Consider the following 72,089-nt stretch of genomic DNA (forward strand, 5'->3'; position numbering starts at 1 on the left):
TCCGAAGAAGTGGGTTGTAGCCCATGAAAGCTTATGCTCTAATACATTTGTTAGTCTCTAAGGTGCCACAAGTACTCCTGTTCTTTCTTCTAATGGATGAGTTAGTGATACTTTTGCTTTATCTTCAGTAGTAGAGGGCTGTGGTTTTGGAAGATGCATGTCTGCAGTCAGTTGATCACTATGATATCTGTATTCATGTGTTCCCTACTTCACTGAGACCATCTGTTCATCTCTGATACATTCACAGAGAGGTCCAAATTTTCAAAACTGACCTTATATGTTGATTGTGCAAACTCCATTAGGTCTGCAAATACCTTGATTTGCTCTAACACAGGGGTATTTGTACATGTATATTAGGACTTGAATGCGAATTCTAAATTCTGTTTATGTAATTCAGGTGTACAGCTTAGCAAACCTAACTGAAAACATGGCCCACATACACTGCTTACAGCACACCATGTCTCTCTTGCTCACTTCAATATCTCTTCTCCCTTGTAGTCATTTTTTCCCTAAGACCAGGACTTCTTTCTCAGACCTATACCATCTCACCCTTTTTGGCTTCGGTTCCCATGCATTGCTCTCTCCTATATTCCAGTATCCATAATGGAGGCCTCCCGTGCTGTATTGCTTCTCAGCCTTTTCTTTACAATGTTTTTCCAATCCATCACCTCTAAATATCTTTACTGTACTAATGTGTTTTTCTTTTACTTCCTCTCATTCTTTTCACATAGCTTAGCCTATCCATAAAATCCAAATGGCTGCTCTGGAGAAATTCTGACATTAAAATTTCCTCATAATTAATCTTAGGGGGACAATATTGAATATAATTCAGAATTCAAAGAGTTTGGCTTGTGAAGAAATTCTACATTCCTCATGACATGCCCTTTCTTGTGTAACTATTTTAAAGTTATAAAGGAGATATTGATGGTATTTTTAATTTATTTCACAAGGCTTATTTCTAAATTACAGATACATTCTTTTACCCTTCAGAGGAATAGTTAAAATTAAAACTTCTCTCATTGGAATAATTAAAATCAGATAGAAGCTGAAATTTTGTTTTTTAAACTGCAACCAATATATTTCTTTTTAATAACCTTTAAGACAGGGTCACAATTCTTAAGAACTAAAAATAAAAATGGCTTAATACTAACCCACATGTCTTTCAAAAACCTTGACTGAAAATATGAGTCTAAAACAACAACAGTTCCATTTCCTGACGTATGTTTAGCCTGACACAAAATGAATTTCTCAGACAATCGTGCAGCCAAATGTGACATTTTAATAAATAGTTTGTACTCAGATAGGAAGAGATAAAAGTCTCATGGTCTACTGCCATGTGCTCCAAAATGGGTATAAAAGATTAAATCTTGTTTCCAATTCTACTTCTAGCTATCCTGTAGAAGATTGAGTGAGTACTGGTTCACAAGAAAACACTCTTGTTAAAACTAAAAATGTCATTCAAAGTTTGGATTAAACTTTTACAAGTCACAAAGAATATTCAGCATAATTTTTAACCCAATCAAATTATGAACACGTTGGCTATTCATAGAGAGAGCAAGAGAAAGTCTTGGAGTGTTTGGCTCTGATTCACCAAAATATTTGGTTGTATAAAATCAAACTTTTTGTTTTAAAACAGCACCTTGAATCTCCCAGTTAATTTCACAAAAGCAATTGCAATGTGTCAAAGCAGAAGGGGGACATACATTGAGTTATTCTGTTCATAAACAAATGAATGTAATACTGATATAAACATAAGATTCACATTATTTTCTGCATCTCAGCATGTACACTACTCCACCATTAAGTTATGTGAATCAGACTTCTGATCCACTAACTATGGAAACTTAGATTCGCTTTGGGTATTGCCTATTTATTCTGAATAACACAAGCATATTTATGTAAATGGAGTGTTCTTCTTAAAATTGGCCTGAAAACAGCAGTAGTTTTGGTTGGATGAAAAAAAGAAACTAAAGAGATCTTCATTATTTGTTTCTTTGTCACACGTCAAAACAGTTTTTAATGTAGATGAGAACTTTTACTTGAAGTGTTTTTGTTAGAAAGTTTAACTGAGCACCTCCTCATCACCTCTCTCTCTCTCTCTCTCTCTCTCTCATACACACACACACACACACACACACACACAGCAGCTGCACTTTTATTTTAAGAAAAAAGGTAATTCCTTCAGTGGCATATAATACTCTCTCCTTTTCCTTCCCAGTTTTAGCCTCTTGAATCTTGAATACATATTGACCCTATTACAGTGAAAGCAAACTCATAGGGCCTCAAACACATGCTGCAGACTCTTGGACAAAAGAGGGAAGTCATAGCATATAACTTTCTCCTCAGACAAAGAACTCCAGGAAGAGAGAAAGAGAAGGGAGACTCCAAAAAGAGGTTCTTCTCTTTTGGAAACAAGATTGCCTGTGTGAATATCCATTACCTTCTCTGGCCATACACGTGGGAGGAACTCTCTGTAAACCTCTACAAAGCCATCCCATTGTCCTTCAAATCCCTCCTTTGCTGTTTTGTCTACAAAAAATCTTGATGATACCCTAGCATGCTGATTCTTTTCTATACGGGTTCTTAAACCACACATCACCATGGTATCCTAGCACATTCCAGCAGTGAGTAAAGCAATGTGACTAATATCTGTCACATGTTGTTTGTTTTCTCATCCTCTCCTTAGGGGGAGAAGTCTTGTTCTGGTAGGGTTTTTTTTTTTTTTTTTTTTTTTTTTTTTTTTAAAGTATATGCACTTCTCTGTGACATGTTAGAAAAAGCAGGTCAAAGAAATGTGTCCTGTACTTGGAGTGGAAGGTAGAGAGGTTTGTGATGATCCTTAGCTCTTGGGAGAGTTCATTCCATAGTCTTAGGCCTGGTCTACACTAACCCCCCAAGTCGAACTAAGGTACGCAACTTCAGCTACGTGAATAACGTAGCTGAAGTCGACATACCTTAGTTCGAACTTACCGCGGTTCAGACGCGGTCCACACGCGGCAGGCAGGCTCCCCGTCGACTCCGCGGTACTCCTCTCGCCGAGCTGGAGTACCGCAGTCGACGGCGAGCACTTCCTGGTTCGACTTATCACGTCCAGACCAGACACGATAAGTCGAACCCAGAACTTCGATCCCCAGCCGCCAAACTAGCGGCTGGGTGTAGACCAGCCCTTAGACTGACACCCAAGAGAGCCTTGTCTCCCACATGGACAAGTGTTAACCTTTTTGTAGAGAGTTCCATTGTGCTGGAGCAGCAAAGTTGTTGATCACCATCTTTATCTGGAGCTTTAGGTGATCTTTTGGGTATCCTAGGCCCAGACCATTGAGTGACTTGAAGATATGAACCAAGACTTTGAACTTGATTTGATATTTTGTGGGAAACCATTGTAGAAAGTGGAGGGCAGGTAGAGTGTGTTTGTGAGGAGACATGCCACCCCATTGTTTCTTTGTTCCTTTGAACTTTGTGCATCTGTTTGTATCTACATGTTCTCTTTTCCCTTAGACTTAGACTGTAATCAGTTTGGGGCCAGGACTGTCTTTTTGTTCTGTAGCTGTACAACACCTAGCACAATAGGATCCTGGTCCATCACTGAAATACTATTGAAATACAAATAAATAAATAGCTGGATGGTCCCCAGAACAAAGAATGAACCTTGACTGTTACGGGGCAATCACCTGCTGGTCTGTATTATGCTGACTGGCATGTTGGGAGCAGGAATGCAGAGCCAAGTCTGTGTGTACTCCCTGCACACTCAACACTCTAGGTTTCAGTACCTAAGTGGAATGTAGTGGATGCGCCAGCTTTGTGCTGGCCCTCGGCCAAAGGGTGAATTACACACACTCTCGTTAAAAGTGTTTTTCCTAATTTTAACAACATTCACAGGACAAACATCATGTCTTTGATAGCACCTCTATGCCAAATAAAGCCACATTTTGAGCGACTATTTTGCATGGATCTAATAATTTGGTGTTTACTTGCTCCATCATTTCGCTCAAGTAATCCCATCCTCTCTTTTCCACGTCGCAACTGAACATTCTCATGCTAACTCCTCTTTCACAGATGCAATGTTAGTCCTCAAATAGCCTGTAGGGAGCAAAAGGAGTTAAAGTTCTGTACCACATTGACAGTCTGTATCCACCCACTCACAATGAGAGTATTGCTTCTGTGACACATGCGGCCCATTCTGCACAGTGGCTAATTCCAACTCCACAGACTTCTATTAAGTGTTTTATTTTGCCTGTCCTCGCATCATGGCATCATCTTGTCTACCGCTGACTTTTTCATTACCTTTCATTACCTCTCATTTCAGCTTGCCCTACATTGCAATGTCATTTTCAGAGACTTTCACTGATATCACTTTGAGGAATTACATGATTTGAGTAGCAGCAATGATGCATCCACTTACTAAACACAATTTTAAAAATTAAGAAAACTGAAAAGAAGCCACAATCAGGATTTCAGCACAGAAGACAGCACAAAATAAGGAATTTAAATCCCCCTCTAATTCAACATTGTAATTTAAGCACTGTAAATTAAAACAGAAGAGAATGAAGAGGATGGAAAGAGACAATTTGCTAAATTAACCTTTTCAGTGCTGGGGAATTGTGCATGGTTAAAGTAGTTTTCAAGATAATGGAATCTTTTGCATGTTATAAATGGTGCAGAATCTTTCAGAATCATTTTCAGTTCTTAGTGGATTTTTGGACCTTTCTCCTACTTTGAGTCATGATAGCCCATATTATTTTTAGGGCAGTGGGCTGAAGAGTTCAAGGATATTTCTATTTTTTGCATCCACTAGACTGCAGAGTCCAATCCTTCCACAGTAACCTTCTACCCTTCCAGAACGATTCATAACTATGCCAAGTTAATAATTTTTCTCCAAGTGTTTAGCACACATACATGCAGTTTGGATGACAACAACAGATGTTAAACTCTGCTGATCCCACCGCCAATTAAGATAAAAGTAGGCTATAGTTAACAGACATTTATTTGCAGTCTTTCCATTTGTTGCTGAAATAGTTTCAACTTTTCTGCACATTGCAAGACAAATGTTATAGTTGGTTATTTAAAAGGGCTCGATAATTGTATGCTATTCCCAAGATCTAGGCAGGAAAAAAGGAGACATTTCAGGTTTCTGGGCTTAAGCTGATTTCCTACAGGAGGTCAGAGGAGCTGCTTCCTGCTCATGATGTGCTTTAGGGGATTTATTCCTGTATCTTCTACTGAAGCTTCAGCTTATGGCCCAGCTGTTGGATTAGGTATACCACATTCACTGTTTCTCTACCTTCTTTTCCCATGCATTGCAGATTTCTAATCAAAACTCCTGAGTGAATTTGATGTTGTCCCAGTTTTTTCCTTCCTAAAGTATGCTACTTTCTCAGTTAAAGTGCTGAGACTCATGACTAGTGCAAATTAAATTGTATTTGGCACTTCTCTATGAAACCTTTTGGTGGGATTCACCAGAGGGAATCAAGCTGAGCATAGCAATGCCTACGTTTTAGATGCCCTGTCGCTCAGTGGAATTCACAACTCCAAGTTAGGCACTCAGGCTCCCTGTAAAATGCCTGGGGAGACTTGGCACCTAAAAAGGGGATTCACAGAAGGCAGCACACTGCTAAGCTCACCAGTAGGAAATGCCATGAAGAGGGGTGTGACCTAGGCCCCATGCCTCAAAGGGAGATACCTCCCCACAGTCTGGAATTAGGTGGCTACTTCCATGCACTTGAGTTTCATAGTGCTGAACCCTCTCCTGAACATAGGTGTCTAAACCTGGTCAGCCCTTTTTCAAGAAAAAAAAGAGAGGGTGTCCTCCCCACCCCGTCTTTTAATATCCAATGGTTTGAGCACTCACCCAGGATGAGATCCCCATTCTGTCTATGAATATCAGGGACTTTAACCCAGCTCTCACACTGAGGGCCATAGCCAACGGGCTATTTGGTTTTCTGGTGTGGAGTGCTCGCTTCTCTTGAAGTTAGTCCACAGTCTGTAAATTACTTAAATAGTGATTGTATGAGAGAAACTTCAGAGCCCAGTGGTTAAGGCCTTTGCTTTGTATGTGGGAGATCCATGTTTATGTCCCTGCTGCAAGAAATATTTAAGTATTTTACACAAAATGGAACAGCTTCAACAGGGGAGATTGAGAAAGCCCCACTCAATACTTCAGTGGTTAGCGACTCATCTTAGAGATGTCAGACCAGGGCTCAAGACCCTGCTCCACATCAAACAGAATCCCACATGTTGGGTGTGTGCTGTAATACTGGGCTATTGGGTATAAGGTGAGGAATCACCACCTCTGGTGGCTATATGATGTGTCTGGCCCAATTCAGTTGATGTACTCTAAGGTGGCCACTAAGCATGTTTATCAATCGGGTCCTGCCATCAAGATAGGTGCAGGATACCATTTTGTGACTCCACTGGGGCTAAGGCATGAGTTAGGTGCTGAGCTGCTCAGTGGTGTCAGCACTGAGACAGTTGCGAGAGGGCCCACCAGGGAAATTTAGGCATTTAGGGGATTTTACTTACAGAATATTAGTTCCTAGGGCATATAAGTGGTTACAGGCTTAGGCAGCAACTGAGCAAAGGTTTTGAGATCTAATTTTGGACTTACATGCCTAAAGTGGCACCTGAACCCCACCCTGTGTTGCTATAGGTAGCAGTTACAAACATACAATTCTCTGACTGCCTGTTGAACCTAAGACCAATTCAGCTGATGCCAGTGTTGCCTGATCCCAAGTAGCATTGTGCTGAAGCCCAAAAATACATAGATCACATCACATCCTCAAAACACCAAAAGTTTGCACTCTATTTATAGAATATTTGTGCCCTCTGATAATTTGAGGAAGCTCGAATATAGCTGCACATATATTGGCTCCTGGTGGCTACTTGTTGTCATCATGTCAATGAGAGACATTGTCTTCCTTAAAGTGGAATAACCCCAAAGGAGCTTAATCTCACTAGTTTTTCAGCACAGTACTGCCAACCTGAACCATTCAAAAATCATGGGTCAGGTCCCCCCAAAAGGAAAAAAAAAAATCACAAGATTGGCTTAAAAATCATGAGATAGAAAAATCTTTTTTTTTTTTTTACATTTGCCTTCTGATGTTGAAACTTTAGGGTGCAGTGGGGTCAGGTATTAAACCTTTCTTCCCCAGCAATCATGAGGCTTAGATGCTTACTTTTTTAAAAACAAAAGCTTAGAATTTCATGTAAGTCCATGACTCCAGGAGCAGGCCCTTTGAGGGAAACACACACACACACACACACACACACACATACACAATAAGATACTGATATGTAGAAATTATTTAAGTGTTGCATGGTACCATCCATCTCAGAAATAAAACAAAAGCTCAGTGAATTCCATAAAAAATATACAGATGTCCAACAAAGCACTGCACAGTTACTGTATGTGAAACCGAATTAGGTAATCAACAAAAACTAGAGAAATAACATCATAATTGAATGTTTATTTTCCTGCAGATATGCCTCCAATTCCACAAGGGGGCTTCTGATTTAAAAACTTCTGGTATGGATAGAGACAAGATGGTCCATTATACTGTTAAAACACACACACATCTGTAAATAATGCTAAACCAAGCTGTGTTGTATTTTTTTTCACAGCTGGAATACTAGTTTTTATTACAGCTCAACTGGCATTGCAAATTAAAATTCATCTCTGTTTGTTAAACTGCTACTTAAAATGGCTTCCACCAACTGTTACAGTTGGATATTATGTTGTCATTTATACATTTAGTGGGAACAGTTCAATAGCATGAATATTTACAAACAAGTGCAGAGAAAGTATTTTTAATTGGGTTTCAATAGCTAACTTCTGACTTATGTTCCCAAGTTTTGGTCAATGTTTGCTTAATTCTTCATTAGTGATGAACCAGCTGTCTACTGAATTAATGCAACTAGATTTATTTATAGGTGCATCTCACAGTGCCTGATCATAGGAGAAGTTTTGCACTTTTAATGGACATCAATTAAAGCACTCTGCCGTGCTGGTTAGTCAATACCCAACAAGTTGTTTGGTGAAGTTTCTTTTAGCAACGATCAATGAAAAACCATTCAAATACACAAATGCACCCTTGAATGAGTTAGGAATCAGGAATGAGATTTTCCAGAGCACTTAAGCAATGTAGGAGCCTAATTTCTAAATTCAGATGAGATATTCATAACTTTCTAATGGACTGAGGACCTTACAGGGCAGATTTTAAAGGTATTTAGGTGCCTTAAGATGCAGATAAATACCTAGTGGGATTTTCAAAAGTCCTTGGGTGCCTACTCCCATTGATTTCAATGGGAGATAGACACCACCTAGGTGCTTTTGATAATCCAACAGGCATCTAAATACCTTTAAAAATCTGGCCCTAACTGTCTTAGGTGTCTGAAAATCCCAGCCTGAATTATCAGACTACATCCCACATTAAATTTGTTTGCAGTTTGGGAGATCCTGGTCTAAAATATTCTTGGGTTTTTTTAAGGGTTTTTCTACCCAATTTTTACATGGAATTGGGACTACATTATATTCTTAGCACTTTCATGGTGGTTGAGTTACAATACAGACTGTCAGAAATTTTATTGGGAGCGGCTGAATGTTCAACACTTTTGAAAATCAGCCCAATTATTTAGGCACTTAAAAATGGATTTAGTGTAGGATTTTCAAAAGCATCTGTAGGAAGTCGGTATCCAGTTGACTTTCAATTTCAATGAGAACCAGGCATCTAAATCAGTTGGTCACTTTTGAAAATATCTACTCTGGGTGACAAACATCCCTTCACGCCTTTGAAAATTTTGGACTTAGATTTTCCCCTCCCCACCTACCCACCTTTAAAAAATAGTTATATTTAAAGCTTTTGTTTTTTTCATTGGAAACCATAATAAGAGGCAAACCAGGTACTGAGTGCAGTCAACAATTATTGAAACCAGAGTTCACAGCCTTCCTCAACTTCTTGCTATCAGATCTCCCTTGCAGGTATAATATATAGCAGGGGTCGGCAACGTTTGGCACGCGGCTCGCCAGGGTAAGCACCCTAGCGGGCCGGGCCAGTTTATTTACCTGCTGACACGGCAGGGTCAGCCGATCGCGGCCCCCCACTCGCCGTCCCGGGCCAATGGGGGACGGCGGGAAGCGGCGCGGGCGAGGGATATGCTGGCCGCGGCTTCCTGCCACCCCCATTGGCCCGGGACGGCGAACCACGGCCAGTGGGGGCCGCGATCGCCCGAACCTGCCGCATCAGCAGGTAAATAAACTGGCCCGGCCCGCTAGGGTGCTTACCCTGGCAAGCCGCGTGCCAAACGTTGCCAACCCCTGATATATAGTGTACATTTAACCTATTTTTCTAGTTAGTATTTCATACACTAACTTCAAATTATACACATCTAAGTACCTTGTAAATGTTCCAGATTAGTAAAATGGATGTAAAAGACTCAGGATCAGGGTATTATATTAGCTTTTTTTTATTTATATATTTACTTCTCTCCCTCTCTCGCAAGCCTTCTGCCAAAAAATCTAATCTACAAACCTCTGAGTCATTTTCCCCTTACCTCACAGTGAAGTACATTTTACCTATTTTTTTTTCTTTAACTACTTTGTAAATACCATGCATTTAGGCAACAGCAACAAGGCAGTTGGAAGTAACAGTTCAAACTTTTGTCAAAATATTTTCATTAAAGTAGTTACTACGCTTATATATTTATTTGTTTGTTTTATTGGAAAAAAATTGTTGATACAAAGCCATATATTTCCTCACAGCATCATGAGATCTTCTCATTTTCAGAAAGTAATGGTAATGATTTTTTTCCACTGTCAATATATTGTAGATCAGTAGGCAAGTACTTTTCCATCCATCATATTTCCCAAAATCAAATAAGCATCAGTTTCACTGCATACCAGCTGGGAAATAGTGCATTTCCCCCTTTCCAGTGAATTTTTTCCCACCTGAAATAAAGGATGCTGCAGAATTGGCTGAAACTTTTTAAACTTCACAATATTGGCTTTTATGATAATCATGTCATTTTAAAAATAAAATAAGACAATAAACATTTCTGTAGTTGGGGTAGAGGAAAATTACTGCTCCGATGGAACATAATCAGCTTAGCTTTAGCCCTATGCGATTTTTTTATATGATTATCCTCTGGGTATATTAGATAAATATCTACAAGTATGTCCTTTGAAACGTCTCTTCTAATCTTACTGTGAATTCCTAACAGGATTTCCTAGCTCTTTTCATTCTTTTTGGACGTAAAGAGCAGAGGTGGGGGAGGGGCACACAAAAATAATGCTTCAGTAAATTGGTCTCCAATCTAGTTTGCTTTTTTCAGAACATGCACATTGTTCTGACTTGTTACAATGCCATTATCAACATTTCCCCTTGTTAAAAGTGGTACTCAGCTTAAAAAATATAGGTAACTATTGACCAGAACTTCCCTCGAGCTCAAACTAGAATTCAAAGGGTTCACTTACCCTTGATCCTCCCCCACAAAATAGATCACACATACCGTATAGGTATAATTACACATAACAACTAAGATTTCCAAAGGTGAATTTTGGGTGCCCAAAATCACATGCTTTAAAGGGGTCTGGGCAGCCACCCTCTAAAAATCAGGCCTCTTTAAGGAATCTCAGATTGGGCACCCATCATTTCAGGCACCTCAAATTACTAGTGAGCTTGGAACATGTTGACTCGGTACTTGGTTTCCAGAGACCTATGTATTTTGCAGTTCTGCAGATATAAAGTGTGTTGTGGTATCCATATCCACCTATTGTCCATTCCTGGCAGTAAATCTGTTCTCCAGAATTATAAGATATCTTTTTTTATAAAAGGAAATAAGTTTCTAATCAGCTGGATTGTGAAGAGACCCTTGAAAACATGAGCAGAGTTTAAAAGAATGCAATGTTTTCTTTCCAAGGTAGCAGATGATTTGAAACAATGGCTCAGAGATGTATGAACTGCCCCATTTGTTTCAATGGTCTTTTAACTCTGAAACATAAAGATGACAATTTCAAAATCAACTATGCTGATTCACTTCACAAAAGATTATTTTAGCTGAAAGATCCAGCGTCTGTGTTTAGCCCACCATCCCAAACTCCCCGTAGTGCTTCTCCAAATGTCCTGTATCCAGCTACCCAAAACGCCATATGATTATAACTTACTCATTTTCTTTAATTAAAAAAAAAGAGGCACACTTTATATTAAGTTTTCATTATAAACAGTTTGGAAGGGGTTAAATAAACAACTAAACAATTATAAGTATGTTATAGATATAAGCAGTATGCGTTATAGATGGTTATATATTTGGATTATTTTAAAGATATGCTCTTGTTCAAAAGGAATTAAAGTTCTGTAGCCTGTGTTATACATGATGACAAAAACAATCCCTTCTGGTGTTGGAATCTATACATGCATGAGAAGAAGGTGTTATATATTCTTATAAACAACCTACTAACCTGCTGCACTCTATAACAATTGATTAATCTTTGACATTTGATTTGACGTTCCTGCATGTGCCCTTGAACTTGACAGTACAGGAGTCAGCCATTTTGTACGTTCAGCCACTGCTGGTTGAACCCTAACATTACAGAGCTAGGAATAATTTTAGGCTTTGGTAAGACAAGGCTAGACAGCTACCTATTTGCTAATTAGAATGGGAGGATGGGATAAAAAGTTATGGAAAAGAGCAAGTGAATAGCAACCTTGGTTTTAGGTGCTCCTAACATATTGCTTTTATGACTAGAAATATTAGAAATGTTTTGAAATAATGAGTAGTTCGTTAAAATTAGGAGAATTCATGACCCAGTAGAGGTTATTATGCTGACCCAGTAGAAGTCACTGTAGGATATGTGTTTTGTTAGCGCTAGCTATAATAATAGGTAAAAGTAAATACCTTGGAGCAGTCTGAGGGAGCTTTTCTTTCAGAAAGGAGCTGACATCTAAACTCCCCATCAGCTGGATGGAAAGAGGGCCCTTGGAAGTCCGGCTGGTGATTACTCAAAACCATCTCAGACTGTGGGTAACTATATCTGGGATCTTCTAACCTATTGCTTATATCTGTGTGTGCTTAAATCTAATTGTAGTTTTAAATAAAAGCATGCTTGCTTGTATTAATCATTTATCAAATATTTAACAGTGTTCCCATCAATTTATTCCTGACACCACCTGAAGAGAAACAGTGAAGTTACCACTCTTTTGGATTCTAAAACCCCCAGGTAACACATCATTTGTTAACCCCTTGTGTTAAACTATTTGAACTGGAACATTATCAAGTATGACCTGGTGCATAGGGGAGTATGGAGGCAAGCAGCTCCGGAACGACAATTCCCTTCAGGCAATGCACCACTTTGGAACAATACAGTTTAATATTTAACTAACTCAAAACAAAGTGTGTCGTGTGAGCTAAATAAACTAAAATGAAACATTTCCAGTTTTGAGAATGCTGAAATGTTTCTTTTGGACCAAAAATGTCAAAAAAACAAAAACACTATGACATTTCTATTTTTTGGGGGGGGGGGGGGCAGAATAATCCATTCCACAGCAAAAGAAAAAATCCCAGAGGATGAGCACTACTAAATCTTCATTTACAGATAGGGAGCTGCTTTTTTTCTTCTACACTGCTATTTTTACTGTTTTCTGTTCATCACACAAAACTAGTCTTGCAACTGGAAAGACAGGGAAAGATATATAAAGAGATAACCCATATTGTTGAATAACTATTTCATTTTTCATGAAGGCTGGCAGCGTGTAAATCTGTGCTGCAGACAGGTTCAGAAAGCTCCAGAAGATCCCAGAGGAGTAGTTTATATTACTTTGCAAGAGAAATTGAAAGTATACTACCTGAATAAACAGAATAGAAGGATATATAGATGCAGACTGGTTTCTTTTAATTTTTGGAGCACTTTTAAGAGGTGGCAAATGCATTGTAAGGGTAAGTTAAATGTGTTTTGAGGGACTAGATAATTTGTGAGGAAAACAAACATATCTTGGAGATATTTGTTGATGCCTGTTTATATACTCTTGAGTTTTCCTCCTGGCAGCCTTTGCACAAGGCAGTGCTATGTTCAAGTACACCTTTGTAATTCCAGTGACAAAAAATGCCCAACAGGTTATGGAGAAGAGTAGAGATAGAACATTTAATTGCACTTCAGACAGAGGAGGAAAGGGAGATTAAGGACTGAGACATTAAGTCTAATAAAAAAGAGAAAGAGGAGAAGGGGGAGAATAGTGATTTTAAAACAGGTGTCGGCAACCTTTGGCACGCGGCTCGGCAGGGTAAGCACCCTGGAAGGCCGGGCTGGTTTGTTTACCTGCCGCGTCCGCAGGTTCGGCCGATCGCGGCTCCCACTGGCCGCAGTTCACCGCTGCAGGCCAATGGGAGCTACTGGAAGCGGCGGCCAGTACGTCCTTCAGCCTGCGCCGCTTCCTGCAGCCCCCATTGGCCTGCGAAGGCAAACCGCGGCCAGTGGGAGCTGCGATTGGCCGAACCTGCAGACGTGGCAGGTAAACAAACCAGCCCGGCCTGCCAAGGTGCTTACCCAGACAAGCTGCGTGCCAAAGGTTGCCGAACTGTTTTAAAATAATGTGATCTGGGAAGAAGGACCTTTTATTGAGAAGGAGCCTGCAGCAAGCACTGGCATGTTGCCAAGAAACAAAGAGATTGGAAGCCACATTCCAGCATTTAGAAAACGCAGTCTCACTTTTCCAGCGGGGCTACTTATCTGGCCCCTCACCGATAGGACGCAACTCCAACTTGGACAGCAGCATGGTAATATTTCTTAAATCAAAGCATCAAGTACTTGCAAACCACATATACCATTTGGCACCCATGCATCAGCCAGAGTTAGAAGACTGGATGTCATTTCAGAAGTGTCTTTTCAAAAGAAAACACCTGAACCTAATGCAAAGGATGAGGAAAGAAATTAGAACCAGGGTTATTCAAGAAGATGAGGCCAGTCACAAGAAGGTATCATTTTAAAGTTACACAAAATTTACACATAGTCTCTCCTCATACTTACTAACTCCTCTGAGTGTGAAAACTGCAAACCAAGAGGTACTATCAAATATGATGGCAATAAAAACAAACATCCTACCCAGCAGAACAATCTTGGAATAAGAAAACTTCAGGATTTAGCTATGGGTGGATGCATAAATCTAATGCAGGGGTCGGCAACGTTCGGCACGCGACTCGCCAGGGTAAGCTCCCTAGCGGGCCGGGCCAGTTTATTTACCTGCTGACGCGGCAGGTTCGGCCGATTGTGGCCTCCACTGGCCGCGGTTCACCGTCCCGGGCCAATGGGGGCGGCGGGAAGCGGCGCGGGCCGAGGGATGTGCTGGCCGCGGCTTCCCACCACCCCCATTGGCCCGGGACGGCGAACCGCGGCCAGTGGGGGCCACGATCGGCCGAACCTGCCACGTCAGCAGGAAAATAAACTGGCCTGGCCCGCTAGGGTGCTTACCCTGGCGAGCCGCGTGCCAAACGTTGCCGACCCCTGATCTACAGCATTAACTCCTTTCAACCTCTGCTGGTGACCCTTCAAAATGATTAGACATACTTATGCCTAGAAAGATTCTTGATGTCTGTTGCCCTCAAAAAGCTCTTCTTCAAATGGATATTTCACAGATCCTGTGGTTAACATAAGTGCATCATCTAAGACCACTAAAGACAGAGCCATGTGATCTGCATATATCAAATGCTAGATCAAATGTCATTCATAGCAAATGATGGAACAATCACATACGCAAGAATATGATGTTCAATAAATACGAGTCCTAGATATTCTAGGCATCAACTCCAACTAGAAGTCTGGGGAATAAATTAAATGTCTTTTGAATGCAATTTGTTGACAGAGTTATTTTATAATAGTAATAAGACACTCCAGGGACCTGCTTACTCTCACTAAGCCTAGGAAAGTTCAAATCAGTTCATCTTTGAACTTGTACTTCACACAAATTACCCTATATGTGGTAACATTAGACAGCATTGTCACACCTTGTCATGTCCTCTTGTTTAGCTGGAGAAGTCATCAACTAAGTTTGACCTTGCAAAGCTCTTCAAATGCAAGTTTAAATCAGGAAGCTTGCAACACTATACATCACAGTTTCTGAAATATATGACTCGGCAGCTGACCTTCAGGAAATGCAGCATCAGTTGGAAGTATGCCTTGCCTGCAGGTCCATGACTCAGAATTTAATTACATTAGAGAAGGGTAGGATCAGAAAAGCTGATGCTGTTGTTATTCCACCCACTGCAAGCTGATTGCCAGGTTAGTTATCAACTTCCATGCAGCTGAACTGGTCACTCTGGACGTTGGTGGTGTCAGTGCTAATATGAGGCTTATGATGGGTACTTTTTCTGTGGTGGGCCCTCCTGGGAAAAGAGAAGATGAAACAAAAGAAGACATGCAGCCAATTATTAGGACATCAATTTTAAATTGCCTGCAGACTCCAGAATCAGTGAAATATCTGAAGGCAAAACTGCTTGATTTATGCCTCAAGACCAGAATTGTCCCTGGGCTTCCTTGCAATACAGTTATGTCTAATTGCAGGAGGAAACTGCAAACCGTATGCAGAATGTGTCACTGATTGTGTCCACCACTCATTTGAGTGGTGGGTAAAACTCTCAAGAAACCCAGGCTTATTGGAAACTCTTTGGTTTTTATATTAGGCTGGGAAGCCTAAGGTTTATTATGAATTGAACAAAGGAACAAAAGTTTTCCCTGCTGGATAATACCTGTGTCATAAGCAAGTCCAACATCCTGCCTCCAACAGTGACTAATACTTGATACTGAGTTCAGAAAATGGTGGAAAATGACTCCAAAATGGACCTAGACACCCGTGTAGCCATCTACATAGGCAAAAGAAAATCCTTTCTGGCCTGTGTGTTGGTCCAGTTATGCCTTGAAAGAAGAGATTTAATATTCCCATTATTTCAGCCATGCTCTAACAGGATGTAATGTCAGCATTTCATTTCTGATGTTTGATATAGATAGAAATAAAACACAGACACACACACACACACAGCAGGAAGTGTAGTTTGCTGCAGTATCCTCACAGAGACATATTGAATAGAACAGTGCAGCAGAACATAGAAATTGCCTTACTAGGTCAAGCCAAAAGGTCCATCTAGGCCAGTGTCCCATCACCAGCACTGACCAGATGAATATGCACCTTCATTAATGATCTGGAGGATGGCGTGGACTGCACTCTCAGCAAGTTTGCAGATGACACTAAACTGGGAGGAGTGGTAGATATGCTGGAGGGTAGGGACAGGATACAGAGGGACCTAGACAAATTAGAGGATTGGGCCAAAAGAAACCTGATGAGGTTCAACAAGGACAAGTGCAGAGTCCTACACTTAGGACGGAAGAATCCCGTGCACTGTTACAGACTAGGGACCGAATGGCTAGGAAGCAGTTCTGCAGAAAAGGACCTAGGGGTTACAGTGGACGAGAAGCTGGATATGAGTCAACAGTGTGCCCTTGTTGCCAAGAGGGCTAACGGCATTTTGGGCTGTATAAGTAGGGGCATTGCCAGCAGATCGAGGGGCATGATCGTTCCCCTCTAGTCAACATTGGTGAGACCTCATCTGGAGTACTGTGTCCAGTTTTGGGCCCCACACTACAAAAAGGATGTGGAAAAATTGGAAAGAGTCCAGCAGAGGGCAACAAAACTGATTAGGTGGCTGGAGCACATGACTTATGAGGAGAGGCTGAGGGAACTGGGATTGTTTAATCTGCAGAAGAGAAGAATGAGGGGGGATTTGATAGCTGCTTTCAACTACCTGAAAGGGGGTTCCAAAGAGGATGGATCTAGACTGTTCTCAGTGGTACCTGATGACAGAACAAGGAGTAATGGTCTCAAGTTGCAGTTGGGGAGGTTTAGGTTGGATATTAGGAAAAACTTTTTCACTAGGAGGGTGGTGAAGCACTGGAATGGGTTACCTAGGGAGGTGGTGCAATCTCCTTCCTTAGAGGTTTTTAAGGTCAGGCTTGACAAAGCCCTGACTGGGATGATTTAGTTGGGAATTGCTCCTGCTTTGAGCAGGGGGTTGGACTAGATGACCTCCCGAGGTCCCTTCCAACCCTGATATTCTATGATTTTAAGGTGTAAGAACCCTATAATAGACAAATGCAGGATAATCTGCCTTCTCCCCCATATAAAATCTCACCCTAAAGCATTTAAGCATGTGCTTTACTATAAGCATTGAGGCCCAATGCTGCAGCCCTTACAATGACTAGCACTTACTCTCGGGAACAGTCTCATTCATGCCATAACCATTCTCATATGCACCTAGATCAACTTTGTGATTCCTTTTCTACATGACACATATTACATCATTTTTTAAATTATAATCTCATTGTGATAAGAATATAGATACCAGTTTGATGTAATACATACCATATAACAGGGGTCGGCAACGTTTGGCACGCGGCTCGCCAGGGTATGCACCCTGGCAGGCCGGGCCAGTTTATTTACCTGCTGACGCAGCAGGTTCGGCCGATCGCGGCCCCCACTCGCCGTGATTCGCTGTCCCGGGCCAATGGGGGCGGCGAGAAGCAGCGCGGGCAAGGGATGTGCTGGCCGCGGCTTCCCACTGTCCCCATTGGCCCGGGACGGCGAACCGCGGCGAGTGGGGGCCGCGATCGGCCGAACCTGCCGCGTCAGCAGGTAAATAAACTGGCCCGGCCCGCTAGGGTGTTTACCCTGGCGAGCCGCGTGCCGAACGTTGCCGACCCCTGCTCTAGGCTTTTAGAAGATAATAGCATTTCTCCTATCACTGCACTGAAAGTGCCCAAGAAAATTGTAAATATGCTTGGAAACGAGATTCACTGTTACATGTTCATAGCCTATAAAGATGCCCAATTGTATTTAGATTATTATTTACCTAATGGAGACATTTTGAAAAACCTGAAAATTTTCAATTTACATTTTGAAAAACCTTTACAATTTTCATTGTAGCATAATTAAATGTAGTTTTAAAAGCACTCAATGTTTTTTCATTCATTAATACTTTACATTATGAAGGTGAAAGTTGAGTCTTTATAGTTAAGGTTGAGTTGAGGTTCTGCATTTAAATCATTAGAAAACATTCAGAGACACTGCAAGGGAGGCCTGTAAAATGTATTATTGTTTAAAATTTTATTCCCCCTATGGATTTCTCTTACATTTTAAGAATCTACACATCAGCTATGTTGCATCCTGCTGTGATTATTGTATCTGAGATTAACAACATGATGAAAAGACTGGGATTTTCAAAAGAAGTCATTGATTTTTTTGTGGGAGTTGGGCAACTACTTATTTCCCTTAAACCTTACTGAAAAATTCCAGGTTAAATCTTTTCCGTAACAAGACTATTTCAGTAAAATTGGAGTGAAAAGAGTAAGAATTAACAGCATGCCCTGCTATAAAAAAAATCAGCAAATTCAGTAATATTGGCAAAAAATGTCATCAAGATGTGAAGTGTTTTATGTGTCGTTTATGGGCCATATTGTACCATTGGATGTATGCACAAATAGCTCTGGTAGAAACTGCATGAGCTCATTAGAAGGAAGATTTTTCCCATGGAGTACAATGTAAGATATATTAAATTATCAATTTAAATTTGTAAGTTCCTGTATTGCTTCTGGGCCCAATCTTTCTGTCTTTGAAATAAATGGCAAAACTCCTACTTCAATGGGCCCTCTGTGGATTAACAATAGATTTCAGGCATCAGGGCTCTTGACCTTCATTTATAAGAAAATATCTAAAATATCTAAAAAATAGGTAGGTATGATATGCTATGTAATTGGAAATTTCTTTTGAGACCTTCCCAACAATGGATGCTTTATGGGCCTTATCCAAAACCCACTGAAATAAACAGAAAGCTTCTCACTGATTTTGAAGGGCTTTGGACTGGGCCATATATTAATTTTCAGCACACTTTCAATGCCTCACATACATTGGCCACATTAAAGGTGCCTCTGACTCATACATGGGAAAATAGGCAGCTATGTGAGGGAGAACTTTAGTATTCTGGGTAATTCAAATCAGTGAAGATACCACTGTAACTGGAGCTATTGAGGGGGCATTGGGATGTGGGGACATTGAGCAGCAGGGCCTAGACCAAAGATCACAGCCCACTTTTTTAGCACATATCTTGAGGTCCATACTGCATTTCATCAGCTAGGTTTCATCATATTTTCATCATACTAATGAAGACATGAGTCTTTGTTATTATGCTTTGGTCCACCAAGTTTACCTTGGGCAACCTTATTTGAGGGATGAATATTTGTTTACAAGACATTTCCAAAAGGCTTCATAGTAAAATTATACCACCATTATACTAATCATTTTCAAGCAAAGACTACAGAGGGACTCAGGTATACATATGATAAATTAATAGGAAAATTTAAAAATGCCATTTCTCCTATAGAGAACTCCTTGCATAACTTTGGGCAGAAAGTATCCAGCTCAGAGATCTAGCTAGGAATTTGAGAAAAGCTGAACCTAATTCTTATTTAAATGTTTCTGGTAACACATGTTTTCTTTAACAAAATTTGAGGGGAAAAGTTGAAATAGTGTAACTTCACTATCTAAGAGGAAACTTAAAAAAAAAAAAAAACACGTTGAGAAAGGTAAACTGGGAGTTCAATACATTCATGGCTTAATTTTCACCTGCAACTCCTACTGGTTTCAAGGGTAGTTATGGATGTTCAGTAACTCCTTAAAAAACAACAACAATCCTCTAACAATCATTTCCTGTTTCAGTGGTGTGTGGAGAACATCTTTAATTATAATACCCATATAGACAATGTATAATTATTATTATTACTATTATTATGAATCCAAGTCAATAGCAGCTTTGTTTTTGCCTTTGTCTGTGATTCATTTGTGAAAGCCAACAGATTCTATCCCCATCTTGAGATTTCTCATTGGGAAGAGGTCTCCCATAAAAATAATGGGCTGTGAAAAGGTTTTTAAAATTGTATCAGCAGTGTTTAAGCTAGTATTAATGCTTGTCACCACTATATGAAGAGACATCCATCAGGCATGCATGAATAGTCACAACACCAGGAAAGCAGCCAATGGTGTTAATCAAAACAATTTCAAAATAATGTCTCTGCAGCATAAAGTCACATTCATTTTACTTAATCTGGTTAGGCTAGTATAAAAGGTAGTATTATTGATTATTTTTATACCATTGTCCCATCCTGTGTATGTTTGTAGTATGTAAAAGAGAGAGAGAAGGTGGAGTTTAATACTTTTAATATTTTTTACTTCTGGAGATACCAGTTCAAATGTGGCCTAGACCATAGATTAAATAAAGAGGGTGGTCTCAGGCTAACACGTGTATACATTTCACAACCACAAAACAAGTTGACACCATACAAGCTTTACACTCAGCTCAGAACAGCTCCACTCTGGAATAGCAGGGGTCCTGCACAGCAGAGCTCACTCTCATAACACGTCCATGGTGGCTGCCCCCAGCACATTCATCCCTTGACAGTGCTTCCACTTATTATGAACACTAAAATCAATGCCCAAAACAAATTAAAGAGAGGGGAAAAGAGTTGTCTCCCATCATTTGTGTGTTCTTTATTTTTCAAAGGCTTCTAACAATTAATTTGTTGGACGTTTTATTGCTATCTGGTGAACAATTTATCTTGTAGGGACACCTTGGGTGAAAGATGTTATGGTGCAAACAAACAATGGCATCTGTTCTTACATTATAAATCTGGTTCCAGAACCTGATTCTAATCCTCACGGGTCCTGGATCTCTCGAAAGTAACATATCTGTTTGTCTGTTTGGGAATAGAGGCCTTCCATTTGCACTGTCTGGAAAGTTTCTTCACATTTTTACTCAGGAAAAGTATTGCCATCTGTTTTTTCGATTATTGTTATGGAAGCATTAGTCTGCGGTTCCATAGTTAAGATTGAGTTTCTCTTATATACTTCACACCACACACACACAAAATCATATGATGAAAGAATGATAACATTGTTGCATCAAGCACTCAAAAATTCAGAAAAAATACAGTGTCAAAAAAATCTTTCCTCAGGAGATCACAACAGGAAATGAATGATAAGCAGCTAACAATATCACACCTGCTTTAAATCCCCTGCTTTTTTGTAGAGAAGATGACTGAATTCACAAGGCAAGGAAGACTGTTAGGAATACTGCATGAAATAGATCGACATAGTAGTTCAGAGCACTAGTAAGTGAGCCTGCATTGTATAAGTAATTGTGTTTTGAAAGGATCTACTGTATGTATTGTACTCTTAGTTTATGACTGTCATTTCCTTAGTGCCGTTTCAACATGAATGAAGAGCAAGATTGTCAGACAAGTTTTGACCCTCCTAGATAAAATACACTGATGACTGTGATAATGGTAGAACTTTTGTACTGTAAAAAATATCTTGACCATCAAGGATTTAAAAAAAAAAAACCTACTTTAGTCAATTGTGGCTTTGTAAAGAAAATGCTAGTGACTTGTTGCAGCTCAAACATAAAGATGATTGTCCACAAGACATTATGGCCAATCTAGCTACCCTTCTGGGAACTTGAGCACCCCATTTGAGGCCTGTCAAATAAAATGGTCATTTGCAATGTGAAATAAAGAAAACCAGTGGAAGAATTATGGCACAGACCTCTACGAGTTAAGGTAAATTGGGAATAAAATCTCTTGAACAGTAGATCTAATCCTGTTCCCACTGCAGTCAATGAGCATTTTGCCATTGATTTTTTGATTCAGTGGAAGTAATAAGGCCCAATCTCAGCTTCAAGTACTATCTTCCAGTGCATATTAAAGTGTGAATTTTTCAAAGATGCTACAATACCATAACTTTGATCATTTGGGGCTTGGCTAATCCACATGCCCCATAATTCACACACAAATACTGCAGCGTCTCATCTGTTCTCAGCAGACATGCAATAGCAAGGAGCTAGAGTGAAGTTTCCTTTTACTGAGACTTAGTCTTTTCTTTAAGAATATAAAGGGTCCAATCTTGGTCCCATTGAAGTTAATAGCAAAGCTCCCATTGATTTAAATAGGAGCAGCAAACCCATAAAAATACAGTATGGTCACATGTCTGCCATTTACCATTCACATTGAAAATTAAAACTAGGTTTCACTTGACAAAAAACAAATACCTTCCCTGAAGCGTGATTGTTGTTTATTAATGGTCAATCCATGTGAGAATGTTTAAGGGGTTGGGGGAAGGTGCCTTCCTCCTCCTTACATCCCTATATCAAGGGCTAAGAACATAAGAACAGCCCTACTGGATCAGACCAAAGGTCCATCTAGCCCAGTGTCCTGTCTTCCAACAGTGGCCAATGCTGGTGCCCTAGAGTGAATGAACAGAACAGGTAATCATCAAGTGATCCATCCCCTGTCGCCCATTCCCAGCTACTGGCAAACAGAGGCTAGGGACACCATTTCTGCCTATCCTGGCTAATAGCCATTGATGGACCTAGCCTGCATTAATTTATATAGGTTTTTTTAAACCCTGTTATAGTCTTGCCCTTCACAACATCATCTGGCAAAGAGTTCCACAGGTTGACTGTGTGTTGTGTGAAGAAATACTTCCTTTTGTTTATTTTAAACCTGCTGTCTATTAATTTCATTTGGTGACCCCCAGTTCTTGTGTTATGAGAAGGAGAACATAACACTCCCTTATTTACTTTCTCCACACCCGTCATGATATTATAGACCTCTATCATATCCTCCCTTAGTTGTCTCTTTTCCAAGTTGAGAAGTCCCCATCTTATTAATCTCTCCTCATACAGTAGTTCCATACCACTAGTCATTTTTGTTGCCCTTTTCTGAAACTTTTCAAATTCCAATTCATCTTTTTTGAGATGGGGCGACCACATCGCCATGCAATATTCAAAGTGTAGGCATAGAATGGATTTATATAGGGGCAATATGATATTTTCTGTCTTATTATCTATCTCTTAATGATTCCCAACATTCTGTTAGAGTTTTTGACCGCCTCTGCACATTGAGTGGATGTTTTCAGAGTACTATCTACAATGACTCCAAGATCTCTTTCTTGAGTGGTTACCGTTAATTTAGACCCCATCATTTTTTATGTATAGCTGGGATTATGTTTTCCAATGTGCATTACTTTGCATTTATCACCATTGAATTTCATCTGCCATTTTGTTCCCCGGTCACCCAGTTTTGTGAAATCCCTTTGTAACTCTTTGCAGTCTGCTTTGGACTATCTTGAGTGGTTTTGTATCATCTGCAAATTTTGCCACATCACTGTTTACCTTTTTTCCAGATCATTTAGGAATATATTGAATAGGATTGGTCCCAGTACAGACCCCTGGGGGACACCACTATTTACCTCTCTCCATTCTGAAACTGACCATTTATTCCTACCCTTTGTTTCCTATCTTTTAACGAGTTACCAATCCATAAGAAGACCTTCCTTCTTACCCATGACAGCTTACTTTACTTAAGAGCCTTTGGTGAGAGACCTTGTCAAGGCTTTCTGAAAAGCTAAATACACTATATCCACTGGATCCCCTTTGTCCATATGCTTTTTGACTCCCTAAAAGAATTCTAGTAGATTGATGAGGCATGATTTCCCTTTACAAAAACCATGTTGACTCTTCCTCAACAAATTATGTTCATCTATGTGTCTGACAATTCTTTTCTTTACTACAGTTTTTAATTGTAATTGCCAGGATCACCTCTGCGGCCCTTTTTAAAATTAGCGTCACATTAGCTATCCTGCAATTGCTTGGTACAAAAGCTGATTTAAATGATAGGTTACAAACTACAGTTAGTAGTTTTGCAATTTTACATTTGAGTTCCTTCAGAACTCTGAGGTGAATCCCATCTAGTCCTGGTGACTTATTACTGTTTAGTTTATCAATTTGTTCCAAAACCTACTGTAATGACATCCCAATCTGGGACAGTTCCTTAGACTTGTCACCTAAAAAGAATGGCTCAGGTTTGGGAATCTCCTTCGCCTTCTCAGCTGTGAAGACCGATGCAAAGAATTCATTTAGTTCTCCACAATGGCCTTATCATCCTTGAGTGCTCCTTTAGCATCTCAATTGTCCAGTGGCCCTACTGGTTGTTTAGCAGGCTTCCTGCTTCTGATATACTTTAAAAAAAAAATTGCTATTACTTTTTGACTCTTTGGCTAGCTGTTCTTAAAATTCTTTTTGGTCTTCCTAATTATATTTTTACACTTCGCTTGCCAGAGTTTATTTTCCTTTCTATTTTCCTCAATAGGATTTAACTTCCACTTTTTAAAGGATGCCTTTTTGCTGTCACTGTGTCTTTTACTTTGTGGTTTAGCCATGGTGGCACTTTTTTGGTTCTCCTACTATGTTTTTTTTTTTAATTTGGGGCATACGTTTAAGTTGAGCCTCTATTATGGTGTCTTTAAAAAGTTTCCGTGCAGCTTCCAGGGATTTCATTTTTGGCACTGTAATTTTAATTTCTGTTTAACTAACTTCCTCATTTTTGTGTAGTCCCTCTTTCGCAAATTAAATGCTACCATGTTGAGCAGCTGTGGTGTTTTCCCCACCACAGGCATGTTAAATTTAATTATATTATGGTCATTACTACCAAGCAGGTCAGCTATATTCACCTCTTGGACCAGATCCTGTGCTCCACTTAGGACTAAAGAAAGAATTGTGTCTCCTCTTGTGGGTTCCAGGACTAGCTGCTCCAAGAAGCAGTCATTTAAGGTGTCAAGAAAATTTATCTCTGCATCCTGTCCTGAGGTGACATGTACTCAGTCAATTTGGGGATAGTTGAAATCCCCCATTATTATTGCAGTTTAATTGTTATAGCCTCTCTAATCTCCCTTTCTTTCACAGTCACTATCACCATCCTGGTCATGTGGTCGGTAATATATCCCTACTGCTATATTCATTGGGGGGACACTCTTCTAAGGCGTGGTATATCAGATGAACTCTGGGACGCATTGTGCCTTTTTGCTTCAGGAGATGGGGCAGATTTGTTCCACCCTTTTACTGAGGGCTGAGCCTCAGTGTACAGTCTGTCCCTGGCTGTGTTTGTTTGCTTATTGGCTAGTTCATGGGGTTCTGTCGTGACGTGTAGTGAATGTGCAAGCCACTGGTGGGAATTAGTGAAATGGATTGTGTGTACATTGTCTTGATACTTATTGTATCTGCCTCAGTTTTAAAAATATACTTTACGTTTTGACACTTTTCCCCCCTGATACATGATTGAAATCTTCAGTGAGGAGTTCCTGGTTGAATGGGGGAAAATGTAGATGTTCCAAGACAAATGATTCCATCACAACTCCATTTTCACACTGTCTCTTGGCCACTCACCACACTAATGTAATGGGATCCCATGTGCTTTAAGCCTACAGAATCCAGGCACAGAACCAAGTCCAGACACCTCCCTTGGCTTGGGTCCTGTAGGCACATGGTCAGCTTGAAGCCTCTCTGTCTTGCATCTCCACCTGAGACCTGGTGGTCCAACTGTCTGGCCCCTGGGATCAGTACTGACCCTCCGACTCCACACAGCTTAAACATGCCTTCTCCCAGAACTCCATTCATGTTGGTGTCCTGGGCCCACAGGTTAATTATCCAAGGGCAAGTGATAGGAGTAGTACATGTCATGCACAGACTTACTTTGCAGAGGAATCTAACACACCATTACCTTTTACTTAAACATTAAAAAAGAAAATAGCAGAGAGTAGAGATCATGTTGGGAAAACACACACACACACACCCTGAACACAATGCCCATCATTCTAGCTCACCCTTCCCTTTGGAGTCCTAGAGAGACCACCTGAGTTCAGACAGGATACCCCAAAACCTCATCAGATTCCTGCAGTAGCTTCCCTCTGACTGAGCTTGTGAAAACAGGTAAAGACCCCAAATAAATCACCTCCTGCCCTTTTGTAACCTCCCAGGCCAGTGTCAGGTGACTTTTGGATTAGCGTCCTCAGGTGATACCAGACCCATACCAGGTGACTTCATTGCTTAGCAATCTCTCCCCTGACAAACAAGTTCTCCTTGGTGGGAGCCAGTCTATTGTCAAGGACATTTGTATTTGAATAGATGACCATCCCAATTTAACAAAACTCTATTATCAGCACTGAATCAGAACCCCTTGGAATTTAAATGTAACGTGGAGTTGAAAGAACACCAGAGATGACAAAATGGAGTTTGCAGCTTGGTAAAGTTATAGACCCAAAGTTAATAATATCACACAGAATAAAAAAGTTGTACACACAGATCTCCCAAATCATCATAATGCCACAGAAGCTAATGAATCCCTATAGCTTTCCTATCTTCACTAGGTTAAGATATTGTGGAAGATTTAGGAATGAAAAATATAGCTCCCCTCCTCTCCAAATGGCAGTGCCTCTTCATATTACCTAATGGGACATTACATTAAGCATGAAGTGATGAAGCAGTGTTAGACACAATCAGACCTTGTTAAACAGTGCTGAGCTTGTCTGAAAGATTTTAGTGGGAGTCAGCTTTAAAACTGATATGCACTACTGATAATGATCTAATATTTATACAGTGACTTTCATACAGAAAGATGCTTAAGTACTTTATAAGAGTTCACAAATTCTATAGATGGAACATTTCACCAGTGAAAATGCAGCCTGATCTGGGGTGAATTGTGACACATCATCATGGCTGATCTGTCTCACCATACATCATCATCTTGATAGCAACTGTGTCACAGAGTCAGTTCTCAAAGGAAATGACAGAAGTCTCTATATAAAGGGGAAAATTCTCTCTCCATGGAATTCCATAGGGCATAAATTTGAAACACACACACAACCAGCCAACCCACCCAATTTGGCTTCCATTAAAATGATTTATTACCTCAGATAGGAATATTTCAAAAATTAGGAAATTGTTATATATCAATTTAAGGGCCAAAATGTAAAGAAAAAGCCTATTTGACTGCAAAATGAACTTCTTATTACTGTGAATTTCCTTGACAAATAGGTATTACACAATTAACTGGAGATTTAGACATCCAAATGTCAATTTGTCCACACAAGTACCACATGTGAGCACACAGCTCTAGTAATTTCACACATAAACAAAGACGAGCAGCTGTGCATATATTTTTGCATGCAAAAGTGGACTCCTCTTTTTAATATTATTTGGTCCCCAATTATCTCCATATTAGGCCTTAAGCATACATTCAGAGATACATATATGCATGAAACACACAGCCATTTTGAATTAATCCTTTTCTGTTGAATGCAATTCAAGAGATAATGCCAGTTCTGACTTTTTTCCCCTCTTTTCAGTTTTATTTCCTTCTTCATGAAAATCTTTTAACTGAATTTTATTAGGTAAACCAATAGATGTCTCTCAAACTGAATTTTGCCTGATTAAAAATAATCTAACCTGTAAGTATCAAACTTTAAATATGAGCATAATAATAAAGTGCTAAGTGACAAGCAGAATTTATATACATGACAGCCATTAAGCTATTCATACATATCTAGTCAAACCACTACTAGTCTACTAGTTTATTAGTGTGATACTCTGAAATCATCAGAGAGGAAAAAAAGAGAGCAAGAGAGACAAGAGCTGAAGTCTTTTATGAATCTTGACGCTGTCATTAATTTTAAATAGCTTTTCTACTTTTCTCAAAAGCCTTACAGGAGCACAAACAAGTTTGCAAGTGATTTTTAACCGTATCTTCCATGGCACATAAAAGGGAAAGACAGCGGGTTAGGGCAAAATTCAACTCTCATATTCATAGAGTGGAGCTTGACTCTGATTTTCTGTATTCTCCACAGTCACCAATATCTCAGTGAGATAAATTCTGGCTTTGGATACCAACATGCCACTGGACCAACGGCAGTTGTGCAGTAATATCCATAGACAGAGTTTGGCCTACTGACATCAAAGCATATTGGGACAGCAAAAATAATCAGAGCTGACATTCATCATAGAAATCTAAGAGCAAAATTTGATCCTGACCATAGATCATTAGCAGTGACTAAAATAGCATGTGAAAGCCAGAGCAAAATTATCCGTCCTGGTCTCTACTTTAGATTTCTATTACAGGTGCTGCAGTGTGTGACAGAGATCAATAATGCATACTGGAGATGAGAATTTTGAGTTTGCATCATATTAAAAAGCACAATTCAAATGGGGAATGGAAAGTCAAACTCTGAAAACAGATTTGTGTTTGTACCATTTTTTATAAAAGTGGTGGCACAAAACTCCTGTTACTATATCTTCCTTTCTGATTACAGATGTCCAATTAGCCAGCTAGCAGTAGGATCTGATCCTTCACACACTTAAAATCAGCAGAGTTTTGAGTGTGTCCAAGTGGGAAAAAGATCTAAATCAAAATTTTATGTGATCACTATAGAACTATCTGGCTCCTCACCTGGGGTAAACCACTGTGGCTCCATATTGAGGTAAATAAAATTATAATGACTTACACAAGCTGACTGTCTTGTACATAATATTTAATTAGAGCTAACCAAATTTTCAGTTGCAACCTTTCTCCAACCAAAATAAAATAAAATAAAATCAATCAACTCTGAAAACTTCTGAAATGTTTTTCCCCCCAAGATATCTGATTTTAATTTAAACAAAAAATTGTGACATTTCAAAATGTTGATTTTTTTTTTGCATTTATCCTTCCTTTTTACTTTTCTCTTCTTTCTCCTCCCCCTGCCAAATGCAATACAATTAATTATATCCATGGTGGGTTTGGGTTTTTACACTTTTCCATTTCCTTTCCTCTCCCCCCCCACCCCACCCCAACCATGTAATTTTTCAAAATTGCCTCAACTTTTAAAAAGTTAAAGTGGTAAAAGAAAAAAAAATGGGGATGGGGATCTCAATCTGCATATCATTTAAATTATTGCATTCGGTGGTAAAAAAGGGGGGGAGGGAGAGAAGAGAGAAAGCAGAAAAAATCTTCAACATTTTGAAGTATTTAAAAAAACATGAAATGTTAAGGGAAGAAAGAAAAAGCATTCAACTGTGAACCTTATAAAATGCAAACAACTTCAAAATTTGTATATTTTCCCACAATTGTTTCCCCATTTTACAATCAGTTCTGTATTTAAGTACATAGCTGAATATTTTACTCAATGGTTCTATGTCTGGCTACATTCAAAATACGAAAAAAAATAGTTATATTCTGGTAGGAATCGATTCATTTTTATCAAAAATGGTGACTTTTCCCAGCCTATATTAATATATTTCAAGCTGATTATAAATCTTTGGAAGTTTGAAGACATGTATATTTTGAATGAATGAGTTATTTTGTTTTTCCTATTCTGATACAAGCCTAGAGAATAGGAGGTAATCTCCACTTTTATAATGCCACATGAATTTCAAGCACCTGACCCAAGTGTGTTTAAACAATGTCATATTATTATGTGTGAAAAATCTCTCCCCCACTCTCCCCTGTTTCTTTTTGCTGGGGTCTTTTATAGCTCAAAAATAGCCAGGATTATCTCTCTGCCAACATCCTTAGTTCATCTCAGTGTTCTGAGAGATAAGATTAGAGGCCTTGATCCGCCTGCTGTTAGAACAAGACCTCAATCTCTCACTGTCTCTATTTAATCAGGTTCCTATTTTAGCTGCCACAAAGCTGTCAACAAAAGAAAATAAGCTATCCTCCATTAAGGGGTTAAATTGGCTTTCACATTGTGCGAATGCTCTTCAGAGCAAAATTCCACCTGCACCCTCCATCAGGCAAATTACTTCTGACTTTTAATTTATTTCTCTAGGAAATGGAAAGGTATGGCATAACCAAAGTCAATAGGGAATACAGAACGAGGTGTAATCAGCCTGCTCACCAATTCAGAGCTCTCTTCCCTGTCAGCTTTAATAGATTCTCAGACCATACAATTTATAGAATGCATGACATGTCCTTTCTGGTCTGCGTTTTATTTTGGACTCGTCTAGTTAATGGTCCCAACAAGTGACAACTGATGTTTGTTTGATGTAATGGTGCCTGTGAGACATATATGTTACCCAGCTAGTTTTTGGACACGGTCTTTGACCACTATGGACAGTAATGGAATTGGACTTCAGTTTTACTGTCCTGCCATGTATGAATTTTTACAGAAATCTGATCTGCATGAAGTAAAGTGGTCAGTTCCCTAGATCTTAGTGCTATGCTATATGTTTGTCAGTTTCAGCATTACCGAATGATAAATTAAAGGTATTATCTTTATGGCTTAAACTATATCTATTTTTAACCTGGATGAAAATGCAGTCTGACAACGTATTACAACCAACACACCTTTTTTCACTTATACTGAAGACACTTACAGGATATTTACAGAAATAGACACTTTTCAGATTTTTCTTAATTCTTTTTTCCTGTTGTTTCAGTTTTTTCCAGTTCTACCAGGGCCTGATCCAAAGCCCACTGAAGTCAATGGAAAGTCATTCATGGCATCACCAGGTTTTGGATCAGGCCCACATGGATTACAAATATATGTGTGTAGGTGTAGCTATCTATCTATCTAAAAAAAGAGATGCTTTGTCTATTTTTTATATGTCCACATTCTTGCCCTCAGTTACCCTTTCATGGTACATCTACAGGGGAGAGCATGCCTCCTAGCCTGTTTAGACCGATGTGCTAGTTCAAGCAGAGCTAGTGAGCTAAAAATATCAGTGTGGATATTCTGACATGGGCAGAGAGGCTCAAGCTAGCTACCCAAGTATGTACCCAGGGCACGTCCGGGGACAGCTAGCCAGCGCTACCACCCATGCAACATCCACACTGATATTTTTAGCATGATAGCTTGAGCAGAGCTAGTACGTGTCCGTCGACCTGCGCTGTGATGCATGCGCCCAACTGCGACATAGGACTTACCTGCACGGCCCCATTGACTTCCTTATGTTGCTTGAATGTAACTGAGGGCAGAATTTGGATCCTGAATTTAGGCACCACCATATCCCTTAGTAGAGAATGTTATTACCAAAGAGAATATTCATTGCCAGGTGGTCCCTGATTGAAAAGATATGAGGTGATCCAATTAAACATTCATAACATTAGCATTCTCCAAAGGAAACGAGGTATGATGTCATCAGCATTTCAAACAGCTCCAATGAGTCTGCATCAGATCTGTTTTTCAAACATGAAGGGTAATGAGTGAGTGAGTGTCATTTTCACTGAGCAAAAGGGATATATATCCTCGGTGTCTCCATCTTATTTTACATTTCTGGGGTGTGAAATGAGAACCGCTCTCCTCCAGAGTATTACTGTAGGACATCTGCTACCTTGCTGCTAACATCTGTCCACCTATGATCATTTAGACTTAGGCATAATTTTGTCCTTAATAGCTTTCCCCAAATTTCTTTCTTTTTTTTTTTTTTACCTCTGATAGCCTGTATTTTATAATCCAAAGAGTAAAATTGCCTATTTTTCAGCTAATTATAGCTGACAACTCCTCATTACTGAAATAGGAATGGATTTGGAGCCAGAAGTACATATTTTTTCTGCTTATTACCTCTTTCCTGGGCTGAATTATATGATAAGAATGAATCAGAGTGATATGAAAGGTCTCAGAAGTCCATCAAAAAATCAAAGTGTGTGTGTGAAATACTAATACTTTAAAAGGAAAGGCTTTTGTAGCTGGATTAAAGTATAGATTACCCCGTGCTATCAAATTACCATGCACGTTATTCAATTTATCTTCTTATAATGCTGCAATTCATGTTTTTGAACAGAATGTTTATCTAAAATCAAATGCAAGTGCCTAGAGTAAATAAGGACCAATAAACTCTACATGTACCAAGAACCACCACCATCACCAACCACCAACTGCAAAAAAACAAAAATAAATCCATTGTGCATACAGTACATACAAACACACATTGCTCAGAACGAGTTCTTCTTTAAGCCCCCTTTGCAAATCCCATTTTAAGGGATCCAGGCTCCTAAAATGCCAGCCTTAAATATTGTTTTCCATAGAACTTATGGAAACTCACAGAAATAAAACACTTAGTCTTTTATGCAACAAAATACGTTAGAGGCACATTTTGGAACAATTGTGAAGAGCCTGAAGTAAGCAACTATTGTACCCTGAAAACTGCAAGATGCCAAGTGCCCACACATCATTTTGAAGGATCGGGTGCATTTCATTGATAATAAGGTTCAATTTACAGTATGTGTCTCTTTAGAAGAACAGTTTGAAAGTTCATTTACAAGTTGGCATAACTAAAATACGAAAAAATGAAAAATAGTCCACGTCAATGGAAGACACCACAGACCTAATCCAAAGCCCACTGAAATCAGTTGAAAGGTTCCATGGGCTTTGGTTGAGGCCCAGTATAAGGATATAAAGACATGTATCTAGAAGATTTTATCTCAGAGGTATCATTCTCCTAGTAATTTCTGGATAAAAAAGTAAAACAATGCACCAGTGTAAACAAGATTTACTTTGTATTACAAACAAACACTTGCACTATTAATGCAAACACACAACTGTCCTGTAACTCTAGAATGACTGATCTCAGCAAATACTTGCCAGCTTTGTCTACAAAGTGTCAGAAATATACATCTTCATTTTAATCCTGTCAGTGTGAATAAATGAGCTGGGGTGACAACAATTATCAAAATATGGACCAAATCCAGGTGCAAGAGTCCTTGGACTTTAAAACATATTGCTCATCCCATAGCCTAGCTTCATGAGCTTTTAATGCACACGACAAAGGTCAACTTTTCTCTTGTGCTTTTGCAGTAGAAGTGGTTGACACATACACGACGGTTAAATGTGGGTTATCATCATCCTCATCTTAGAGATGTATTATTTGAGGTATTCATTTTATCATGTATTTTGTAGAAGAATTGATTCAATGGGCCAGATCTTTGGCTGGCATAAATTAGTTCCTTTTACTTCAATAGAGCTATGTCAATTTATATCACCGGAGGATCTTGCCCATTATATGTTTTTATGGCAAACAGCTCATTACTAAACTACTATATGTATCTGACTGTACAAATTGGATGAGATGTGCTGGTGAGAAGATGAGGAGAACACTAGAAAATGGCACTACATGACAACATTCTCAAGAGATGGACTGTGAGGGAAGTAGAGGTAGAATGTATTTTGTTGCTCCTGAACAAGCGCTGTAAATGTCAGTTAAAAACAGGAGTGGGGATGGGGCGGGATTAATTCAATGTCCCAAAAAGGAGCATTAAATGAAAATAAATTAAAACTGATGGGAGAAGGAAAAGGAAGATAAATGGTTATATACTTTTAATTAACACTATTGCTTTATCCAAAAATCAAATTAAACCCTCACAAGGGCTCTCTCAAATAGTATCTTCAATATTCATCTCTCATTAAAGTTTAATATTGAATAAACAAACTTTTGTAGAAATTGCTTCAGAGGCCTGCAGTAGACCCAGAAGTAGGACGCTGAAGACTTGGGCAATGTACTATCACCCCTATGTTTTCCTACATCAGGACCCGAAAAAATGGTCTATTCCACCTGAGAAGTTTCTTGCCAATCACACAACTAAAGGACATAATTCACTTCCCCCAGAGAACAAGCAGCCCCTTAAACTCAGGATTGACTTGATGTGGAGACATATGACCTTATTGGTGAAGGAACATGGAATTGATTCTGCTCCAATGAAACCCATGGGAGTGTTGCCATGGACTTCATTGGAAGCAGTATTAAGCCCTATATGCAGCACTTCCTGCACTACCCTATAGCAGCCACATAGCTATGAATCCCCTGTAGAAAATAAAGAGACATTTTGGCCATGGTTATGCTAAGCAAGAAAGCTGAGATTTTAGCTGAGATTTAGAGGCTTTTTTATTCTAATTGTTGCTGTTGCAAAATTATTTTTTAATGATGATACAAGAGGTCATGGTCATGTGCTGTGCTAGCCTGCATTTCCAGGAGTAGAGGAAAATGAAGCGGTGAAAAGCCACACCAGGTATGCTGAGAATACCTCAGGTGCACCAAAGGTGGGAATTTTCACTAAATATTATGATTTCCTCAACATTTTTTTCCTCTGATAAAATGTCTTTTATTTTTCATTTGCTTTTGGATTTTGTTTCACTTAAGTGTTCTGAGTTTAAGGGTGGGGGGGAAGAGGGTTTGTTCTTTTTCTCCTTGCCCATTTTAACAGGTCATTTTACTCATATGGTGGGAATTTCAATTTTGAAATAAAATAATTTCCCCTTTAAACATTTCTGATTTGAAATCAAACAAACGTTTCCATAAAAAATCCGCAGAAACATTTTAAGAAAAATTTCTGTTTGAAATCTCAGTGAAAGGAGGGCTTTGAAACTTTTGATAGTTTCACAACTTAAACACAAAGTTTCTACCAGCATTAATCAGACCTTTTGATTAGTCTGTAACCAAAAAAAAGGATGGAATCCACTATCTACGTTAATTACTATTAACAGCACTTATTATTTGCATTATGGTAAGGCCTACATATTCTAATCAGGATTGGGGCTGCATTTGCCAGAATTGGTAGAACTTCCCATTCTCCCTTCAGACTGTGCTAGGGTTCCATGGTCCAAAGAGAGACATAATTTTACTCTACAGAAGGATGATCCAAAAAGCTGAATCCCCTCTCCCGGAAAACTGGGGGCCTTAGCATATACTAACTAATGGTAGTACATTCAACTGTTGCTTTATCAGGATTGATGTTATATCACTGAAATTTCCATTGGAAAAGGACACCACTCTGTGCTACTCTTTCACTACATGACACCAGTAACATCAGCCCAAGTGGTAGTATGTAGACATCTGATGCAAAAAAGAAGTCTTTGATCTCAGCAGTGATTGATCAGCCCATCAGACTTCTCAAACACCTTGTCTTGATGCATCAAGGCCAGGAACCATGAGGGCAAAAGCCAAATACAGGTTACTATGTTGAGCCAGCGGCAAACACATACAAATTATGACAATGAACGCATTTGTTTATGGGAAACTGGTTTTAAATGTCTGCTGTGTTGCTAATTATAGATACAGCAGTCACTATGCATCAGCTTCACCTCTGATGGGAAGAGACTGCTGCATAAGAGGGACTGCAGAGAATTAGGTCTTCATTTACACACACATCCACCCATGCACCCACAGAGTCCAGGGAAATGGTCATAAGGACAATACATTCATTTACTGAAAGTGCCAAAGGACATCAGGGCAAAAAATAAAGTGCCAGCTCAAATACCTACTAGTCATATCATTGTACAACATAGAAAGGACTCTGAAGATCAGATCCTCAGCTGGTGTAAATCAGTAAAGTTCTCTGAAATGGAGCTATGCCAATTTATACCAGCGGAGGATCTGGCCCTAGACATTTAAAGGGATTTTTTTTCAAAAAAAATCCTGCCATGCAATATGGAATAATTTCCTAGCCAACATTAATATATTAATAGGATTTTTAGATATTAGTAACTATATAATATATTTGATATCCATGTTATTTCTTCCAACTTGATATATTCGTTTTAAATTCATGGCATGAATGTTTGGAATCAGCCCTAATCATTTAGCTGTGTTTCTTCACAGGTGCCAGTAGGTGTCTCTCCTGTGTACTTTCCAATGTGCACAAAGCTTTCAGTTTCCCTCCTCTGACTATACATATCTTTCTGCAACTGTAAGCTCTTGAAGGAACACATACGATACCATGATTAATTCAGTATCTTCCTTTTTTCCCCTGGGTGTTTTTTGTGGTTGTTTAGTGCACTAACTTGTAGCAGTTTGACAGCATTCAAGTTTAATCTCAGCACCACCAGTAAGGCTAACATTTCAATTCTATGTACTTGTACAATTTGTTCACAATTCCAAAGGGCAGCACAAAGGAAAGTAATTTTCCCTGGTAATAAGATAAGTATACATTGAATCCAGGAAGGAAAAGCAAAAATAAAGGCAGATTATCTTGCAAAGTCTGTGGCTAGTCCCTAATGCTAATTTAAGCTTCCATCAATAGGCATCTGCCACAACATTACACTTCAGTATTGAGTGTAAGTGAACATAGCAAGTGATATGCTGAATCACCCAGTGGATATGCACAGACAGTATCAGGAAGGGTGCTGCTAAGGATTCAAACTCTCTCCCTATCCACACTGTTCTGTGCTTGATCTTTACACAGCAAATGCAATATAAAGGAGCCAAAGAGGCACAGTGGAGATCAAATAACCATGTTCACTAACTATACCCAACATGCAAGTCCTGGGCTACATATACCCACTGCTGCTCTGGCAGGTTCTGGTGGCTTCTGAAACAAGCGTGGGTCACTGGATGGCTCACAAGCTATTTAAAGGGATACTACCTAGTTTCTAAGCCCAATACATATGCACCTTGAAACATTTATTTTTCATAAATACTGTCAGTCATATTTAAATCCAAGGACAAGATGCAAGTATCCCACAAGTTTTCTATGTAAACACATAGGAAAGTAGTAGGGCAATGATGTTTTTATATGAAAGAAAACAACACAGAAGTCCCACAGCAGCACACAAGATGAACATTGCATAGGGCCGGATATTTCAAAGAAATTAGGGCCAGTTCGTGAAGTGCTTAGCAGCTACAGTCAGGGCCAGATGTTCAAAAGAAGCCCATCACCGCTTTGGGCATCTATGTTAGGGCTAGATATTTAAGAGTGCTCAGCATCCAGCAGCTATCTTTGTGACATGGCCAGTTCGAAAGGCTCAGTCAACATCTAGTGTACTGAGCTTTTGAAAATCTGAGCACTTAAGTGCCTAAATGGGAGCTGAGCACTTTTGAAAATCTGGTCCATTGTCTTTTACATCCCAGCTACAAACAAATCTTTTCATTGGCTCAGTCCTTGGAGGATTCAAGAGGTTTACAATGAATTTTTAAAGTTGTTAAACTTCAATGAAAAGTTTTTTTAAATGGATATATAAAGTAGGTTATCTCAGGCAACACAGTTGTTGTTGTTGCTACAGGAGACATGTGCCAACTATAAATATCATTGATTATCAAAGGATGATGAAAGCTCGGTGTAACTGAAGGCTTAACAGCAAAGTAAATGAGTTACTGATCATACTACTGCAACTTAATTTTAACTTGAGGCATTAAAAAAAAATTAAGTAAGGTTCATAATACATTTCATCAGTAAAACCTAAAATATAAACAACCCACTTGAATAAAAATACCCAGTGGTTATTGGCCACTAGATTCTAGCAGGGCTCAGCCACTCCAGTAATTTGTGTAGACATTTTTGTGGTGATAAAAAGATCTGCTGTTGAACATTTTACTCCTATTGGCTATTTTTTGCAATTCACAGAATCATAGAATTGTAGGGCTGAAAGGAAGCTTGAGAGGTCTTCTAGACCAGTCCCCTGCACTCTGGTCCAATTGAACTGATACTGCTCCAGCCCTCCTGAACCCCTACAGCTGGTCAAAAAATGTGTGGGAGGGGAGGGATCAGTAAAAGAAATCCCTGATTACTCCCGCCACATACATACTTCATCCAAATCTCAAACTTCTGGAGAGGTTTGTGATGGCTCTACTCTCCAGAGGGTATGAGCAGACAGGGAATTCCACAGTATGTGGGGGTGATTTTCTAGGATCTCCACCAGAGGCTAAGCATGGATTTGGAGCACACACAAAATTCCCCATCATGCACTTCTGCCCTGCAGAGATCTGGAAAAGGAGGCCCAGCATCTACCCCAACTTAGAGAATTACCCTCTCTAATATTCATACCATACTATGAAAGGATGGTTAGCTAAGGGGATGTGTCTCTGTGGAAGAGACAAGAGAGACAGGAAGGAAGAGGTGGCTCCAGGATATCCCAAGAGTACAGATAGGCAGGGAGGAAATGAGGCAGTAGTGGGATGTAGAAGGGGCTGTGTGGTGTCCCTGGAGCCAGGTTGTGTTACAGAGAGTAATGCAAGTCAGGTGGGAGAGGGAAGGAAGCTGTGATAGGAGGCTCTGCAAAGTAGGAGGAAGGGAGGGGCATGGAGGGCTTTCTGTGCTCAGGGCTGCCCAGAGGGGGGGAGCAAGTGGGGCAATTTGTCGCAGGCCCCGGGCCCCGCCGGGGCCCCCATGAGAGTTTTCAGGGGCCCCCACGAAAGTTTTCGGCGGGTCTTCGGCGGCAGGTCCCGGACCCGCTGCCGCAGACCCGGAGCTTCTTCCACTCTGGGTCTTCGATGGCAATTCGGCGGCGAGGGCTTCTTCCGCTCCGGGACCCACCGCCGAAGTACCCAGAAGACCCGGAGCGGAAGGACCCTCGCCGCCAAAGACCCCAGGCCCCCTGAATTCTCTGGGTGGCCCTGTCTGTGCTAGGGGAGAGGAAGGGAAAGTATGAGAGAATGATGGAGTGGGAGTAAGAGGGATTGTACCTGGCAACCACCTCTTAGAAAAGGCAAGTCAAAAATGTAGCATAAAAAACATTTTACACCAGCTGAGGATCTGGCCAGTTCAAGACTAGATGCCTTTTTGGAAGATACTTTAGTCAAACACATGTAATTAGGCTCAATGCAACAGAAACTGGATGAAATTCTTTGGCCTGGGTTATACAGGAAGTCAGACTATGTAATCAAATGGCCTCTTCTGGCCTTAAGTCTATTAATCTAGATCCAAAGATGACTTCTCAGGCCAATAGCTTGAGACCAGAATTTGAACCTGAATCCACAGCAGAGAGGCCTGAGCCCATTTAAAATAAAATAGCTGGCTTCACAAGGAAAACCTTTGTGTGTCACTGGGTCATTCAGCTTCAGCTGAATTGTCTTGGAACTGAGGAGGTCTCTTCCAGGATAACTCTAGAGGCAATAAGTAGCACCAATTCTCTTCTGCCCCTCTCCTCCCTGACACCACTTCTTCCCTTGTCATTCAACTCACTTCCTCAATGCTATTTGCAGGTTTTTAAGAGCCACTATCAGCGTTTCCAAGCTCTTCTTACCAGTTGCTGCTGATCTGCCTCTTTTCCACTTGCAAAAATCATTCACACCCCTCTCAGTAAGGCACCTCTCACCACACACTCCAGAGATGCTGCTTCTGAGAGTCAGCTCAGCAGGGGAAAGTCGGGCTGATGGCAGCCGAAGGAAGGATGGACTGTCAGGGGCAATTTTAAGCTGAGCGATGCCTGGCAATACAAAAGCACATACATATAGAAGTCCAGTTTGTACTCCATTTCCGATAGCAAGCTGGCAACCAGCCTCAATGGAAAACAAAGAACTGTGCTGCTTAAAGACCAGCTGGATACCAAAACAAACAGGGGGCATCTGCTCCTCCTTGCCTCTCTTTTCCCCTTCCCAGGGAGAATTTACATTTCAGCTGCTGCCCTTAATCTCCACGCTCAGCTAGGAGTCTAAACAATAACTGAAAGCTAAAGCATGTAGGCAAATGAGAAGCGCTCCAATAACTTAACTCCCCCCAAAAGGGAAGAGAGTATCATCTTCCAAAGCCATGGATTCACCAGCTTCCCTGCAGTACCTGCGGCGATGCAGATTAACCATATTTGTAAATCATATCTCTTGCATTTGTAACATTTCTGATTTATGTCTCTGTAATCTTCAGAGCCCAAATTGCAGGGAAGGAAACAACATATATATTGGAGGAAGTCATAACAGATGTGTTCACTTCTAAAAAAGAATGTACAATGTGCTGCAAAATAAAAGCAACATTTGGCAACATAAAATATCTCAGCATCTGTGTTAGATTTGTAACTGCAGTAAAATATTGATACGGCTGATAAAGCTGAAATTCTGTGTTCCTCTGTCTCTGCATGAATATGCCTTGAAAGAGGGCTTCCTTTCCACTGCAAGGGATTGTCCTTGTTTACTTAAGATATTTCTAAAGCACTTCATATCACTTTGCCTGATGAAGTAGAAACAAAGAAGAGAACTATACAGTACATCACAGGCTACATTCTGGTTGCCTCATTCCATTCAGCACATATTAGTCATTCTTCCCCTCCCCCCCATCTCCAATGAATTCTAGTTTTTAATCTTTAAAAATAGGGATGTGCACCTAGATTATTCTTAATTATCAGAACACAGTATTTCCTTTCATATTCAAAATTGGTGCCATCTGTGAAATTCAGATCCATCTCTAGGTTTGAATTTCAAATCTCTCTAGAGTCCTGAGGTCAAATCAGATATGCATGTGCAGTTGAAGTTATAGGTGTGTGGATGTATATCAGAAGACTGAATTTAGCCACAAAGCTGTTTGGTTTTGGTTCACACTCATCTCAGAACTGAAGTTCAGCCAAATCTTTTGGGCACAAAAATATGGGCTGGAAACTCTTTGGGCTCTCCCACAGCATTTCACCACTTCTGCTCCTAGTCAGAAGCAGAGCTGGAACATAAAAATGAAAAATAATTGGATTACTATACTAAACATTTACCATTGTATACAAATCTGTCACCCCTTCAGCCCCCCACCCAACCCCCATGGACTTAATCTCCATTTCAAAGCCAGCTTGATTATTTCTGAGTCTATTGGCAAACCAGTTTGGGATACTTTCCCCTACCCTACACATTTCCCCCTTATCCAAACAACCAATTCCTGTCCATCATTAAACCAACACTGTGTTTTGGGATGGGGTGGGGTAGGATTTTAGAGCAGGCCTCTGAGATAATTACATAGGATACTCTTCAAAGGTAGCTGCTCCTGCTTCATGACTTGGCCCAACAGTCAGGTCACTGCAGTTCTGCCCTTCTGCGGGGATGAGGGGTGCATGTATCTGGGAGTCTCAGGACCCACTGTGCCAGACAATCTTCCCTGTTACTGCCCCTTAATGGTGCCAGTGGCTGGTAGAGGAACCCAGGCCCGCCCGCTATGCTGGGCTCCAGCTCAGGGACCCTACAACAAGCAGTTACGGTCTGCATAGTCCTAAACCTTACTGCTGTATCCCTTAGCACTTCCTACCTTCCCTTCTCTCACACAGAGAGACTGCAGCCTCTCTCTCTGCAACCCCTTTCTACTTTCTGCTACTGGGTTTTATACAGGCCCCTCATATGCCTGTCCAGCTGAACTTCATCTTTACTTAGTCCTCCTTGCTCCCTGGCTCCAGCTCCAGTACAGCCTGGGTGGTTAATTGGTCCATGGACACTCCATCATACTTCCCAAATCAGAGAAGACCTGGTCCATGGGCTTTGATGGGCCAAATGGCCAATTCTGAAGTGTTTGTTGCATACCAGCATACAGTATTTTACAACGTCTGTGTGAAAGGATTTTTTGCTACTCTAGCCATGTATCTGCCCACACACAGTCTCATTAGAAAAAAAAAAGAGAGAGGAAACAATTATCTACCTGTAGCTCATCTTCAGCAGTAATACTTTCCTTAAAGCTACCTGGGGCAAATATGTAGAACTTGTAATGCAACACTACAGTCACCCTTGGAAACAAGTCAAAAGTTAGGATGGAATTGGTAGCTAGCACAGTGACTAGAAACATTACTTGCAGTGGTAACCTAAATGTAACATAATTCCTGTAATATACACAGTTAGTACCAAGTCCAATTTAAAGTTTCCTGCCTTGCTGTCAGACAAAGCCATGCTGTTATTGTAATGAGCCCACTGGTTTGTTGTTCTTGTTCTGTTTTTTTTATTTTATTGCTCAAGATGAGTCGGTTAGTTCTTTAAGATCTTTAAAAGATGTGTTAACAGCCCCATGGAAATCTGAACCTTGGGAAAACAGGGAAAAAACAGGGATGAATAAGTGGTGTCACCCCACTAAGTCCATACCTTCTGCTATGGTACAGTACGTACTGGCTCTATTCCAGATGCTAGCTACAAAACCATAGATGAGAACTTTAAAATATTAACAGGCAGTAGAAATAGCCTGAATCTATAAGACAAAGACCAAGTTCTACAAAACAAGAGGTGCCTTTAACACCTAGAGGAAAGGGACAGTCAATGTATCACTTATCATTTGCTCACTGCCAAAGAGTTGCCCCTGTAAACTGGTACTAGAACAGTTTAGTTTAGGAAATGATTTATTCTTCCTACAGAATCCATGCCCTGTGTGATGCGAGTGCTGGATGCCATGCTGGTACTGCTGGCAAATAGTTGGCGAGATACTGATGGATTAAAACAAATACTTCCTGGCCATAAATGTTCAACTGATTTGTCAGCAAATTATTGACAACGATTCATTTCATGTACTCAGAAAGGTGGTTTAATGGCAAAACTTTTACATTATTGAGAGAATGATGGTAGCTGTTTTTATAGCATCTCCATCTGAATGTTTTCCTAGTACAGCTATATATACTTTTATGCTTATATACAGAACAAATTTAACTATCGGACCCACAGGGAGAATGTAATTGCTTATACCCTGGATATCACTATGCATTTTAACAACCATACATCATTTCTCACTAATGCTAAAGAGCTGATTCAAAGCCCAGTGAAGTCAAGGGCTTTGAATCAAGAGCTTTTCCACTGACTTCAGTGGGCTTTGGATCAGGCCCTAATCCTCCCTGGATAAAACTTCAGAAATATAAAGAAGCCAGCAAGCAGGGAACAGGAGTCCTATACAAATGCTCTTTAAGAACAGCAAGGTAATCTGCTGATACATGAACGGAAAGTTCATGTATATTAATAATGATAAAATAAAAAAGTTAAAAAAGGAACATAGGAAAAGTAAAATGAGTTCATTCTTCATTAAATACAACCCCTGACCATAAGGCTTTGTTCTTCCTTCTGCTACTTCCTGACTCATGCACAGCACAAACAACTCCAGCCAAGATAAGATTATATTAATACGAATAACAGTGATAATCATAGTATTAAAGTGAAAGGCAAAGGTGGGAGTTAAAAGTTGGACAGAGGAACAATTTGCTTTGAAAAAGTATGGCTAAGGAACTGAGAATCTGATGACAATCTATGGCCTGAGTTCAGGAGGTCAGCCTCGAATATAAGGATGGATCTTTCTGGCCTACAAATTTATTTCATGAAGATGCAAGAAGTAGAAGCCTCTACTGCAAAGAGTCAGGGAGTCAGAGACTTACCCTTTGGTTGAAAAGAAGGCAAATACTGGTTCTCTAAGAAAAAGGCACAGTGGTTTTCCTAATAGGCACACAAGAAATAGATGCTTGACAAGTAGAATACATTCAAGTCTAGATGCGCCCATGACAACAAACACACATCATGCTTTGGGGCCTTTACTGCTGTGGATGTCCAGTTCTATTTTTTTAATCTTATCTCCCATCATTCAGACCTTAAGCTGGACCGAAGTGCCTGAATCTGATAATATTGTTTATATTAGGAGTGTCTGAGCAAAAGACAATTTAGAATAGTTAAACTAAAATATTTCATTAGGCTACACACATGACTTCATTAGTCTCCTTGTGTTTGTGTGTGCGTGCATATACATGAAGCAGAGCATACAATTGTTGGCTATGATAGTCTAGTGGATAGGGCACTAGACTTGTAGCCATTATATTCTGAGTCTATTCCCAGGTCTGCTTCTGGCCTGCTTGGTGCCCTTTGGGAAGTCAGTTTATCCATATGGGCTTCCGTTTCCCCACTTATAAAATGGGGATAATGGTAGATAAAATACTTTGCAAAGCATTTTGAGATCTATAGATGAAAAGTGCTATGTAAGAGCTAGGTATTAGAAGTAGCATTATCATCAGAGGACACATTTGTTATTAGTTTTATTTAGCAGTGTTACACAGTAGTTAATTGGCTAAAAATGGTGTATGTATCACTCAGGCTACCAAAAGGAACCAAACTATAAAAATCAACCTGGTATATTTACTTTCTAAATGTACAATAGTCAGGTGTGAAGGTCTTAAGATGGCTCCTTCAATGTTTTGCATTTGTCTCCTTTTAATGGTGCAACATCATCATGGGCAATCTCTGATGATGTAGATTGTGTATGGATGTATGTTTTTGTGGATAAAATATTCAATAATGCTATTGCAGTGTATTGTAGATACATGGTAAATAATTACTCCATGCTTCTAGCAGTAATGCTCTAAACAGAAGAAAACAAGGACACGTGCTAAACCATGTGTGTCTTTATGTGTACAAAAAACTATTAATTCCAATTTTACAGTTAACATAAGGAAAAAAAGATATATAGGCTGTAGATGTTCGTATTTAACATTGTGCAGTGTATGCACAATATTAGACACTGAGTTAATCTAGCACAGTAGTATCCACTCGTGGGCCGCGAGTCAGTGTTTACATTGACCATCCACAGGCACGGCCGCCCGCAGCTCCCATTGGCCGGAAACGGCGAACCACGGCCACTGGGACCTGCGGGTGACCGTGCCTGCCGACGGTCAATGTAAACACTGTCTTGCGGCTCACCAGCGGATTACCCTTATGGGCCGCGTGCAGACTGCAGGCCGTCCACCACTGTTCTAGCAAATATACTTGATGAAACATTTTCCTGTTTTGCAGTATTGTATCACTCTAACAGTACGCCACAGCTCCTAAGGCGGGCAATTGCCTTCTTTTTTTTTTTTTTTTTTAAACAGTGCTGAAAATACCAGCTGTATTCAAATAGGGCTCCAATGTCCCTAAATAATGGTTGGGAAGCCATCAGAGAAGACAAACACTGAAGTCTTACTTTAGGTCTGTGTTAAATTTGAGGATGTCTGAGATTGCCTAAGGAATGATCATGCAACAGAAAACAAACTCCAAGCCTCTGAGTTCATCCAGCCCTAATCATTTTGAAGCTACACAGTGATATTATGTAGTCAATGGAACACACTGGTAAAACAGTAACTTGGCCTGCAGCCAACACAGTGCACTTAAACAGAATTCTAGTACCTATAGATTAAAAATGCTCTGCAAACTTACACAGAAAGCATTCAGCCTGAAGAGCTCCCTAAATGTTTGTATTCAAAGAACAGTTGTTGCCGTGAAGCACCTCACAGGTCAGAAAGACAAAGCAGAGGAAATAACAAAGTGCACTGATAGCAAATTGCCTCAGTATGCAGTGAAAATGGAGCACGAAGTTGAAATTGTTGCCAGATTGTCACAAAGTACATGACCAGGGAGAAAAAGAACAAAACACAAAGAAAAACCAACCCACTCTAGAGTGGATGTTAAGACCTAACAATAAAAATGTGAATGACATGACCCTCAACAGTGTCCCCTAAGTAGGGTGACCAGATGTCCTGATTTTATAGGGACAGTCCCGATTTTGGGGTCTTTTTCTTATATAGGCTCCTATTACCCCCCACCCTCGTCCCGATTTTTCACACTTGCTGACTGGTCACCCTACCCCTAAGGCCTATAATTAAGAACATTGGAACAATGGTACAAGTCAAGATATGAGCTACATCCCTACTTGCATTGTGTTGATGTATGGGGTTTGGTTCACTTGTGTTGTCATATGACAGCACATTACCTGTTTATTAATTAGCCTTAGATGTTCATCCTATATTCAGACCTGACACATTACAGTGCTCTAATTAATAACCATTTTAATTAAATCCTGTATTTTCCAACCAGAAGTGATGGCACATGTACCTCCTGTGAATCTAATGGTTTATATTCTCACCCATTCCAAGCATATTCTAATAAGTCATTGGCACAATATTCATATTCTAATTTTCTATCCTAATTAATTCATCCCTTTCACAACTATTCTTATAATCTGAAACTTGTTCTTATTACTTTAACCTTAGCTTTAAATCTAGCTTTATGAAATAGAAACCAAAATAAAAATTTCAACTGTCTTTACTTTTGCTTTTGCTTGCCCAGGTCTCCTTGCATCCCATCAACCCAGGTATGCAGCCTGTAAGAACTGGCCAGGGCTGGGCGCAAACAGTAACTAGATGCAAATGATCATGTATGACTTTGCAGTTTGGTTCCAGGAAGGCTCACAGGAAGTGAAAAGGAAAAGAGAGAAAGGGTGTCCAAGGCAAATCCATTTGTTCCATTTGCACAAATAGTTTCACCATACTCTGTTCTCAGTGTGGAAACACTAGGGGACTAATTTTTCATACAGAAATATCCATCCAAAAATATATGTTCACCCATCACACTTAGAGAAAATATATTTGCATGTGTAACCAGCAACTGTACATCCAAGTAGGTGTTTGTATGCATATTTACCAACACAAACGCCCTTTGGCAGTTCCACTGATGCTGCACAAAAGTGCAACATGGCAGGGATATCCCTATTTGAAAATATATCCCTAAAAAATTAGCTGAGCCAGTCTTACAAAGGTCAGATACAACAAACAGGTCCCACACATCAATGACTTATTTTTAGTGCCTGCAATACAGCTGAGTGGATGCCAACATATTCTTTTCCACAGCTACAGTGAGTGTACAGACCTCCAAAGCATCACAACATAAATGTGAAAGAACAATCTTAACTCACTCGGTTCATGCTAACGCTACTGGTGCTGTCACTTCTTTTCTTCAATACTTTTCTGCTCTTATATCCTCTGCTTGTATTGTCTCTGCAGATTCTCAGTAAGTGGGTCAAAGGGCACATGAAGGTTTTTTTGAATGCTGACATGAGAAAAATAAATTTCTATTTCCCAGAGGCAGAACTATTGGTGCAGAACATAATTAAACACTGGCTATTGCTTTTCCTCCACACAGTCTTAAAGGGGGTTAACAGACACAGGTTTGAAACAAATCCTGGACTGCATTATTGGCCTAGTAAAATGTATGAGAGGGCAGAAGAGAATTCAAATTTAAGTAGAGTTTGGGATTTTGTTTATTTTGGGAAAAATAACTACTTTAGGTCTCTACCATGCCAAAATACGTGTCTGTCTGAAATGAAAGGGCCAGACAACTGGAGACAAAAACAGTTTCCTCCTAGTAAAATTGCTACTCAAATGCTGCTGTCAGTATTGACTGGTTTGTTTGCACTACAAGGGTGAAGTTAAAATTCCCCAGATTGTCTTCTTTCACCCCAAAATTTCACAGAATCTGACTTTGGTTCATGAATTAGCTTTACTTGAATTGGTTATACATTCAATTTCTTTTTGAGGAGCATGCCACAGGGTAACTTGTCATCTGTTGTTTCAGCAGATGACATGCAAGTTTAACTCATTAATACAGACTTATTTATTGTTTCTTAAATATTACAAAATTATAAGGGTGATGATTAATTCTGTACTCGGGATGGAACAATACTTTCCTCGCACTGAAGATATTTTCTTATCGCTGGCCAGAGGGAAGGCATTCAGCAAACTGGACTTCACTCAGGCTTACCTTCAAATGAAGTAGAGGAAGGGTCAAGGAAACTCTTCACCATCGACACCAAAAAAAATTTGTCCCAGTACAACCAAATGGTATTTTGGAGTGGCATCTGCCTCTGAAGTCTGGCAGAGAGCAATGAACCAGGCCCTCCAAGGAATACCAAGCTGTAGGTTTTACTTAAACAGAGTCATTGTCACCAGATTCGGTGATAAGGATAATTTGAAAAATCTGGCACAAGTTTTCAAAAGGTTGGAAGAATATGGATTACAGGTGAACCGTGATAAATGTGAGCTCTTTGCAGAAGCAGTTACATACTGTGGACACATCATATATGGTAAAAGACTGCCTAAGTCACTGGAGAAAGTTGAATCATTTATGAGGGCTCCTCACCCTGAAGATGTCACAAGTTTGTTCCTTCATCAGGTTTGTTAGCTATTACCATAAATTCTTGCCAAACCTGGCAACACCCACTGTACCCACTGAATCAGTTTCTTCAGATAGGAAAATGCTGAAAATGGACTAAGCAATGTGAAGAGGCTTTCCAGAAGGCGAGGCAGCTAGTTACTTCTGAGCACATATTAACTCCCAGCAACCCAGACCTAGCAGTCTCCTTGGCATGTGATGCATCACCCTATGCAATTGGTGATGCCGGATGGTCAGGAACAATCTATGCTTCCAGATCTGTAGGTCCAACAGAATACAACTATAACCAGAGAGACCATGAAGCCTTGAGTCTAGTCTGGGGAGTTAAGAAATTTGGACTTTACCTGTCTGGTAAGAAGTTTATACTCATGACCGACCGTAATCACATGTTGCCCATGATTAACCCCAAGGGGGGTGTTCCAGAAATGGGTGTTGCTCATATTTGGAGATGGGCTTTATTCCTGCAGGCCCATAAGAATTATGTCAAATTTAAGGGAACAGCTCAATGTTGTAATTCTGATCAGTTATCATGAGTGTCACTGTTGGGTACAAGCCCCACACAACCACAAGATGAACTTACTGCTGTTGAAATGTTAGATGTGGCACAAATTGGCATGCTTCCTATTACTCAGGCAACACTGAAACAAGAACTGAGTAAAGACATTACCTTAGCAGAAGTTTATGAAGCTGGAAGACAGAACCAGTAGAGAGCTTAAAGCCATTCTTTCATCGGAGGCGTGGCATGCACAGGAATAAAAATGTGTCCGCTTTTGAAGAGGCACTTTCTCTGCCCCCTATGGCCAGAGGAGCTGGCTCCCCCCCCTCTCCCCCCCCCCCCCCAATCTTTGAGAGGTGCAACAGAACAACCAAGTTCACTACAGGCCAAACTGCAAACTTCTTGTTGGCATATTGGAATGCCACACATGCAACAAAACCAGTTGCCTGCAAGTTTGTTCCTAGGATGCAACCACCTGTCTCACTTGGATTAGTTAAAGCCTGATCTGTGAAGAGAGGCAATTAACAAGCAGACTGATCAAGCAAAGGACCATGGCCCTCTTCAATTAGAGAGTTACGTATCAGACGTGTTCTTGCTCGAGATTACAGAGGTGATCACAAGTGGGTTCCTAGCACAATGCGAGTTTAGAAGGGACCTTATTTTTATGCGATCACAGTGAAACCTGATGTGATATGGCATCACCACATTGAGTCAATTCAGAATGTATCCCCCAATCAAAGAGTCATGACACTGTCTGCACCCGATCTGATTGATTTGAATTCTGAAATTCAGGACACTGTAGCTCCATTGATTCCTAGCTCAGAGGAACCAGAATTGTCTTCTGAAGCATCTGTTGAAGTGTCTACTCCAGAACCGGAGAAATGCTAACCTGTGCACCAAAGGAAACCACCTGAGTGATTCAACGTGTACTTGAAATAGTTGAGAAGTGCAGGTAGTCTATTCTGATGTCCTTATTCATAGCTGCAATTTCTAATGTTAGGTTAGATATGTTTGGGGGCGGGGGGGATAACTCAATAAGTGGGGAGGAATGTAGTGTATGCATTGTAATTGTGCATGTTCCATGCCTCACCACTAAAGGCATCTGTATGTATCAAGATCCTACAGTAGTGGAGCAGTAGGGTGTGGCAGAACAAGAAGCAATGTGGTTATTGAATAAACAAGCAGGTTACATAGTCTGTGTCTTAACTGGAAAGTTCCTGGGTCCAGACATAACAGACTAACACTTTGTTAGTTTTAGAAAATGGGTTTAAAATTCAGCAAAATTCCCAGTTTAAAATTCCCCAAAGAGATCCAGTTCCATTGGGTCAAAAATACAGTGAGAAGAGATACCCCCCACCCCCAAACACACATACAGAGCTCCTATAAAAGCTGGAAATTGAAAGGTGCAACCAAAATGAAAACAAATGAAAATATTACCTAAAGAGTCCTGGACCTCAGAAAAGGGTCAGGTTCAGTTTGGTGTGAAGAACCGGATCCTTTTTTATTTTCATATATTTGCAGATTTTGAAACCAGAAGGAACCATTATGATAATCTAGTCCATGTTCTACATAACATAGGCCAGAGAATTTCACCCAGTGATTTCTGCAAAGACCCCAATAATCTTGATTGAAAATCCAGTCTTGATTTAAATTTCACTCCTTATTCACACATCCCCAGAACTAACAGGAGTTAATCATGGCTCAAGATTTTAAAATTCTGGGCCTGATTCTCCGCTGTCTTGCCCCAATTTTACAGCCATGTAACTCTAATTGGCGTAAGTTTGGCTTTATGCCAGTGTAACTGAAAGGAGAATCAAGCCTTTTATGTTTCCCTATAATCTTATTATGCTGCTACTGTCTCTTTAAAAGCCCTTAGAACTGTTTATGTATTTACCTCAAATAAACTATTTAGCTAAATTGCTAAAATGGGGGATATTTTACTCACAAGGAAACATCTGAGTTATATAGATATTAATATATAATCTAAGGCTATAACTGGCGATTGTGCATTTTAGGGCCCTGACGGCACTTGCTTACGTGAAGAAAAAGCTTTTATTTTCCCTGTTAGATCATAAGTGCTATATTGTTAGTGCAGCATCAGCTCTAAACGAGGTTACAAGTTGCTTATTCTTCAAAATGAAGCTTTACTTTTTAGCTTAATTGCTTTTTTTTTCAGGACTATTATTAACTTCCTGGGATGAAAAAAAACATACAACATTTTAAAGAAGCAGAAATATCTGTAGCATAATGTTGGTCTCAAAAAATAAAGTACCAGGAATGTAACAGTTGCATATTGTCATATATTTATTTCACCAACATATGGATTGTTCATAGGGGTAATTATGAATACTCCGGTCTACTAGTACCAGGGCTGTGTATCAATTATATTTAAGCTGTTATTTATTAATTGTATTATAGTACTTTCTAGAAGTTCCAAGCAAAGCTATACCCCGTTGTGCAAGGTGCTGTACAAAAACATAGGAAGACAGTCCCTACCCCCACAGAATTTACAATTGAAGGGTAACAGAGGCACAGAGAGGTGAAGTAACTTGCCCAACATCACCCTGCAAGTGAGTGGCAGACTTGGGTATAAACCCTACATCTCGATACCCAATCCAGTACACTACCCACTAGACCATGCTGCTTTTGTGTTTTCAAAAGATCAGCTAATGATGCACAAAGTCAAAGTCTTCTTACTATACGTGACTAAACTACTGATGCCTTTTTTTAACAATGTTTTCTTTCTAAGCCTCCAAGTTTTTAAATTAGACAACTTTTGAACAAGCATTTTTACTGGTGTGCAAAGGTACTGGGATCTTGTATCACTCAAGAGTCTTTCAAGTATTGCACTTAATCACATCTCATTGATCTGGAAATGGAGTGCATGGTTGGCAATCTAAAAATGGCATAAAGCTCTTCGCGTCTAAGAAAGACAATTGCTGATGATATACAGTAGTTAAAAGGAAGGGATCAATGAAATGAAGGAACTGAAAGGCTTTTTTTATTTTGTTTTTAAAAAGGTTCAATACATAAAGAGAAGGAGTTTCTAAATAGTTTAATTAAGTTTAATTTAGAAACCAATTGAAAGACAAATGGAAAAAAACAAACCTGAGCTCTCTCAAAGAGAATGATTGAATGGGGCTCTGGTTCTCACTATAGTCTGAGATTTTTCATGGGAAGTTATCACTCTTTATCTAACAAAACAGTAAAATGTTGTTCATGTTTTCTTTTCTCTTCTAGTCTTTTACACTATTTGTCCATTGGTGTATCCAACATAAAATGCCACCAGGAAAATATCAAATTAGTAACTATAACTTGGCTTTATTTAAGCAAGCTAACTTAGGTGGCTATGTATATATTCTATTCTGTAAACTATTCTTAGACTGTAGTATATTTTACCAGAGTATGAATTTATTATATGCTGCTTATATAGGTGACTTTCATAAAATATATCTGGCATTTTCAGAGTATCACATGACTATGATATTTTTTCTTCAGGACAGGAACAATGGCAGTCGCCCATTCACTTCAGTTGATCCTAGATAGTTTTATTATACCTTCCAGACATCCAGCTGCTTGTCAACCGCATCTCTGATGGCAAGTGGTACCTCTTGAGCTTTGAAAAACTGAGAGCTTGCCCCTTTTGTCAGACTGAAGTTGACTTTGATGCTGTTCAGATGACCAATACCCTTTTGAAACACCAGCACCGCTCTAGATAAAGTCTCCTCCAACTGCTGTTGTGAGCTAGTACTCAGCTGGACTTGAACAGACTTGATGGGATCACCAACCTAAGCAAATGCTGTTCAGGCAAAGGTGGCTGAAGAATGCTCATGCTCCCATTCTTACAACACCGAGACAAAGGTTATCTGAGAGTAAAGTTCCAACATATAAACGGGATTTGTGGGTGCAATTTAGGAAAAATACAAACTGTTTCATGTCAAATGGAACTCAAGCCATTTCTGTCTCTCTGGCCAGTGAAAGAATCTAAACAAAAAGGAAAATTTTCATTTTGAATCAACATTTTGATTAAAATCTCACTGCATTTTGGGTTTTCAAAAGATAAAGACAAGTAGACTGGTACCAACTGGATTGTTTAAGTTGAAATAACTATGATACGGGGTCTTCAAAGCCCCTGGTACTGTCATGGTTTGATGGGACAATGAGGTGAAAGGTTCTAGAAATAGGAGGAAATGTTTATAGGTGAAATCATCAAAATGTGTTTTGATTGGTTCATGTTAATCAATGAGATGAGGTAATGCCTCTATGCATTGTTTAGCTGCAGATCAACATCTTGGGACGAATGGAAGGAGTGAGTTTTACCATCGTGGCTGCCTCTCCCAACATCTGCTGAGATCCCCAGGATCCACCATGACCTCATTAGTCCTTCATCATCCTGATCTTGAAAGGTATCCTTTTCTGAGCTGGCTAGCAACTAGGGCATAGCTCAGGGGGGTTAGAGCAGTGGTCCGAGAATGCAAGGGTTGAAGGTTCAAATCCCATGTATAAGAGGGTCAGCGTCTCAGACTCTGAATCTTACTAGTGGCTCATCTCTCCTCAGTATTAACCTAGAAGGGCCCACCTCCATAAATCAGGCCATTGGCTTTGCTAAGTCCCAAACAGCACCTGCACTGTGAGACTTAGGTTCCTGCTATCATCCCCTCTCTTGTCTGTCCTTCCCTGCCTTATTTCTTCTCTTTCCCCTTTTGCCTTCTGTTTAATAAGAGCCTAACTTAGCCGGCAAAGACTTGCAACACTGCTGTGAACGCATGACATGTGAAGCAGCTCAAAGTAATCCCTAAACCGCCCAATGTCGGTACAAGTTTGCAGGTCTCAGAGTGACTGATAGGACTGTGTGCTGAGCCCATGTGTCCAACAGTGAGGGTGCAAGTGAGAGTTAGCAGTAGAGACAGAAGCTTCATTTTCTCTCTTTCCTATTCTTTTTGGTCCCCTTTTGTGTGTTTTCTTATTTTCAGATAAACAGGATTAAACTATAACAGCAGCAGCTCCAGACCATCTCAACTAACTTCTTCTCTTTTCCCCACAAAGGACAATTAATACCATCTAGAAGACTGCCAAACAGGGGGTTTTCCCCATAAATACCATGTACAGCTAAAGGGAATCTGAAATGCTGTTAAAAATGAAAGCCTTACTTAATACTTTTCATTTAAATGCTTTAACTGCTTTCCCTTCATGTTCTGTATCTTTAATGAAAGGTTACATTTTGAGTGCTGGCTGTTGCCATGGAACTAAGCAGGCCAAGGTTTGTGTAGTCAAAACCATGAACCATGTTTAATTGTTTAGTGTTGTACAGTGACAGGGTCATGTTAACTCCTTTGACTCTCTGGGCCCATTTATTCCATTAAATTTAACTCCACAGGCCAACTGCTGCTATGGAAAGAGCTGATCAGCCTGCAATGAGACAACTTCATGCAGGTCAAGGGGAAAAGGAGGAAGATATTTCCTGACCCCAAGAATCCTTCCAGTTGTGGGATATAGGTCCTTCATCTGAAATGACTCCTGTGGTGCGGAGTGGAGAGAATGGTGGTGTTCCGCTGCCTTGTTCTTTGTGTGTAACTTACACCAGTGCAAAGTGAGTGCATGGGGGCTGTGAAATAGTTTCACTCTAATTTGGACTGGTGTAAATAATGACACAAAGTGCAAGGCACTAGAAAAATCAAGGGCTAGAATCTGCCCCAACAAGCCCTAGAAAGAGCAAAGGAAGGCTGGCTGACAAACTTCCCCCAAAGAGTGCAGCTCCCCAGAAAGGAAGGGGAACTTACATCTGCAGAATAAAAGTGAGGGTCAAAGTGGAAGAATCTCAGAAAGGTTTCATGCAGCACAAAGAGAGTCTGGTGAGTAGTCATGCTTTGGGGTATTAAAGCTGAAACGCTTGCTGCTCCTCTGTCATTTCTTTGGGCAAGTCATAAGCTGTCTCAATTTTGTTCTGTCAGATAGAGTTTAGAATTCTGAAAAGAGAAACAGAGCTAGAGCTTTGCACATCCCAATCTTAGAACTTATACTGTTACAATGTGTCTACTCACGGTTCTTGGAAATCATTGAACATGAGACAACTCACTAATAGGAGAGACACAGCTCAGGGCAGAGATTGATAAATTATAAAGGACATCGTATTTCCACTTAGAAAATCCATGTAGCACAATGAACAAAAACTCCCACATCAGAGTAATACTGCAAAGGTTCACTCTAACCTTGACACTGATTACTGTTCAGTTACACTTTGTAAACACATAGGTTTAAACAAACAATATATCAATAATGCCTCGTGCCCATGATGATTTTTGCCCTCTGTGGTGAGGTTTACTTCGTCAGACAGTTTCACTAGGGCATAGGTGACAAGCAACCATGACAACCATTAGCTAGTCAAGTGTGCTATATATATGATTTGAAAACAGTTAGTTGAGTGTACAAAGGGCCACAGATAAAACCTGATTCAAAAAACTTCAACAAGGCTATAATATGGCAAGAATTTTTTTTTATTATTATTTATAGGCTTATTTACTTTTTATTTATAGACTTTGCTCCAACAATATCCAACTGAGATTGATGCTCTATTGAGTTTGTACTGTGCCTATCACACTATGTGAAACAGTCCCTGCTCTGAAGAGCTTATACACAAAACAGACAAAGGATGGGAGGAGAATCAGACATGACAAAATAGGTCAGTGTGAAATCAAAATATACAACCCACCTCTCCTGACTCAGTCCACTACACTATCCACTAGGCCTCTCAATGCAGAGATTTGTTTGTATTGTCTCTATGATGCTCTGTGAGACTGGAAAGATACCCAGAGGAGCTCCAGTGAGGCTCCATATGTAATCAGACTGCTGAGCATGGAAACAGCAGGTATCATTTTTGTGCGCCATGGAGGGAGGCACTGGGAAATTATGGGAACAAGAAAGGTTAAATCAACCTTTCCTGACTACTGAGAGTTACATCAAAAATACATAACTTTGCCTCCCCCAGCTATCTGTTCATAATCCTCAGGCTAGCACAAAAATGTTGCATCTAATGTGTATGGCATGGAAACGGAACATCTTTAATAAAATATTAGCAACCTGTAGAGCTTGCATATTTACCTGTGGGGAAGTATTTGGATTAGATGTGGTAAATGAGCTGCACTTGATGAGTCTGAATAAATTGTAATGAAATGGGGTGGACAGAGTTTACTGTATGCCTGACATAATATGCGCGATATACAATATGCACAATATTAGGTTCTAATTATTGCATTAGCATTCCCAGTCAGCGGTTTGGCTATTATTTGTATTATTTATAATAAGTGCCTAAAGGCCCAAATGAGAACAGGCCTATTGTGTAAGGCATTATACAAACTCATAGTAGGAGACAGCCTTTGTCCAAAGGAAATTGCAATCTCAAGAGTTCTAGAAAGGAAGGATCATCCCCATTCTACAGAGAGGGAACGGAAGGAGTAAGTGGTTTGCTTATGGTCACACAGGATTCAGGAATTGTTTGTAGGCAATTTTAGAGTAGAACAACTGATTATAAATGCTTTGTCTCTGCCCATGATGTTTCTGGGAAGTGTCTGTATGCACTGGAGGCACACAATTTCTGCAAGAGTCAGCTAGTTGGTAAATGAACAAATCAACAGAAGAAAGGATTGAATACTTTGAAGAAAGGAGTTTTCTAGACCTTGGGCTGAATGTTTTGGCACCTGGCTGCTTTATAAACTCACAGGGTGAGATCACATGTGTTTCTGTCATTCACAGACTTGCTACACCCAAAAATGTTATCTCAGTGAAGGATTTTGCCACACATGAAGATGCAGATTGGCTTTAAAAGAAATCTAACTCTAACACAACAACGTTGCACATTTTATTTTACAATGTCAAAGTGCTTTGCAAACATAAATGAATCCAACCTCACAATACAGCCAGTAAGGCAAGTACAGTGAGATTACTTCAACATTAAATTATAGAAAAGTACACAACCACAGTCATTCAGCAAGTCAGTGACCTAACCCGGAACAGAACTCGGGTGTTCTAAACCACTCTCCTCCACACCATGCACTGTGTTACACTGCATCTCTAGTGACCTCCACACGCAGCTATATTGCCACAGTATCTACAAAATGGGCCTGACCAAAAGCTCATGGACTTCAATGAGATTTTTTTCCACTGAGTTCAATGGCCATTGGATCAAGCCAAAACTGGAACTGCCTATTTCCACCAGCTAGTAGTGAGGAGAATTTTAGGATATAGGTGCAGAAGGGGACATCTGCCTTTAGCCAACCCTCTGGAAGAGTAATGAGGGTATGAAAGACCACATTCATATTCCTGTAGAGTAGTTCATATAAAACACTTAACGACTGAAATGATCAGAAATAATAGCACTTGATTTGATATAGAGAAGTAAGAGGAAATGAGCTTTATGTGGTGACACTTTTCTTGAAGTTGTTAATAACCTCAGAATTTAACATTTGTATTATTCTACATACTGTAGGTTTTTCTTTTACTTTCCAAGAAGGTGAAATGAATACTTCAGAATGTTTAGTTCTCTGATCACTGAGGAGGTGGGAAAAATCTCATTGTATTTCTCTTGAACTGCTTTTCAGCTCTGAGTCTATTCTGTAATTGTTTAAAAAAAAATCTCACTGTATTTGAAAGATCTACTTTAACAGAGCTAGCTATCACTAATAAAGTCCATGTAATCATAACTATTACTGTAACTGTTTGGATGCTCTACTGCACCATTTGAAAGTCCATTTAGTCTTTCTTAAAAGTAATATTCACTTCTGAGTTAATTTTGAACTAATAAAGTATTTCCAGAATAACTTTTTTGTTTGAAAAATGACATTGTAATCTCCAATTTCTTTCATCTTCTCCTTGAGATGTTCTGATTTGCATAATGTTTTAACTCTTTTGTTTCATATATATGATTTCTTTCAGAAGGTAGCCTTACATCTTAGCGCTCTGAATATGTTGCAATATAGGAGTCAAGATTAAAAAAAAGGGACACAGACTGTGAAGATTATAAGGAACAGACTGACATTAACCACTTCAATATTTCTCCTAGAAATGAAGCAGAATTTTATATACTGTAAAATTCATTCCCATTGGCAAAACATTGAACTCAGGGATCCAAAGCTACAAAACATCTCAGAATACTGTTTTTTTACAGACACACACAACCTTATTAGAAAATGTTTCTCACAGTTTCCTTTGAAATACTTCTTTTTTGATTTTACCAGACTAGGTGTTCATTTTTTCTAATTGTGATGTTTAACACTTACGGCAGTAGAGCCAGGGCTCCTTTCATTTAGGATAATTTTCATGTAGCATTAACATTTCCCTATAAAGAATCTCAGGCATTCAGGGGACATTCAAAAGACCACAAACTGTCTCTCGGACAGCCAGACTGCAGAGCACTCCTCCTTCATGCCCCCAGCAGTCTGGTTGCAGTTCCTCAGCTTCCTGTCTGGAAGGCTCATCAATTTTGCTTTCTCCCTGCAGGCTGAAAGTGAAATGGACAAGTCATCCACATAGGCAGCCAGGGAGCCATCATTTCAGTCTTTGCTGACAGGAAAAAAAATATCCAATTTTTCTGGTAAAACTGAAATTTTCCTGCAGAAAATTCTGATTTTGGGCCTTTTGTGCCAGAAGATTATTCCAACAGAAACTTTCCTACCAATGCTACTGTTGATCTTCAGGCAATGTCTATACAGAAATTAAAAAAAAACAGTGCCTGGCCTAGGTCAGCTGACTTGGACTCTAGGGCTGAAAAAAAAAATGTCTGTGTAGATACTCAGGCTGGACTTGGGACACTGAAAGGGTGGAGGGTCCCAGAGCTTGGGCTGGAGCCCAAACCTGAACAGCTAGACAGCAATTTTTAGCCCAACAGCCAAAGGTCTGTGAACCTGAGTCAACTGACCTGGACCAGCCGTGGCCGTGTCACAGGTCTTTTATCTTGGTAGGTGTTCCGTCAGAGGTTGGAGCTTTGTCCTGCACCAGTGGGAGTTTGGCCATTGACTAGAGCTGGTTGGGATTTTTCTGATGAAATGTTATTTCAACAGAAAAAGCTGTTTCATCAAAACTGAAACTGTCCAAAGGGAAGGGTCAGTTTTGATAAATATGCCAATTCCAAAAACTTTTGAAAAAAGTTTTAAAATGATCAAATAATCCCATTTGCTGCTGAGTTCTATGATTGACTTCAGTGGGAGCAGGGGAAAGCCCATAGTTAAAGATGCATTTCTGGTCAAATGTTTGCTTCCGTATTCACTTTTTTTTTTTTGCGTGCACGGGGGGAGGGGAGACTCAATCGTTGATTGAGGCAATGCAGGACCAGTGTCTTTAAGATATCTACCCACTAAATGTGTCCTGCTCTAGATGTATGGAGTGGATGCACAATATGTTAAATGACTATACTCATGATTGTGCTTCTGGATTAATTCCCTACTCTCATGGATATTATCTAGGTATTTTTATGGTCCCCAACATCATAGTATCGGAGAACCACGGGATAATAGAAAATTATGCTCATAACTGCTCCCCAGTCACCTAAGGAGCAGCCCTAACGTTGGATTTAAGAAATCCAGGTGTAGTTTCTTTATAAAATATGAACATACGCACAGTGGTGTGTCCATCCAACATAAGGCAGAGCAGATTGTTAGGACAATTAACCTGATAGGTTGTGTCTGGGGAACAGTCTCAGAGTGAAAGACTAATTGATGAGGAAGCCCAGGTGGGCAGGGTCAGGCTGACCTTGTATAAAGCCAGCAAGCTCAGAACAGAGGAGGGCTGCAGTGTGGACGCTAGCAGTCACTCTCTGGGCTTAGAGAGGGAAAAGGAGGAAACCCAGGGAGAGAGAGAGAAGCCCTTGGTCCTGGCCCTGATGGAAAGTTTTACCTAGAAGGATGGAGAAGGAAGCCTCTGGGAGGTGGAGTAGGAAGCAGCCCAGGGAAAGAGCAGCAAGGTTAGAGATAATGCTGAGCTTGGCTCCTATTGTAGGGTCTTTGGGCTGGAACCCAGAGTAGCCGGTGAGCCTGGGTTCCCCTACCATCTACTGGGAAGGGGCACAGGATTGTGGGAGATGCCAACCAGACAGCTGGTCCAGAGGGACTTTGGTACACCAGAAGTGGGGATTATATAGTGACCTAGCTGGAGAGCTCAGTCGTGCTCAGTATTAGCAGGAGTGTTGTAAGCAAGACAAGAGAAAAAAAAAAAACCAACTCTTCCAATCTACTCAGCATGGATAAGGCCTCAGTTGGAGAATTGTTTTCAGTTCTGGGCTCCGTACTTCGGAAGAGATGTGGAAAAATTGGAGAAAGTCCAAAGGAAAGCAGCAAAAAATGATTAAAGGTCTAGAAATCATGACCTACAAGAAAAGATTGAAAAATATGGGTTTGTTTAGTCTGGAGAAGAGAAGACAGAGAGGGGAGATGATAACAGTCTTCAAGTACATAAAAGATTGTTATAAAGAGGAAGGTGATAAATTGTTCTCTGTAACCACCGAGGACAGGGCAAGAAGTAATAGGCTTAAACTGTAACAAGGGAGATTTAGGTTAGACATTAGGAAACACTTCCTAACTGTCAGGGTAGTTAAGCAGTTGATTTGGGATAAAACAAAAACAAACAAAAAAACTACACACACCACACAACTTCTTCAGATGCATTTTTACCCACAAAAGCTTATGCCCAAATAGATCTGGTAGTCTTTAAGGTGTCACCGGACTCCTCATTGTTTTTGTGGATACAGACTAACATGGCTATCCCTCTGATACTAGGGAGGTTGGAGGTTTTTAAGAACAGGTTAGACAAACACCTGTCAGGAATGGTCTGGATAATACTTAGTCATGTGCCCCATTACAGGGACTGGACTAGATGACCAATCAAGGCCCCTTCCAGTCCTACATTTGTATGATTTCTGTGAAGAAAGAAGCTTTGAGGTGAATGAACAACAGAAGAGGGTGTCAGATTGAAAGAGAGCAGATTCCCCAGATGTAGCCACAAGGAAGCCACCCAGCAGTGGATGAACCCTGTGACAATGCTATTGCTCAATATAAAGTAATGTTAATCCAAGCTATTTAAGTGTTGGGTTCTATTGTCAGTCTTGGTCTCAAAATCCCACACCCAGCCAATGGACACAGAGCAGTCGTGTCTTGGAGGAGAGGAAATTATTCAGAGCAACCCTAGTAGCCAGTTAAAGAGTATTGCCAAGGGAGCTTTGTCATCCAACTCTGCTCTTTCAGAAGGATGGTGGCCAAGACATGGGACCTTGAAATTATGATATGGGTGAAATGATAGTGAGGATGCTTAAGGGTTTGGCATAAATATGGAGGACCAAAAGAGGGAATATGTGATTACTTGGTTTGATATTGCCAAAAGGGTAATCAGAGACCATGGCTGCCCAATAAAACATATTGTAAGTTCCTTTAAATACTGGAGTTTCATTTTCGTCAACATTTTCCAACATAGTGATTATTGGACCACAGAAGGGTATGGAGTGTCTTCCATATAAGGAAAGGCTAAAAAGATTAGGGCTGTTCAGCTTAGTAAAAAGAGATGAGTAAGGGGAAGTGGAGGGGGGCTATATTAGAGCTCTATAAAATCACAGTGTGGAAAAAGTGAATAGACAAGTGTTATTTAACCTTTCACACAATACAAAAACCAGGGAACACCCAATGTAATTAAAAGGCAGAAAGTTTAATACAAACAAGAGAAAATATTTTTTCACAAACCACCACACAACTAACTTGTGAAACTCATATGTTCTTACCACTGCCTCTATTGTGGGGGTGCCTAGCTTGTGGTGCTTTAAAGCAACCTAGTTGTCACCGGATGGGTGTTTGGCATGTTCTGAAAATTAGTAACATCTCAGAGGTCTGAAGATGAATGCTCAGAAGACTGAAGCACCTAAAATCACTCATCACTTTGGAAAATCTTGGTGTTGGTATTTGTCATCTCTGATCCTGTTAATTTAGGCAAGAAATATTTTATGACATGTCAGTTTCTCTTGCGATAAACATTTTCAAATGCTGCCAGAGCTCCATGTGCCTTCTTGACTTTAAATACGGTTTAAGGTGAAATGTTTAAATAAATATTTTAACAAATGTGACACAGTAGCAATCAATAATTTCTATAATATTTTCTTGAGGTCAAACAGTTCCTTAAACTATCCCACAAGTAATTCAGCCTTCCCAGTTTAAACACTTGGGTAATGTCTCATTTCTAAGCATTTAGAGTTTGCCAAAGCTCATTTATTTTTAATGAGATGGTAGATATTTTACAGTGTGTATCTTTGTTTTTAATTCGTTCTGTGATATAAAGGCTGATGACAGATTTGTGTTCCTTCTGCTCAGTGAGGAGAACACAAGCTTTACTTATAGCAACATATTTGGAAGAATAAGACAATTTAGCATTACCCAATACCCCATGGAAGTCAGACTTCCAAAAAGTCTACTGTTCTTGTTTGTTTTTAATCTCATCACTGAAATTGGAAGGTACATATCTCAGAAGCAGTTTCAAATGGAATATTTGATCAAATCCATGGAGCCCCTGCAGACACAAAATAGGTAGAAGACACCCACTTATATCACTCCATACAACAATAGTAAGTTGCATCACATACTGGGTACAAAAAACATTGAAGACGCTGGCTCATCAATTTTAATACCTAAGCCAGAAGCATACACACATCTCCAATCACATAAAAGAGAATGTCAAATATTTAGAGCTTCTCTTCACTACTATAAGAAAATTCCAGGCTGACACACTGGGCCTGATTTAAGGGAGACAAATAATTACCATAGTTGTGCAATTGTACTTTATTTACACATTGTGACAAAGTTCCTCCTCTATCTTGGTGGGTCCTGCACTTATTGGCGGATTTTCTTGCCTCAGAGATTCACCATGTGGGTTGGGGAACAGCCCAGAGACCTTCCCCTCTGGAAGAACCCACAGTCCAGGTCAATTGGGAGGTTTGGAGGGAACCCAGGCCCACCCTCTACTCCAGGTTCCAGCCCAGGGCCCAGTGGACTGCAGCTGTCTATAGTGCCTCCTGTAACAGCTGCATGACAGCTACAACTCCCTGGGCTACTTCCCCATGGCCTCTTCCAAACATCTTCCTTATTCTCACCACAGGACCTTCTTCCTGGTGTCTGATAACACTTGTGCTCCTCAGTCCTCCAGCAGCACACCCTCTCAGCTCTTTGCACCTCTTGCTCCCAGCTCCTCACACTCGCACCACAAACTGAAGTGAGCTCCTTTTAAAACCCAGGTGCCCTAATTAGCCTGCCTTAATTGATTCTAGCAGCTTCTTCTTAATTGGCTCCAGGTGTCCTAATTAGCCTGCCTGCCTTAACTGGTTCTAGCAGGTTCCTGATTACTCTAATGCAGCCCCTGCTCTGGTCACTCAGGGAACAGAAAACTACTCATCCAGTGACCAATATATTTGCCCTCTACCAGACTCCTGTACCCCACTGGTCTGGGTCTGTCACAACATGCAGTTACCACCACTGAACTGCACATAGGTAACTGTGAGCACAAGGTACACTAACAGGTCATAAAAACAACAACCTATAATAATAGGTCATGTAGTTATACATTTAACCAATTTCCATGTGTAAAAGAGGCAATTGTCCATAATAATTAAGCATGCAAGTGTTCTCAAATTTTGCCTGTGCAGTTATGTACCTAATACTTTAGCAAACAAGGCCCATTTTGTTAAATGTCAATGGTCGTTTCATAGAATAATAGAAGGTAGAAAACTGAAAAGGCCTGTTATAACATCCAAGTCAGCTCCCTGCTAATGCAGAATTGTTCATTCACTCCAGCTTCCGATATATATATATTTTTCTGTCCATCTTAGCTTTAAAAGTTTTTAAGCAATGGGATTACCTCCAAATTCTCTTGGGAATGTATTCCAGAGCCTAATGCATTTTAGTGCTGAGGAGCTTTTCCTGATATTCAGCTTGATGTTCTATACCAGTTGACTTTGTGAATGTTGCCTTATTTTTTTAAATAAGCTTCTCTGCTTCACTGGAAAAGTTTGTAGAAGTTCTTATTTTAGGGACAGATGAAAGCTTTGTTGTCTATAACCAATAATGAATCACTAGAATGACCCAGATTTGTCAGAAAATCAACCACTGAAGTGTTATTACTAAGTCAATATTTCCTTTTTCATCAAGTCCAAGGAAATTATACCCATAATAGAGGCATTTGCCACAGTAACATTTTCATCATAACTAACACAGGCTAATATTCTGTGTAAAATTACTACCATGAATTAACTTTATGTCTGTAGAAAATGAGATTGTATGTAATTACTGATTTCCATTCATAATAAACTAAGCAAATTATCTCCACTAACATAAATGCACCATAAATTTGTTTTGAGGCATAATGAAGAAATAAATTTGTTAAAGAAATATGGACTGAATCTGCCAAATTATTGTAAATGATAGCTTCTTTAAAATTAAGGCATGTAATTGCAATTGGAAAATGTTATCCTCTTAATGGTTGTATTATTATTTAGGTAGACCAATAATCTTCTTTGCTGATGCTTCATTTCTAAACAATTGCCAGATTTTATGCATTTTAAATATCAAAATACCATGCAATCTAAAAATGGAATGATTTACCATTGGTAGGATTCGGTTGGTCCTAATGAATTTGAGGATTTTTAAAATTGAGATTAAAAAAAAAAAGGTTTAGCAGAAAGTCTCACATTTTTGTGCTCATATTATTAGGCTAAGTGTACTCATTCAATAGATAAGATTTTAACATCTGGTTCCCTGCATTTCATGTTAATGAGTGAAAATCACCTCATTGAATGACCTTTAAAATCAAATAAAGCAATCAGAATTTTATGACATTTTATCAATTACACATTACATTTTGTAATGAAATTGCAAAATTAACTTCTTTAAAATGCCATAGATGTTAAAATCTGATCACATTGTTGTAAGACACCAGTGTTATCTGACAGTTGGAGGGAAGTTACAGTATTGTGTCTATCGATCCCCACTTATTGTCAATGACCATAAGAGTTGTTAGTGTTAAAATATGACTTGATATCATCTAATGGCTTGATCCTTTGAACACTTACACGTGAGAAAATTTATTCACATTCTAGCCCTGCTCAGTTCACTGTTCAGTACCGTAGCGCACGAGTGAAATTATTCACATGCTTTTAAATGTCCTGAGACATTTCATAACATTCTGTTTGTATGCATTCTAAAATAAACCAGATCTTTCTGAAACAACATCTTAGTCCTCATTTGAAGTACTGTTCAGTCAAATTGATAGATATTTCTTAGGGCAAAGATGTTAGGAGACATCCACTCCTGCCAAAATACTTAGTACCTTTCCAGAATAGATAAGCCCCCTTTTTATGTAGCGAGCTACTAGAAATATATTTGTATTTGTGTCAGTGGGTGCTAATGCTCTATGCTGTTCACTGCAGGCTATTATACATTATACAGCTATTCAAAGCAGGCATCATGTTCCAAATCTTCTCCCTAGCGCACAGTCCCAATGAGCATCACATACAGTGTATTGGGGACAGCTGGTGGAATCCTCCCGCCCCCCTCCCCCCCCCACACACACACAAGGATCAGCAGCAGAACTGTACCATTATTACAGGCTTAAGGCTGCTCTAGTCCCTGCAGCTCAGTTGTCCCCTTCCCATGCAGTGACTGGACCACTCCTCTAAGCCCTGCTCCTCCCCCATTCCTCTTTGAGGCATAGATCTCCCTGTGGCTTATGGTGCATGGAAATCCTACTGGAGCTGAGTTGTAGGGTGAGCAGTGGATCTGTTGAGCTGCTGATCCTTTTGTGTAGCAGAATCTCATTGGTTCCACTGCATCTGAGAGATACCATGGCCACTCTTTAGGCCCACAGGAGTTGGCCCAGCGTGCAGAGATGCTCAGAGTGAAATAAGCAGATCGGGTTTTTAGGTTTCTTTTCAAAAGAGGTGGGAAGAAAAAAAAAAGAGCAACATTTTTGATGTTTTTATCTAATGAGTTGTCACCATATACCTGAAGCAGGTTTTCTCAAAGTGATGCTTAGTGCTAAGTGGAGACATAAGGTGTGCTTTATAATGGAATATGGGAGTTCAATTATTCACTGCATGTGTTCATACAGCACAGAACACAGCGGAGCAATACGATCCAAGGCAAAGGGTACCCATTACTGATACAGAAGAGAGTGGAACTCTCATCTGTAACTTAACAAATGTGTGACCAAGGCAAAATGTGGGGGGTGGAAAAAGGGCTGTGTGGAGGTGGGAAAATTTAATTTAAATGTGCTTCATTTTCCCAACATTTTTAACTGAATTTTTGATAAAGTTATCAAAATTCTCTTTTACCAAAAACCTGGTTTTCATTAAAAGTTGACAGCCATTTTGGCCATAGTTTCTGTAAGATTTTTGATGAATCAATGCAGTTAAAAATTGATGAAAACAGTTTGAAAACATGAAAGATGGATTTGCTTTAAACCCTGCAAGATATAAACTACCTCGAAATAGTGGTGGTATTAGGCACTGGCAACCCATACAATCACAGGGGGCCCAAAGGAAGCAGATCCAATCCACTGGGCATCAGCTGTTCCATTCTGCTGAATGCCACCCGGGGCTCAAAATGGTACAGCGTGACCTTGTACTCACCTTGCCTCATGGAGGACACCATTTTGTTCTACAAAATGCCATCCTCCACACAACGTGACCTTGTATGCACTGTACACATGAGGTCACTGCTAGGGGCCCTGGAATTGAACTTTGCAAGGGTCCTCCCAAAGACAAATGCCACCACTGCTCTGACATTTCAATCTCTTTTGTGAATTTTAAAAGTGTTTGGACCAAGTTTAGCAATGATCCTTATGTGACTCCATTGAGACATTTTATGACCTTTGGATCCAGTTGCCTGTCCCCATTTGTCCCCTCCCTCGCACGAGTATCCATGCTAGCCTCACATCCATCACAGAGCTCTTCTGCATAGTGTTCAGGATTGATAGAAGTCCCCCTGTATGACTGCTCCAGCCATTTCCCATCTTCGTGCATGAGTGATGCAGTGGTTTTGCCATACACATGGTCCCTCTGACAATAGCTGAGCTTTGCCATGTGATCACACTTGTATCTGAATCCAAAGCTTAGGCTGCAATGTCCCTAGGTATGGCGTTGTGGTCAGACTAGGGGTCTCCTCCTGTGACTTCAGCACTTTAGCCAACCCTCAAAGTAGCATCAGCTAAGTGAGTGCTCCTGGCAAGTGCTACAGAGAGCGCTGGTAGTAAAACAGATGATATTGAGATTCTTGCATAGTAAATTAGTTCATAATGAGAAAATGACTCTCAGCCATCCAGATAATCAAGAGGAATGTTGTACTGTGCCTGCTGCCCTTAGGCATGAGAAGCCAGCCATTGGCACTATGGGGTTTGAATCTTAATATAAACATTGTTAAATCAGTTTCGTTTTGGATTTTGAAAGCTAACACTGGGAGTAACAACAGGTAACTGGAAATTATCAATAATTAATATTACAAATTAATATCAAATATTAATGACAAATAATAATTGGGGGAAGAAAATTGGGATGCTATATCAGTGAGTCGATACACATGCAATAAAAGAGTTATGTTAAGAACTCATTAAAAACAGAGACCACACATACAAGGGAAAAGGTAGTGTCACCTAGGCATATGCTCCCCCATTGTTCTTATCCCATGTTAACCATGGCTTTGCACTGCAGGGAGCAGTAAGAGATCTAGTGAAGGACCCAGTTTGGTTTCTCTCCTCAAATCTAGTTAATTCAGCCTCAGGGGCCCCCTGCAGGTCCCCACAGATTGGTGGGCAGGGGGAGGTGGCGTGGTTCCTTCCATCAGAAGAATGAGAAGGAAAGTGTAAATTGAAACATTTGTCTATGCTTTTTGCAACAGTCACCATCAGGACCAGGATCTAATACATCTACTCATTGTAAATCCATATTACATTCACTGAAGTTAATCTGGGTTCCATCACACCCAAGACGATTGCTCAATTATTTTTTTCAAGAGCAAGTGGCTTAAAGAGTGATTTCATACCAGAAGCACCAAGCTCACCTCCATAAAATGTGTGTGTGTGGGGGGGGGGGGGGGGGTTGTTTGTTTATTTTTTAGTAAGAGGTCAGTTGATACATGCTTTCTTATTGCCTTGTTGGACACCCAAGTGTAAGACATTTGTTGCCAACTTAAGTAGATGTAGCCTCATTCTACTTACAAAAATAAATATGTTTCACTTTCAACTTTATTTCTACAAGAGTAACTGAGGAAAAGTCAGCATCCTAGCAAAGTGTCAGAAAAAAAAGTGCAGCAAAGGAGGGAATGAAAAAGTGAGAAATTGTGTTATTTTAACTACCTTTTGTGAAATATGAAGGAAATCTCAAATCAACAGTCAAACAAAACAAACAAACAAAAAAATCGAGATTATGCCTTTATCTAATGTTTTGTCCTCTCAGAAAAGAGGTATACACTAAAGAGAGAGAGTCTTAGATTAATTTATTACAAAACATTTTACCATGTTTGCATACAAACATTCTGCAGGTTTTCATCCCTTAAAAAAAAACAAAAAACACACAAAAAAGTAGAATATCTATCTATCTCCAATGACTCTAGTAATTCAATGGAGTTTCCAGTATTTTGGAGTGAGATGTGCTTAATAGAGCTTGTGGAAAAGAAGTTGTGTTGAAATTGGCTTTCACTGTGGATCCTATCTTGCAGCCCATACGCAGATTAAAAGAGCTCAATAGAGGAATGAGAATTGATCCTAGGTGCACAGGATCAAATGCTTCACATATAGTGGATCTGATAGGGAAACTGATTTAAAGGTAGATGGTGTGTGACAAATTGCCAGAGATTTGCAGCATTCATGAAAAAATTCAAGATTTCAAACCATTCCCCCGCCCCAATTATTATTTATTGATTATTTGTATTGGGGTAAAGCCCAGGAGCCTGCATCCTGGTCGAGGACCCAACAGGGCTAGCCATCGTAGAATCACACAACACAAAAACAGTAAATGTATTTCTTCTCCCCTATTTAAGGAGATTCAATTAAAACCATCGCCACCAAAATAACCCAAATAATAAATTTTATATCTAGAATCACAGGCTTAGGATGAACTGCCAAGGTCATCTAGTCTAACCTCCTGGCAAGATGCAGGATTTGTTGGGTCTATACCATCCAAGACAAATGGTTCTCCAGCCTCTTTTTGAAAAACCTCCACTGAAGAAGCTTCCATGACTTGCTTGGGCAATCTGTTCCATTGTCCTACTATTCTCACAGTTAGGAAGCTTTTCCTAAGATTTAATCTAAATAGAAGCCTGTGCCTTTTACTTGGGATAGGACAAACAAACCTTATTATTTCTCTGAACTGTCCTGGAGAGGGCTCAACATATCAGACAGTTTTGGGGACACTTGGGACTGGGAGTGTGTTCGGGTCACTTCACTGGTTTTAACCAATGCTGGTGGAATCCAGAGTGGGGTTGTAGACAGGCTGCTGGGGTCAGAGCTGCTGAACCAGGGCTGTCTAGGACACAGATGCATCAGGGTGTGACCTGCATGCTTGTAGGCTGGTTGTGAGCATCACAGGCTGGGAGCTACATAGAAAGGCATTCAGAGTTACAGGGCAACTGGTGACAACCATTCACTGGTCTGGATTGCCCCCTGAATCCTATGACACCTAATTCACGGGGTTATTTCAGGGAATAATTAGTTAGCATGTGTTAGATACTTGAAACTAAGTGCTAGGTACTATTGTTATTTATTTTGGGGGAAATGGACTGCTGCTCTGAATAAAGCAACTCTACTCAAGTGATTACTGTGCTGTTTGTCATGTCTATAATTTCAGAGTCTATCACAAATCAGAATAAGAAAAGAGGAAATGAAATGGAAAATAATATACCTTTTTAGCTTTTGGGAAAGCATTTAAAGTATTCTATAGAGCTATCACTATCATATTTAATAACATGTAACTAACTGAAGAGCTAAGAGGTAATATAGATATAATGTACAGAGCCTGCTAGTACTTATATGCACAAAAGGTGTGTTTGAGTTTAACAACAACAATTAATAATGCAAGTGAGAGCTGAGAATACTATCATCAGATAGACCTAGCACGTAGGCACACTGCTCTTTCTGCAGAACATATAACAAAGATGAGACTTCTGGAGCTGCTCATTTAAAAAGTTAGAAGATGTAACAAGTGCCAGAAAAAGCCAACAAATCATCAGCATCTGCCAGCTCTGAGTACTTAAATACCTTCCTCTATTTATTGCATGGCAATCACTTCTCATTTAGAAAGATACTCACAGAAACAACTTGTGCTTAAGAAATCATTGTCGGCATTGGAAAGAACATTTCCAGTTCAACAGGAGTAACAGCAGCTGGGCATTATACTGCAAATTATTACAAACAAGTAGTTCTTACTCATATGGGCAGTTCCTTGAGGTTAGTGGAGCAAATTCTTTGCTGGTGTAAATGACTTGCTTCAAAGGAGCTGTATCCATATACAGAATTTGGCCCTACATGAATTACACATACAAGAGTTATCTAATGGAAGAACTGGAGCCATATATACATAAACTGCAGAGGTGGGTGCAATATACATTTATGGACAGTTATGTTCACATAATTCCATTAAAAAAAAAGTTATATTAAGAGAAAATTAAGGTTGCACAATGAAGCACTCAGAATGTAGGCAATGCCAGAGGTGAGGATGCTCAACAACTTTAACTCAGGCCTTTGTCCATGAGGATGAAGATTTTAACTACATGATCACTTCTTAGTATTTCATCAGGAACTGAGCTTCATTCAGGTCCTGATCAAATAAGGTGGTGAGCACCTCCTGGGAAATGTTCAGAACCTTCAAGTCCCACTGAAGGGAATGGGCACACTACAGTGAATGATGCATGGGGTGTATTGAAGCAAAGGATTTTGTGGATATGCACCTCATTCTGGGTCAAATTATGGCCCCAAACTTGCAAACAGTGAAATATTGGCATAACTTGACTCACATCAGTAGTCACGTGGACTTTAATGGGGCTATTGTAGGCAAGTAAAGTTGCACATGTGCATCAGTGATTGGGGTCTGTATTTGCTACTACAATAGTGTAAATCCAGAGTAAATCCAATGGACTTAAACAGGTGTAACTGAAAGAAGAACTAGGCACAGGACCGATGATGTACAGTCAATGAGATAGGAACCTAAACATAGATCCAAAGGTCATCTGTGCTCTTCCCATGATCAGGTTGGATAGCATGTAGTGAACAAAGCTGGGATCTGCTCATTGAACAGGGAAAATAAAAGTAATACATACTTTAAAAAAAATAATCAAATTCTTAGCATAATAGAACTACATTGTTTGACACCAGCTGAAAGTCTGCCCAAGGAAGTGTTGTTACTGTCTCAAACTTATATAGTCCTGAAGTATTAAAATGCCACCTGTTGTGCAGGAAAAAGGAAGTGTCTTGGGAAAAAAACAACAACCCAAAACCAGGAATTCAATGTTATTCAATGGTATTCATGTTACAAGGCAGAAAACCCTCTCCAGCACAGGCAAAATGTCAAGACTCCACAACTGTAACTGTAATTAAAATATAAATATATATATATATTCTTTCAAAAGCAAAAAAACATAAAATAATAAAAAGTCATTACAGCATAGAACGTGGACAAGAGAGTGTGTGATTTCTCCTCTTTATGCCGATAGAGAGTTCCCTCCACCCCTCACACAGACATTACAGCCACCAAACAAAATAAGCCTTAAAAATAAGACAGTTGACAAAAAAAAAAAAAAAAGTTCCCTTTGTGGTAAATGCCAAGACAGAACACATTGCACATTAATTGCATGTCTCTCAGTCCAGACCATCTGTCTCTGCAATGTAATGAACGCTGGTATTGGTATTTGCTCAATAACTAACAGTGGGTCTGAATTGAACCTTCCTCACTGTCTTGTTATACTATCACTGACTTTTTGTGGACTGCTTCTAAATGGAATGCAATGCCTTAGCCGGGTGTAATGAAGCTGAAGCTGAGAACTATACAGCAGGACTAATGAGAGAGAGCCAGAACACCTACACACGTGAAATCTCACTGTATTATAACTGCTATGCTTTACCGTGGTGGGAATTTATTACATGTACTGGTGGTGGCCGCTTCTGTATATTATAGAGCCACTGTAGGGGATTAAGACTCACTACAGTAGTAAAAGAAATAGGAAATACAGGTCTACTAGTGTATATGGGTCATATAACAACACCTATTTCACTAATGTATGTAGAGAAGCTGTGAATGCTTACGTAGTCTTAACTGAAATCTAAGGATAATGAAATAGCAGAGCAGCCTGGTAGCAGCAGCTTTCAAAAGAGTCACAAGTCAGGTGACCTGCACAGTGGTCAGAGACCTGTAAGGGAAGGAGCTTTGATTTAGCATTTAATGTTGATGGGCAAATGCGAATATCAAAGGCTGGATTGCAGCATTTAGGCACAGCCCTCAGTAGAGGAACCACGCTATCTACAAAGAATAGGGGAAGGGACTGTTCCCCTCACAGGCCCCAGGTGCTTAAAGGGACGGTGCAACCCCCTCGGAGAATGTAGCTTGCTGCCCCTTTTGTGCCCATCGAACCATGTGGGAGTGGAGTGGAGGGAAGCAGGGCAGTGGCCCTGCCTCCTTCTTACCCATTTGGAAAAGATGTGCATCCAGTGGCAGCCAGCATTCAGACAGAGCAGCCTTTCAGCTCCCTGAGAGAAAGGACTGGGACTGTCCCTGGATCTTATCCATCACTGAGTCTGTGCCTTCCCTTAAGGGCAAAAAACTTTCCCCACCAAAGACAAAGCAACATATATCACTTAAAAGATAACAAAATACAGCAAAGATTAGTACAACTCTGCAGTCCACAAACAAAGAAGAGTGATTTGACTAGGGCTGTGTGCCAGCAGTGTCCTTTGACCCTATTGTTACTCCTGTTAACACTAAATGTTCTAGGGGGAGACGAGGACAAGTCTTTGATACACAATTCAGATTTACTAGTTTCTCTCTCGTGCTCTCTCTCAAAAAAGTGGCTGTCTTACTACAATGCTTGTCCTCTAGAAGCTGGATTTATCA

The sequence above is a fragment of the Terrapene carolina genome, unplaced genomic scaffold (genome assembly GCF_002925995.2).
Source record: "Terrapene carolina triunguis isolate 2854851 unplaced genomic scaffold, T_m_triunguis-2.0 Scaffold33891, whole genome shotgun sequence".
NCBI lineage: Eukaryota > Metazoa > Chordata > Testudines > Emydidae > Terrapene > Terrapene triunguis.